Genomic DNA, 66,145 nt, shown 5'->3' on the forward strand with positions numbered 1-66,145 from the left:
AGCCTGCTATTCATTGCATCAAGCCTGTTTCCAATCTCATTTATTGTACTCTTCATCTCTGATTGATTCTTCTTTAAGTCTTTCATCTCTGTGGTAAGGGTCTCACTGATGTCTTCTAGTCTTTTCTCAAACCCAGTAAGTATCCTTTGATTCCTTTCTAATTTCTTAATCTTCTCAAGAACTTTGAAAGGAAATATTTTTGTCCCTATTTATGCATTAGGAAACATAAAGACTTAGAGTTTAGTTGACTTGTCAAAGTCATGCAGCTAGTGAGTGTGGGAGTAGGTTTCAAATCCAGATTTGTCTTGACTCCAAAATCTATATTTTTTCTATTGTGCCATAATATAAAATATGTAATACAATGTCTACAGTATATTTGGTGCTCAATATATTGTACTTTTTGTTCTTATTTTTTTCACTTGGAGTCAAGTGCTTATGTATTTTAATATATTTATATAAATACATTTTATATATTTAAATACATTTTAAATATATTTTGATGTGTATTATATAGGTATTGTGTGTGTGTGTTTGTGTGTGTATCCTTCCTCGTGGTTCTGCTTCCCTGATTGAACACCACTGAAGCAGGGACAAAAGTGAAAGCTGGTACACTTGTTAAGAGACCAATACCATTTAGTCCAGGACCAAAGATATAGGATGTAATCATGGAGATGGAGAGAAGTTTACCAATTAAGAAATGTTTTGAGGGCACCTGGATGGCTCACAGAACTCAGGGAAATGCTTACATACATTTACCGGTTTATTAGTGGATATGATAAATGAGAAAATGAACAATCAGATCAAGAGCTATCTAGGGCAAAGTCTGGGAGGTCCCTTAGTGAAGGAGCTTCTGTTCTCATGGAGCTGGAGTATGTAACCCTCCCGATATGGATGTGTACACCCACTTGGCAGCTCTCTAAACCCCATACTTCTAGGATTTTAGAGAGGCTTTATCATGTTGGCATGACTGATCAATCATTAATTCTACTTTCAGCCCTTTTGCCTCTCAGCCCTCAGTACTAGGGCTGAAAATCCCAAGCTTCTAATCATGACTTGGTCTTTCCAGTGACCAGTCCTCATCCAAGAGTCATCCAGAAACACACTCAGTCACCTCGTTAGAACAAAAGATGCTTGTAGTACTCCTATCTCTTAGGAATTTATATGAGTTTTGGGAGCTGTGTGCCGGGAACTGGAGACAGAGACCAATATATGTTTTTTATATTATCTCATGATAGATATATATTGGGTGACTTCAAGTGTAGTTGTATCAAGCCCCGCCCTTGGAAGGACTCCACAGTTGGTTTAATGCTCTGCTGTTGCTGTCTTGAAATTCTTGATAATTTTTCAATGTGGGTCCCTGCAAATTTATTTTTTATTGGGCCCCACATAATGTGTAGCAAATCCTGATCATCTATGAAAAGTGAAGGAAAAAGAAGCTCAAGGATTAAACAATACTATGGATGGTAGTGCATCTGGAGGTGGAATTTGGGAGAGAAATCAAGAATTTTGATTTGATCATGTTAACTTAGATCTGCCTTTTAGACATTGTGATAAGCTATTTATTGATTACTTCCCCAGCATTCATTTCCCTCTTTCTGATTCCTGGCTAGACCCTGTTTCCTGGCCTTGTGGTTAGGGCTTGATTGGCTCTAGTTCCAGCCATCCACATACTGTCCTAGCATGGCAGGCTCTGCCATGTAGGGGTAAAGTAATCAACTAAGCTGAGTTGACTAGAGGTCTTTGTAATTCCCTTTAACCACAGATTAAAGAACAAGGAGAAGTCTGACTATTGAGAAGGAGAGGCAAAGGCTGCAGAAATGGAGCTTAAAGTGTTTTTTTATTATTGCTATTATTTTTTATTTTTATCCAAGGCCATGGATACTTGTGGGAAAAACCGCTTGTTTTCCTAGTATCTATCCTTGCCATCTTCCCATGTAACAGACCTTCCACTGTTTAGCTTAGTACATGGTTTCCTGGTATAAAGATTACATTTCCCAACCTTCCATGGAGCTAATCACAGTCATATGATTATATTCTGTTTAATAGCCTATAAGGGGATGTAGTGTATGCAATTTGCTGGACATATCCTTAAAGAGAGGGGGCATGCAATGTCTCCTTCCTTCTACTTTCAGATTTCTAGAATTTGAATGCATCGACAGAAACACCAGTAGTAAGCAACAATAGGCATCCTGGTCCTTTGTCATCATGGAGCCATGCCGGTTCCGGACTATCTACCTCTTTTACAAGAGAGCTAAATACTATCTTAGTTGAGATAAGACCATTATTCCCCACTATTTTGGATTTCTGTCACATGCAGATAGCATTAATCCTCAATGATACAATATCCATATAATCAATTCCTTTTCTTTTGAGGTCACCTAAATAGTGAACTGTTGCAAAAAAAGTCTCTACTAACATTTTTTTCTCATTCAGGCCATGTGCAATTTAGTCTACACACACACTGAAAAACCTCTATTCAACCCATATTTTGCTTTGTCTTTTAAGTCCTCAAAAAATATATAGACACTTTACTAGAATCTATTATTAAAAACACCACTACTTTCTCTAGGGAAGCAGCAAAAATTAATCCACGTTTTTCTGGCACCAGCTCACATTTCATAAACCCTTGTTTAAAATTAACCCAAACCATTAAAGAATGCAGAAAAAACTCTTTTTGAATTACACAGTAAGAGCTGCCTTCTGAGAAACTGAAATAGGTGAGTTTGCACGTAGTCTCAGATAAGGTGACCAAATATCTAAAATTGGCTAAGACAGTCCCAACTCCCGGATGGCTGGCTGTTCTGGTTTCTGTCTCAGCACACGTCCTGTGGTTTTGACCTGATGTCATCCTACTTTCAGACAGGAATTTCTGCCCCTACTTGGGCAAACAAGTTACTGAAAATGGAGAGAAACAACATGAAAGTGGAAGTGGCCAAAAAACTAACTAAACTTTGGGTGCAGTTTTGGTTAACATTTTGATTCTTTGTTTGACGATGTTTGCAAGCATTTGTCAACAAATATTGTTCAGTTTGGGGTCTTTCAAACTATGTATAAAATGATACATTTCTAGGGTTTGATCAGTATTTTTAGAAAGTGGTATTGACTACAATAAGCTAGACAATGCCAGAATACATTTCACATATTAAAGATGAGTATTTTTCAAAAATTTTTGTTTATGTTTCGTCTGTGAGTGTTTGGTGCAAGAGGGTGATCAAAAGAGGTTTAAAACCCACCAAATTTTAGTCATGTAGGAGTACACTCACCCATTGTCTCTTGAATCATGCAGCAATATTAAGAAATTTTAAACATTTCATTCAACATATATTTGACATATGTAACATTAAGCATACTTGTGACTCCATCACTTCCCCAGATAGGGCTTCCCTTACGCCCCATTCTTACCCAAGTCTTCCAAGGCTGTTCCAGGGACTTTACGGGTGTCCAGGTCTGTGGGATGGGGACTGTCTACAGGGGATTGGTCAGTGGACACTTCAACCTTGAAGTTCACTGGACAGATGGTATTTAAAGACTAAATTGAAGTTAGCCAGTTGGACAGGGAGAAAAGGGAATTCCAGATAGAAGAAGCAGTATATGTTAAACAGAAAAAAGAAAAAAAAAAAAAAAAGAAACAGTAGAGTGTATGAGTCACAATCTCTTAGATGTAATTCTGAATTCCAAAAAGTTCTAAGAGCTGAAAGCATTGGGCAAGAAAACCAGATTCAGTCTGAACTCATTGGTGTGCTGCATTTGTCAAATGAGTTCAGATTGTTTTTTTCATACTACACTGACATCCTATCAGTCTAAAATATGGTTATAGTTCACTAAATGTGTATTTGAGTTCTAAAAGAAAAAATCATAAAAGACCAGTCCATTAACTATTTATTTATCAGTCTTTCAGAAACTATTATTTTTTTTCTTAAGTTTTGATAAAAATAAAACCTCAAAATTCATAGCATTAGCAAAATAGGAGTCTAGTAAAGATAACACAGTAATTTATGCATAATTATGGAAGGACTAGTGCCTAAAGTGGTTATATGACATATCTCAGGAGGCAGTTTGTTAAATTGATACACAGCTTATTTATAATTGACTATTTCTTAATCTTTCTCCAGTTGGTGAATGGTTTCCTTATGCTTGCTTGTGCTTTAACTCATGTGCATTTGGTGAATCTTACCTACCACAAGCAAGTAGAAGTCTGTAAAGTAAAAAAGATTATCTCCTTTTCACCACTATCCCCTCCCCCTTCTGCACATATTCCAGAGGTAACCATTTATTTTTATTAAAGTGTATTTATTTTGAGAGAGAGAAAGACAGAGAGAGGAGTGAGTGGGAGAGGGGCAGAGAGATGGGGAGAGAGAGAATGGCAAGCAGGCTCCGGGTCATCAGTGTGGAGCCCAATGCCAGGCTTGAACTCACGAAACCGTGAGATCATGACCTGAGCCAAAACTGAGTCTGACACTTAACTGACTGAGCCACCAGGCACCTCCAGAGGTAACCACTCTTGAGAGGTTCGTATGTATTCTTTCAGACCATTTCTATTTGTATGCAGACATGCCTTAGGTCACAGATATTCAAGAACAAATATTGTTTCTTGTGTCATTCTCTCACAAAAATGGCATGATACTGTGAAAGCATTCTGCAGTTTGCCCTCTTCACTTAATGGGTTACACATATCTTTTCATGGAAATATGTATAGATCAACCTGATTATTTTTAGTGATTGCCTCATGTTCTATTGCATATGGATGTTCTTTAATTTTTCTAAGTTTATTTATTATTATTATTATTATTTTTAAGAAAGGCAGACTGCCATGTGCAGTGCCTCATTTGGATATGTCTGGAGTCTTGGAAGCTTGACTACCCTATGTTCTCCTACAAATGGACCTTGAGAACTTCTTTGGAGGTTCTGGCAGGGGAGCGCAGCTACTTGTATACCCTTGACCGAAGAACGGTCTTCTTCTATTGGGGAAGGTCGTCCTCTTCCACCGAGCACGCAGCTTTGGGAGGGACACACATGGAGCAGTGATGAAGGAAGGGGACACCTGCCTAGCCAGCCAGATCAGCGGAATCAACCCTGGCGATCAATGGGGTGACAGATGTTGCAGCCAGATCACCTTCACATCCTAAGTTTATTTATTGAGAGAGAGAGAGAGAAAGAGGGAGAGAGAGAGAGAGAACGAGCAGGGGAGTGGCAGAGAGAGAAAGGGAGAAAGAAAATCCCAAACAGGCTCCCAGCCGAGCCTGACGTGGAGCTCCATCTCATGACCAGGAGATCATGACCAGGAGATCATGACCTGAGCCAAGATCAAGAGTCAGCCCCTTAACCGAATGAGTTAGCCACCCAGGCACCCCTGGATGTTCTTTAATTTAACCATTCTCCTATTGATGGGTAGATAGGTTCTTTTTATGTTTTTATTAAATAATCTTTCAGATTAACATCCCTGTACTACTTCTTAATCATACTTAAAGGGCCTTGCTCTCCAATGTCCTTGGCCAAAGTATATATTTTGTAGGAATTGATACCTTCTTTCCTCTTAAACCAAAGAGAAATCATTCGTGTTAACCTGTAAATACAGCAACAAAAAGCATTTTGTTGATTTTTTAATGAAAATCATAAAGGTGACTAAGAGGGCCATTAATATCTTGTTATTGACCCCTTCAGTTCACCAATTTCATCTTCTTAAGCAAGATCATTCTGGAGATTACTCTTAAAATTTTTTCCTTGGTGTTCGCTTCATCATATCTTTTATTGTAGGACCATCTAAGAAGCACAGATCTGAGAAAAACCATCCAGGTTAAAGAGGTGGAAGTTGCTAGAATTTAAAAGCAGTGTTTCCACACTAGAGAAGTGACCTGCTACACGGCCATGGCACCAGGACATTTTCTAATTCTTTGCCTCCACCTCTGCCTCGAATAATGACCTACTCTGGAAAGAGGAGGGTGTGTTAGCTGGTACCATGGGCTCTGAAGTCATACTCCCCAGGTTCTGCCTCTTATTAGCTCTGGGGCTTGAGCAAATGACTTACCTCTTCGTGCCTCAGTTTCTTCATCTGTTAAAATAGGGACAGAGATAGTGATGATGATATCACCTACTCTGTAGAGTTGCTATAAAAAAATCAAAGATTAGTATTTGTAAAGCACTTACAGGGCCTGGCACATAATAAGCTCTATATAGGTATTTGTTGAATAAAAATGGCACAGTGTTAAAGGCACTCTGGTTGTTTTTAGTTTCCTAAAGAAGCAGCTCATGAAACTTTCCCAAAGCTCAAATATAGCTGAAGTTGCCCAAAATATGGTATGAAAAATCTTCCTTCTCCTATTCATCAGCCCCTTCACAGTAGAGGTTTCTCTTTCTCTATATAGTGCTCACAAAAGTCCTGTATTTCAGTGGTCTGTTCTGGATGTCCAAACCTCTAATGAGAAATGATACCTTTTTTAGGTTAAAAAGAAGATGGGCTGATATTGGGTGTCTGCTTTCTAGACAGTTGTTAGAGTATTCTTTGTGTTCAAACAAAAAATTCTTATAAGAAGAGGAGCTTTGCAAAAACACATCATAGAAGAAACTGAGTTAGATTTCAGAAACATAAATACAGTGAAAATTGTCTGGATTCACAGGAAATCTGTGACTGTCTGAACGTAAGAAATTTATATGAAATTCACTGACAATAAATATTTATACCTCACATTTTCAGGTTTTAATATGACAACTATCAGAGATACATTCGATTTTTATTTCTATAAGAGGTAGATTAGCCAAATCTGACATTTTACAAGTTTTTTGTTGCTGTTTCCTTCCCATCCCAAACCTGCCATTGTCTGCATTTTGATTAATTACAAAGCATGTAAAGTCAGGTGTGAAATTGGTTTCCCTTAATATAATTAGTTATATATACAGGAGGAAAGGGCCACACCTTCTGGGGAGCTTCCGTATTCTCTGCAGTAGTTTGTAGCTTTGGGTTGAACACTGTGGCCAAGCAGTTTCATATTTTTGTCTGCCGTATCATGATTTGGTTTCCCAACAAAGTTGAATGTCTTACTTCCTCATATTATCACTAACAGGATTCGGGGACTTGGTGCCAGCTTTAAACCCCAGCTTCAGCACAGCATTATACTTGTAGGACTGTGGGTGGGATTTCTAAAACTGAAAGAGGGAGGGACAATTTGCATGTTGTGGGTAGTCCCTGAAGTACTGGTGGAGATTTGGCAATCAAGCTTTCAGACTTTGATGAAAACACTAGGGAGGAAGCTGTAGCAGATACAGCTGTAATCAGCTTATAATTGGGTATCTATGTGTTTGGTTTTTGTATACCTCACCTTGTTCCCAGAAGTCAAACAGTGCTCCTGTGATTCCTCTTCCAGGACAGCATTAGGAAAAGATGGAGTTCTCATTCTTTTCTTTCTCCATGGCCGGCTCAGGCCTGTGCTTAACTCTGTGATAATTTCTTTTCAGACTCAAGTTGCTCAGGCAACTACACTTTTTGCTCTCTAACTTGACCCCATTTCCTGATGAATGGGCTTTTCATTTTTTCCCTGAGTCCTACAGGTTTTCACATTCTGCAATTTTCTCTGCTAAATAGCTCTAGGCATAACTGCTTAGAAAATCATAGGCAATCATAAAACCTTAGAGTTTTAAGGAAATTTAGAGATCATTTAATCCAACCTCTTCATTTTACAGTTAAAGAAATTGAGTCCCCAAGAGGGTGAATAACTTGTTCGATGTCATCCAGTTAATTTTTAAACTGGGTAGAATTTTCCTGAAGCTAACTTTTTGAATTGGGTAGAACTACAACTAAAACCATTTTAAAGGGGGCATTTTAAAGGGCATTTTAAACCATTTTAAACCATTTTACTTTTCCATCTTGATCCTTCTCAGCTGTCATATGAATATAATTTATAGAACCAAATTTACAAAATCATGACTCCTAATCCTAACAAAACACTGTGATGTGAGAAATAGTGAAATGAAGTTTGGAATTACCATGTTTCTTAATAGATCATTTATTATAACTATGGTGTCAGATGTGGTAGTTACTTGAGGGTTGGCTAGGCTCAAGGAGATTGTTTTGCTTTACCTAAGATTTTTTTTTAACGTTTATTTATTTTTGAGACAGAGAGAGACAGAGCATGAACAGGGGAGGGGCAGAGAGAGAGAGGGAGACACAGAATCTGAAACAGGCTCCAGGCTCTGAGCTATCAGCACAGGGCCCAATGCGGGGCTTGAACTCACGGACCGTGAGATCATGACCTGAACCGAAGTCGGACACTCAACCGACTGAGCCACCCAGGCACCCCTCTTTTTTTTTTTTTAATTTTTTTTTTTTTAACGTTTAGCTTTACCTAAGATTTTATTTTGGGGGGTATAGGTGGCTCAGTCAGTTGAGTGTCCAACTTTGGCTCAGGTCATAATCTCTTGGTTTGTGGGTTCAAGCCCTGCATCAGGCTTGCTGCTCTTAGCACAGAGCCCACTTCGATCCTCTGTTCCCCTCTGTCTCTGCCCATCCCCCATTTGTGCTCACTCGCTCTCTGTCAAAAAATAAAAATAAACATTTATAAAAGATTTTATTTTGGTGGGGAGGGAGTTGAGGGTAAATGGACCAACACATGTAGAGAGGAAATAATGTCAACATGGGCATCAGTTTAGGCTCAATAATCTATTGTCATTACTGTCAATAAAATATCACACATTATGCCTGTAAGAGCATAACTCTAGTTTGGCAATATGAAGACCAGACAAGAGATTTTAAATTATCTTTGTGTCTAAAACTTGCATCTAACTAGAGCCAAAGAAGAAAAGTCTGAGGCTTCTCCATGCTCTTTCTATTGTCCACTCATTCCAGTTAGTGAGTTCTCCAGTATGGCCACAAGTAACTCATAGAGTCTTTGAAGAGCCACTCTTCTTTGCTCCACTATCCTACTCTGTGCAAGACAGCGTTTCTCACAAGCTGGCCCATCCTTAACATTTGTGAGTCTGAGGCAAATGTGCAAATGAATGGTTGTTTCCAACCTTCCCCTTATCTCAATGGGCCACATACCCTTCCATTCATACTGACCTCAGAGAAACTTGTGTATAAGTGTGTAGACTTCACCCTACGTATCCAAGCTCTGTCTGCAAGTCCGAAAACAAATTGCACAAATAGCCACCTCTTGGCCTTACTTTGGATAACACAGCCTGCCATTAAGAAGACAGACAGGCGGGGCGGGAGCCACCTCTGCCAGCAACATGTTCAAGGTAATTCAGAGGTCTGTGGGGCCAGCCAGCCTGAGTCTGCTCACCTTCAAAGTCTATGCATCACCTAAAAAGGATTCACCTCACAAAACTTCCGTGAAGGTTAATGAGCTTTCACTCTACTCCGTTCCTGAGAGTCCATCTAAATATGTGGATGAGCCAAGGACCCAACTTGAAGAAAGCATCTCACATATCCGACATTATTGCGAGCCATACACAAGTTGGTGTCAGGAAATGTACTCACAAACTAAACCCAAGATGCAGAGCTTGGTTCAGTGGGGGTTAGACAGCTATGAATATCTCCAAAATGCACCTCCTGGATTTTTTCCAAGACTTGGTGTTATTGGTTTTGCTGGCATTCTTGGACTTCTTTTGGCTAGAGGTTCAAAAATAAAGAAGTTGGTGTATCCCCCTGGGTTCATGGGATTAGCTGCCTGTCTTTATTATCCACAACAAGCCATCGTGTTTGTCCAGGTCAGCGGGGAGAAATTATATGACTGGGGTTTACGAGGATACATAGTCGTAGAAGATTTGTGGAAGGAGAACTTTCAAAAGCCAGGAAATGTGAAGAATTCACCTGGGAATAAGTAGACTGCTCCATGGCTCTGCCCATTTTAATCAGTTATAGGTAAACATTGGAAACTCCGTGCGGTAAACCAGTATTTCTACAGAAAAAATGGCAGAGAAGTCAGTACTGAATGTAGTAAATTGGCTTTCTTCTTCAGGAAAAACTAAACGAGACTTCTTTGTTATCTTGGGTGATACCATACTCCAAGTGGACTAATTGGAAATCTTTTCACCTAGAGATAATGTCCAGCCTTAGAGCTCGTCATTCTCATGTTGCTATTTATATACATAATTAAAATTCCAAGTTAAAAAAAAAAAAAAAAAAAGACAGACAGGCGGGGCACCTGAGTGACTCAGTCGGTTAAGTGTTGGACTTCAGCTCAGGTCATGATCTCATAGCTCATGGGTTCGAGCCCCATATTGGGCTCTGTGCTGATAGCTCAGAGCCTGGAGCCTGCTTTGGATTCTGTCTCTTCTCTCTGCCTCTCCCCACTCATGCTCTCTCTCTCTCTCAAATATAAACAAAAATTTTTTAGAAATTAAAAAAAAAAAAAAAAAGAGGACAGAGAAGAGCAGAATCCCAAGGAAGTACCAGAAGGAGGCTCAGGGGTTCATGAGCAGGGAATTTAAGGTTTCCTGGGTAGGGAGAGCTTGGTCTAGAAGGACAGCAGGTTCCAGGAGGGCAAATCCTGACAAACATGTCACCTTGTGGGGAGGAGGAAGGCAGAGGAGGGCTAGAATAGGACCTAAAGCATAGAACCCAGGAAAGAAGCCTTGGTTAATTAGATCAAGAGCAGTACTACCAATAAGAAAACTCTTGGGCAGAACCCTCATACAGGCATTGTCTCTTGTGTAGGACCTATACAAGAAATGGAAGCAAAGATGTTTAATAGCCAGAAGGAAGTCACTTCAAACAAGTTATTTTTTAAACAGGCAAGTTTCAAGAGATGTTCTAAAAGAACCACACTGTTCCAAAGTATGTCATGTCAAACTGGAAGAAATCTTCAAGATCATCTAATAAAGATGGAATAGACACCACAGAGACAAGTAACTTGCCCAAGGTTAGACCACAAGTTGTAATGGAGCTGAGCTGAACACTTGTAACTTGTGCTTCCAGGTTCTCAGGACTGGATTTTTTCCATGACCTGGTGCTGAACACCATTAAAGTATAACTCTAAGCAATGTGGAAGAAGAATGGACACAGGATAGCTCTTCTACTGTAAGTATGTCTTTAATGATGTGACAGAACAGCAAATAGCAGTGGTTTCTACAGAAACCAAAGACTAGTTAGACTTTGAAAGAGAGAGAGAGAGAGAGAGAGAGAGAGAGAGAGAGAGAGAAAGCGAGCAACTGAACTGGGAAATCAGGTGAAGAAAGGGGGGAAGTATGTAAGGGCTGATGTCTTGGTAGTGATGCTGAGTAGCAGAGAAACTTTATCTTTTCTTATGAATCAAAACCAGAAAGTGATGTTATCCCTACTGGGTGATCCATTTGGGGAAGTTGGTGTAATGAGGAAAGGTAGAAACAAAGAAGGGGGCTGTAGGGACTCTGAATTACCCCTTCACCCCCCTTAACCCCCACTTTGGGACTATATATATAATTCAATTCATACCCTCCTAAATTGTCAGTAATATTTACTTTAAATATGAAGACCAGTAAATAAAATGTATTGAAGTGCCAAGTATGATCTAAGTATTGATTAATAGTTTTAAGACAAATTAAAGTTTGGTCCATGAAAAAGAGAATTAGGCTGGAGTCCAGAATTTATATTCCAGTCCTAGCCTTGAAGCGAACCATTTAACCTCTGCAGTTCTGTTTTCCCCAAGGTATACAGAAAATAGGAAGTCTAGCTCTTAATATTTATGGCAACCAAAAATAGGGGGAGAAAACCCAAGTGTCCAGTAACAGGGAAATAGATTATGGAATATTTATATACTACAGTACTATCAACATTAGAAATTATAGTTTTGAAAATGATTAGCAATATACTAACAAGTTATAATATAAGGTTAAGGGAAAAAGTATGATTCAGAAACTATATCTACTGAATTATGCCAATTTTATAAAATATATGATTATAAACTACTTGAGACAAGTACATCAACATGTTAATTTTCTTATCTCTAGGTGGTTATTAGAGACGAGTTTTTAATTTTCTTTATGTGGTATTTTCACTATTTTCCAAATTGTGTCTAATGAACATATAGTATAGTAATTTTTTTTAAGTTTTTATTTTAATTCCAGTTAACAAGCAGTGTTATATTAGCTTCAGGTGATTTAGCACTCCCATACAGTGCCCAGTGCTCATCACAAGTGCATTTCTTAATCCCCATCACCTATTTAACCCATCACTCTACTCCTCTCCCTCTGGTAACCATCAGTTTGTTCCCTATAGTTAAAAGTCTGTTTCTTGGTTTGTACAGTATATTAATTTTGCCATTAGGAAAAGATGTTTTTCATAGAAACAATGTACTCTAGCCTAATTCATAAGGATGTTGTAAGGAAAATGGAAATAAGTTTAAAACTGAATCCTGACAAATGTGCTAAATAATCTAAGTATTTATGTTAAAGGAAAAAAATTGATATATGTCTCCATGTGCAACTTTTTTCTTAATAATAAACAGATATGCCTGTAAATAATTAAAAGCCATTTTCAGTCATTAAAAGAGCACAGTATATATGCCACTACCACTTCAGAACTCTTTGTATATGCTAACCCTGATGTGTAAGAAAAAGTCAAATCGACCTCGATCCAGTCATCAGGAGGGATGGCCAGTTTTTTGGGAAAGTCTTTGTGCCGGAGGTGGGGCCTCAAGTAGGGGTGAAGGGGTGTATAGACAGACTCCTTTTTCTAGAGCTTTAATTTCGGCGCCTTTCTCGTGGGCAATGACCACTCTCTTGTCATTCCCCATGCAAGTTGCTAGTAAGTTAGAGGAGGGTTAAGATAGGTTCTTGGGAAATAAAAAGGCAGTAAGTAGGGCTGCAGATGGGGCTTGTAGCGGAATGCGAGTGGCATTCCCAGTAAGGTAAAACCAGGTAAGATAGGTGACTACTTTCATCTACAGACTATTGTGTCCAGTACTTGCTAGTCATGCTCTCATTTAATCCTCTAATAATATGAGATAAGTAATGTTATTTCTTTCTTCTCCTCTTCCTCCTCCACCGCCTCCTCCTTCCTCTCTTTTTTTTTTTAAACCTGAGAAACTGAAGCTCAGAGAGAGAGGGGAAAAAAAAAAACACCTCTCAATCTAAGATCACACAACTAATAAATTCTGGAGCTACAGTTTGAATTTAGGTTTTACTGGCTCTGAAATTTGTGCTTTTTTACCATAAAGTCCAATGAGTCCCAGAATTTTTTAACATCAGACTCACTCAAGAAAAATGTTGAAAATACAAATTCCTAAATTCCGTCCCTGGAAATTCTGATTTAGTAGCTTAGGAATAGGACCAGGGCACCTGTATTTTTAAAAAGCCTTGTTGATTTGCTGTTGGGGTGGTTTGAGGGCCGCTGCTTCATCCCCTAGTGCCTCTCCTAAATCAACAGTGAGGCTGGATACGTTCTGGTGCAGGGGCCTGGAGACGCTGGAGGACCTACCTGTGACTTCACAGTCCGCACAAAATGCCCCCCTCTTGGCCCCTGTAGATTCTCCAGGCTCATCTGCCTCTCTCACGTGGTGGCAAAGCTGGCCAACTGGGAAGGGTGCTAAAGCAAAACATGTGAATGTACCAAGGTAGAGGGAACTGTTTTCAGCAAGAACTGGACTGGCTTTATAGTTGAAAAGAAGGAGACTTTGGGGTAGTGAATGGGAAGGAGGACACGAACCTCCCCCCACCCTGCTCCTCAGGAGTATAGATCAGTAATAAAGACAGTCATTAAACTGGTTCTAAGGAGCAGGTCCTGCTAAGTGCAGACCTTTTATTAGGCTGAGAGACTTTGAAGTTTAGGGGCCAAAGGACATCCCTGTTTAGGACTACAGAGGAGTAACTGAGGGGCCACTAGTGTCCTCTCTGCCGATTTTTCTCCAGGTGAATCAACTTCTCCTCTAAGTAAATATTTAGCAGATATATTAAGTATACTTGTTTGAAGAGGCACAAATCATTGACCTGCTTCATGCATCCCCATGTTTTGGGTCTGCCCTATCTCTCACACCATGCCCACATCACCTTTCTTCTCCTCCAAATCTTTGCACATGTAATCCCATTGCTTGGAATACTCTTCTGCTCTCTCTGATCCTCTTTCCCCTCACCTATCTTATTAGTCTTGCAGGTCTCAGCTTAAGCATTCCTTTCTTGGGAGGCTTCCCCAACATAGAGGTTACAGACTCTTAGTGCATGTCCTGACAGTTCTCTGTTGTAACACTCATCACATTTTACTGTTACTACATATCTATTTGCCTGTTTCCCCCTAAAGTGTGAGCTCAAGGAAGACAAGGACCTTTTCTGTCTTGTCCCTCACTGTTTCCTTACAGGAATCCAAGGTTTGTTAAGTATGTATGGGGATTAGGGCACCTGGGTGGCTCAGTCGGTTGTGTGTCCAACTCTTGATTTCTGCTCAGGTCATGATCTCATGGTTGTGAGATGGAGCCCCGTGTTGGGCTCTGCACCGACAGCGTGGATCCTCCTTGGGATTTTGTCTCTCTCCCTCCCTCTCTGACCCTACTCTGCTCACACGCTCCCCCCCCTCAAAATAAATAAACATTTAAAAATATATATGTATGAGATCGAAAGAGCTGAGGATGTGAGGTTGTGTGCATAGTGAGCCCCTCACTTAGAACAATCAAAGGTTGGGACTGGAACTGTGATCAGTTCACAGGAAATCCAGTGGATAGAATCCCTGACTTTACCAAAGCCCAACTTACTTTATGCAGATGATGATGCCAAGAATCCCGAGATGAGAATCAAGAGTACAAGGTGTGCGACTTTTGGCCAGTTGCTTGATGCCTATCTATCTCTCAGCGCTTTTCTGAGTAGCAAAGGAAAGTGTAGGAAAGTACTTTAAAAACAACGTGAGTGCACAGTTGTGGAGACATAGAATGTATGGGGTCATCTCTACAGGGCTGTGGTTGGGACTAAGAGGACATATTCTGTTTCCTATTTTTCCCACCTCAAGCCATATGTCTGGTCAAGTCAGCACAGTCAGTACAGTGGAGCCCTCATCAACCCCCACTCACCACCACCATTATCTGGTTGATTAATACTGTTGGTGTGTTATTGCAAGGGAAAGGGGAGGAGGAGAGAGAACAAAGTAGCAGCGTTTGCTGGGGTAAGAATGTGGTGGATCTGTCAAAAACACTTTCCAGATTCCTCATTCTCTAGGGGATAATTTTTTTTGCTGGTATTTTGAGATCTCAAAATTAAATACCTGTACTAGGACTGCCATCTCCAAGGTGACAGTGCTAGAAATCTCCATTGGCTTCTTAACAGGAGAAGTTTTAAATAATAGTTGCCTTAACGAAGCACCATATGGATAACATTTTAGCACAGGTAGTCAAATGGTGGAAGAAAAAAAAATCAACTTAAAAAAACAAGCGAAAGCATTTCACAATACATACATATACCAAATCATCACATTGTACACCTTAAACTTACTCAAAGTTATATGTCGATTACATCTCAATAAAACTGGGAAGAAAAGTATAGAATTAGGATTGCCAGATATAGCAAATAAAATTATTTGGGACATATATTAAGAAATTATTTATTATTTATATCTGAAACACAAATTTAACTTGGTGTCCTATATGTTATCAGGCAACTTTTAATAGAAAGCATCCCTTTTTCCCTAAGTTCTGTTCTAATTATTCCATAGTGAAAAATTAAATGTTCTTAAAAATATTCGTTCTGTAGTATCATTGATTATGTGAGTTGAATGCTATCATTTTGTGTCTTTAGAATTACATTTTCCTTCAAAATAGCCATTCTTTTTTACTCATAATTTCATACAGGAGATTAAGATTTAACATATCTATTCAATTATTCCATGTATTTTTTTGGGCTCTCTGTGTCTTAACCTTAAATCAATAAGGATTTTGATCAGTTTGGTCATTTTATTGTATTATATAGTTCAGTACCATTTATTAGTATGATCACGCCTAACCGACTGTGCCACCCAGGCTCCCCTACCTACATCCATTATTTAATTAGAAGTCTGCAAAATGGTGTTTGTTTTACTACATTATTCTTTTTCTATTTATTATTGAGAAATAATCATCAATTCTTTTGTTTCCTTGAGGTATATTTCATAAGGCTAAGTCAGTATCATAGGTCAGTCCCCTGGAAACAGACTTTGAGGTGGAGATTGCCTGTCAGAGGTGGGTGCTACATGATGAAATTTTTGGGGTGATAGTAGGGTCCTCAGGGTCCGGAGCCAATGGCCAAGAAAGAATTCTTGAGCCATCTTTGGTGCAAAAAGGTGATTTTATTAAAGCACGGGGACAGGCCTCATGGGCAGAAAGAGCTACCCCAGGACCATGGCTTCCTAGAGAAAGACTTTTCTTACCTTTTGATTATTTGGGCTGCAGATTTCCCTATACTGTTTTCTCTTTTAGTTTTTATCCTGCTTTTCTGTCTAATAGTTCTTGCAACTTTCTGGTCTGATACTAGCTCCTTTTCTTGTTGTCTGGCTATATTAATAATTATGAATTTTTAATTAATTACTAATTATTTAATTATGGTATTAAGAGGATGGTTTCAAAATGGCAGCTTGAGCACATGCATCTACCTCCATTTGTTCCCAATGTCATTAAAATTCATATTTATTAATATACACTGAAAAAATATTGTTTTTCAGTAAAAAAATAAAATCTAAAAAAAAACCCCCCAAAACTTGACAGTTTGTTTTTGGTTATATTTTACTCATACATCTACTTGTATTCAATTTTGCATTTACTTAGGAACTCCAAAGTGCCATTGATGGGGTTTTGGAGTGATGGGGGTTAGAAGCTGATGGCCAAGAAAAAATTCTTGAAGACATCTTTGGTGCAAAAAAGGTGATTTTATTAAAGCATGGGGACAGGACCCGCAGAAAGATCTGCACTGGGGTTTTGAGGAGTAAATGGTTATATACTATGGAATTGGGTGAGGTAAAGACAAAAGGGAGGTCTTCAGAAGGAGTTGATATGCTAAAAAGGATTCAGTAGATACCTGACGCCTTGCTATTGTCAAGCTAAAGTAGTTTTTCTTCTAGTAAGTCATTAATATTATGACAGTAGGGCATTCCTGGAGAAATATTATACTCTGTATTTGCCTTAAGTATTTGTCAACGGAGTGCAGGTTATAAGGAAATTTAATTTTACCTGCCATTTCTTTCTTGCCTTTGTTCCCCCACATCACTAGTGAGCAGAGAGTGATATTAGGACTCCCGGAAACTGAGTGTATAGGTTTCTGGAGATTAGGCTATTGATAAGATTGCCTTTTTCTTGTAATTTACTAAGACATATGTACACTGATGAAGACTCATGTCCTGCATTACCAAGATCTCTATCAGTTAACCATTTGTTTTCTTTCCTTTCCTTTGTTCTTGGGCACCCGGGAGTGCCTGAGGAATATCACACATGTCCCACCTGGGGAGGAGTGCTAGCTTGTGCTTTGCCCTCAGCTTGCCTTATGGTTGGGCAACACCATGAACTGTGCTCTTTTCATCTGTTGCTGGCCTTCTGCTTGAGTTCTGATTCTTGGCCAGATAGCTTAACTCACTCACTGTTGGAAGTAATAATAGAGATGTATCTGACCTCAGATACACTTTTTTTGATTAATGCTTATTTGACCAGTGGATATTTTAGAAGGTTAGAGAAGGGATAGTTGGATTGCAAAGCTCAAGTGATGATTCCTGCATTTTCAGAATCAGAGTGTATAGGATATTCTTAATTTAATCTCATATTAGAAGACAGTAACCTTATAGGATAGAAGACAATAATCCTTATAGGATAAGTGGATGTTATTGAGATGAAGCTGTGCTATCGATGTGGTTTGAAGTGTTAGGGTTCTGAGCTAATGGCCAAGGAAGAATTCTTGAGACATTTTTGATGTGAAAATGGTGTTTATTAAAGCACAGGGACAGGACCCTGCACTGGGATTGTGAAGAGCAACTGATTATACACTTGGAAGTTGGGGGAGGTAAAGATGGGGAAGTTTCTAAAAGGACTTTCATATGTTAAAGAAGACTTACAGGATCCTGGAGGCCTAGCTATGGTCAAGCTAAGGTTGTTTTTCCCTCTAGCAAAGCATTAACATTAAGACAGTTGGGAGTTCCTGGAGGAGTGTGCTTGTCTCCAGTATTTGTCAGTGGGCTGCAGGTTATAAGGAAATTTAATCTTATCTACATTTCTTTTGCCTTTCTTCTCCACATCACTATTGGTACTGGGAAATACAGTTTTGGGATGAAGGAGAGAATTCAAAGAAATGCTGCATGGGTCAGAAGCCTCACCAGCTGTTTTCATACCATCAAATGAGAGAACAAATGCACATGTACTTATGCTGACGCCAGAACACCTTGAAAATAATTTCTTGGAAGAGTGAGGATGTTAACGTAGAAGATCGTTTAATAGCTTTCTCTAGATTTCGGAAAAGTTCGCATCTATACGCGCCATAGATTCTTATCCAGGAGATGGGTTCAATAGCTAATAGCTTCTCCCAGTACTTTCTAGCCCCAGGAGTCAGTAATTTAGTGTACTTAAGTAGGGATCTCCTTGACACTTTTGCATTGAATCTCAGAATAAATAGGTAATAGCGTATCTATATAACTTGCTAACATGTCATTTAGGCCGCCTGAGGGCTGTAGTAAATTGCTCTGCCACCTTTTTAAGTGAATATACAAATGCTAAGCATCAGTGATGAGATCATCCTGTATTTTATTTTATTATTCCTCCCCTATGGTGCTGGGAAATGAATTGCTTATGAGAGAGAGGGAAGGATTGGCTTAATAACTTGTAATCAGATATGCCACACGGCACATGTGAACTTCCTTTTCCCCTATTTTAGCCACCTTTTATCTCAAGAAGAACAATTGATTCTCAAAGATGGGAAGGGTGGAAGTAATCCTTGGATGTAAACTGCCCACAGGAATTAGACACAAGTGAGAATAAAACCTGGGAATAAACTTGTGATGGGTGACTATCTGTCCATTCTTTCTGAAGGGTACCAAGGGACAACTAATAATGACATGAACACACATCTTACTGTTCTAAATATTTTACTACTAATAACTTATGCTTATAGCAACTCCATGAGGTAGACATTGGTATTATCTCCATTTTATGGATGAAGAGGCTGAAACACAGGGGTTAAGTGATTAGCCCTCGGTCACACAGAGAGTACAAGATAGTATGCTAAACTGCCTCTAATTTAATACTGATTTCCTGACTTATTTGAGTTTGTTCAATACTATGTTTCTAGGGAAGACTTAATCGGTTTTTGAGAAAACATGGCAATCGGTCCAATTTCAAATTAGGAAGACTCTTTGGCTCAATCTTTTAGTCTCTAAGAGTCCCTCAGAGCCTTTACTTGGATAATTAGTTGCGAACAATATCAATTATATCTAAGTGGACAAATTTAATTACTACAGAAGACCAATTGATTTTTTTAATTATCATTGATTGCTCAGTGGTTATCTCAATGTAAAGATTGGTACTTTCTGAATCTTTCATTTAATTGGTTTATTAAGTAGTTCAAAGTTTGACATTAAAGTAAGAGGTGAATTTTCCTCCTGCTCCCTTTTTATCTCTATGAAGGATAAACATCACAGAAGCCTAAGACATCCAACAACAAAATAATAACAAGAACAACAATTAATATTAAATTTCCTGGGGTTTTGGGGATATTTTCATTTTCTGTTTTAGATTTTTTTGGAGGCAGTGATACCCTAGTTTTTCTAATGTTGAAGATGGAACCTGCCATGTTAGCTGGGGTACCATGATGCTGATATTTTTATCCTTAAGTCAAATTCACAGTGAAGCCAGCTAAGGTCATAAGGATTATTCGAAATTGATGTGGATGTAGAGAGAACTGGATTCTACACTTTACTCTATCCTTACCCCTACTCCTCACCTCAGTAATAGCTGGCTGTGTGATTTCATTTTCCTGTCTAATTGTCTTATCTTTAAAATTGGGATAATCACATTTGTTCTCTTTATTACACAAGCAAGACTGTGACAGTGCACTAAAAATATCACAAATGTATGTAAATTCAAGAATCATTAATATTTAGAGATAACCATATTTGCATTATTTTGCTATAGAAATATTGTCTGACACTAATTGTATCAGTTATCTATTGCTGCATAAGAAATCACCTCAAACCCAGTGGCTTAAAACAGCCATTTATTATTTGCCATAAGCCTTACCGATCGATCAGCGGGGTGGATTGTGCTGGTCTGTGCCAGGCTCAGCTCTTCTTGGTCTTGCTTATGCATCTGTGCTAAACTGGTGGGTTAGGATGTCTCCAGTGGGGACGATTTGGCTCTTTTTCACAGGATCTCTCATTCTTCAGCAGGCTAGCTCAGAGTTATTCTCAGGGCAAAGGAACAGGAACAAGAGAGTAAGTGGGGGGTGCATAATGTCTCTTTAGGCCTCCGTTAACTGTGACACCCCCTCATATCAACCACACTCTAGAGGTCAAGTTGCAGGACAGTTCAGTTCAAGAGGTGGGACAAATAAATGCCACATCATGATGGGAAGAGATGTACAGACATGTAGTAAGAAGGGGGAAAATAGGAGTCATTTTTGTAATTGATCTATCCTACTAATTGAGTCACTTATATTCAATTTAAACCCTTAATTATTTTTATTTCTTTTACTAGGACAGCGATTTTTGACCTTTTTGATTTTTATGTCACCATGTTATATATCTCTTATATAAATGCGTATATTCATTTCCATGGCTTGTTGCCCATGCATAAATATAACATAAGGCATTTGAATATATTAGCAATTATTGTGACCAGCAGGTAAGAACCTGGATAATTTATTAGATATACTATTATTTACTAACTCTTATTTGTTATATTAGCATTTGCATAAGGAAATAAAACAGAAGATCTGATTAAAATAATTGTCAGAGTTCTGAAGCCCAGTGTTTTGCTCTACTGGATTCTCTATTACACTGAAATGATTAGAACGCTTCATTACTGGTCCTATAAATAGTCAGATTAAATGAAGAATTGAGACAATATGAATTGAAAATTCAGATTTCTAGCCCTGCCCTCAAGAAATTTTGTTTTGGCTTTGTTTTATTTTGTTTGAGCTAAAACGAGCCTCACTGGATGTCTCCATTGATTCAATTCCCTAAGTGTGTGTTTAACTCATGATTTCACTTGGATTTAGGTATTTGGTTATATGATGCCAAACATCTGGATGTTTTTTTCTCAGCAGTGCCAAATATTCATCTATGGGCAGGAATGATCTGACTTTAGCATTTAGTTGGCATCTTTATATATACTTTTCAATCAGATGCACTATCTCACCAGGGCAACTCCAGAAGTTTGGTTCAAAAGGATGTATTCCTGATTAAGTTTAATTCTATTAACTGTAAATATAAAGCTAGCTGAATTACACACAGGCACTTGGCAATATCCTGGAGATTCTAACATTCCCTTTCTTTATGTTGGCATCATGTTCAGGAACATTTAAAATATATTGCCATAACATTTTCTAAATGACTGTATTGTAATTTAATGTTATATTTGGCAAACACAACCGAAAATACAGCAGCTAATCGTGTAAGCTCATTTTATTTGCATACCATTGTTAACCACTTTCATGTAGTACTTACCAAATGTGTCAGATTATTCCGATCTATTTAATGACTTAATGGATGAGGTACATTGTTCTTAAATTCAATTATACCCTTTGCACCTCTAGAATTAAGGTCACGTCAGCATTTCTATTATATAAGTGACTGGGTTTAGCAGTTTTTAACTGAGCTATAAAAATTGGCTTCCAAATCAAATCTTAGTAATAAAGGTCACTGCCTGGGGGAATTCTCCCCCCCCATCCCCAATTTAGAATACATAAATTTTAAGGTGCATCTCCTGCTTTTTAAGACAATCTTTTAGGAAAAATTCCATTATGGTCTTCATATGGCAGAAGGAAAAGTGCTTAATTTCCTGTTTGCTTTATAAGACTAGGTTTTTCTTACTTGCTGAGTAACAATCATCTCTTAGACCATTTGGCTTTTAATATACTCTCTACTACTTCTTGCCTGTATGACCTTGAGCTCTCGCTTAGCTACTTTGTGCCTCAATTTGCTTACCTGGAAAATGGATTATTAATGTTACTTGCCTCATAGAGCTGTAGTGTGGATTAAATGACATAATATACACATATGTTTGGGACAGTACATATTAATTGCTCAACAAGGGTTAACTTTTATTACCATCAGATAAGAGGTTTAATATGAGTCCATTCAGCATTAGAGAAACTTCTGAAAAGAACAGGCCACTGAGGTGAGATTTGGCATTTACTGAGAAGTCCAGAAGAGGCTATTGCTATTAGGTAATGATCACTCCATGTCAATAGATTTTTTCTTTTAGAAATGGGTGAGATCCCACTAAGGGATGAGTGAGATCTCCTCGGGGGAAGAATGCAAAGAAGGAGGTTGAAGGAGCCAGGACCAAGCTCTGAGGAAGAAATGAGGCTGAAGGGTCTGTGGGAGGAAGAGTGAACAGGAAGTGAAGGTGTATCAGTACTGCAGAGCAAGAATTGTGGTTCTTACGCAAACGATTATCAAAATCAGTTGGAGGGCTTATAAAACTCAGAAGGGCCTGGAGTTTCTTACTCAGCAGGACTAGGATAGTGCCTGGGAATTTGCATTTCTTTTTCTTTAATCTTTTTTTTTTTTTTGAGAGACCGAGAATGCATGAGTGAGTGGGCCAGGGGCAGAGAGACAGAGGGAGAGAGAAAATCCCAAGCAGGATCCACACTGCCAGCACTGAGCCTGGCACAGGATTCAAACCCACGAACGATGAGATCATGACACTTTCAGTATGCTAGGTTATAAATGGTCATCATTCATCATTCCAGAGAACTAGAGCAGAGTAGGAATAAAGGAGGATTTCTAAAGACTGAAATGAAAATAAAAATCATTATTGTTATTCATCCCCAGATTTGCTTAGGAAGAGAATAAGAGTGTACTAGGTGAATTATTGCCCCTGCAGGGGACAACATGTTGCTAATGAAACACTCTAGGCAATTCCCTGCAACTCATATAAATTACAAGAAGATGGACATATTTTCCTGAATGCAGGAAAGCGGCCGCTCTTTTCAAGTCTTAAAAAAATAATTCATTGATATTTTTGGTTTTGCATTGACCAAGGCTCAGGTTGTTCCTGAATAATTTACAGAGAAGTTCTCCACTAAAAATGGGAAAAAGGCTGATCCACTGACGGAAAAATCTGCTTTCCTCTATCTGTGTTCAGGGCAAAATCACTGGTTTCTTAGTTGCCATGACCTCCTGTTTTGTCAGGGGGCAGGTCAATATGTGAGAAACCCCACACAGAAATATTATAGTGGGGAGATCACACATGACTCTGTGCAGACACCTCAGCACAGATGTGCCATATTGCAAAAGATTCCAAAAAATAAAATAAACCTGATGGGATTCAAAAGCCCTTGGGAATAGGGCGCCTGGGTGGCTCAGTCAGTTAAGCGTCTGATAGGCTCAGGTCATGATCTTACAATTCATGGGTTTGAGCCCCACTTTGGGCTCTGTGCTGACAGCTCAGAGCCGGGAGCCTGTTTCAGATTCTGTGTCTCCCTCCCTCTCTCTCCCCCTCCCCTGCTCATGCTCTGTCTCCTTCTGTCTCTTAAAAATAATAAATAAACGTTTAAAAAAAAAGCCCTTGGGAAGGTACTAATTAATATTTTTTAGAAAATTTAATTTCAGTATGTGTTATCTAACCACTGAAAAATAATATCTAACCAATTCAATTAATTGGCTAAGTTTTCACCTCTATTAAAATTTTTTGGACTGTTCTATTTGATCTGATTCAGGACGAAGTTGTTTTTCTCTTTGACATAACACAGATGACATTCATACAATTACAATCTGTTGTTTTCACTCTGCCATTATACACACGGAATCCTAGAGCTGGAAAGTCCTGCAGAACTCATTCTTATGAGCTAATATTTAATGTGCAAACCACTCTGTTTAAGTGAATTTCCTTTTCTTCAAAAAGTACACAGCCTCCGATGGGCTAAAATCTAAATCAAGGAGAATGCTATTGTTTAGAGTCCTTGCTAGGCAGACAGATCAAAGTTAAAGGAATCTAATGGGGTAGAGGAGATCCAATATAAAACTCTGGAAAAAACATGAAGTAAGATTGTAGAGGAGAACCATCTAACTATTGGTCTATTATCCATTTGTTTGAGATATGTAAAAATATCTAAGCATAGTTTAAGATAACTTGAAATATTTATTAACAAAGAACAAGCACAGTTGATGACATTCAGGGTTGTAGAGAATAGATGATTTATGCCCTGATTTACCATGAAAAAAGAAATTAGAAATATATCAAATTCCTTTTCAAAATTCAATTAATGGCTAAAGAAGAATATACAGCATAGTTGCTCAGGAATCTCAAAGCTGGTATGATTTCTGAAAAAACCTGGCATACATCAACTGACCAGAAACCATCAACATCAAGTATATAATGGGGATTTACATTGTGCGGTGATCCATATTATATAAGTAGCATAAGAAATTAAGAGAGGCGATGATACAGTATCTTAGAAAATCATAACTACTGTTCCAGAAATTCTATTTAACCAAATTAACTGGAGCAGTAGCTATCATAAATACTAGGAAGAATTTTTTTTTCTTAAAATTCTACTGCGTTAAGTATAGTTTAACTGGAAAGGAAAATGCAGTATTAAAATAGAATTGTGTACAAAGTAGAGGGAGATAAATACCACAAATCCATAAGTATGCAGAAGACTGCCTAGGGACCCCAAGGGAAGTGTTCATATAAATGGTGTCCCCTGCAGCTGGGCATCCTCACACTACCAGTGCAGTGGTAAATTAATCAAGGAGCTTCACAATTAAGCTTAATGCTTATTGGTCAACAATGAATTCTACTCAATGGCAGGTGCAGTGAACGATGATAGTTTGGTGAATTTACAGAGAATGCTATGAAATCTAAAGGTGTTTTTAATGTTTATTGATTTTTGAGAGAGAGAGAGCAAGGGAGGGGCAGAGAGAGACAGGGAGAGAGGATCCAAAGAGGGCTCTGCTCTGACAGCAGAGACTTCCAGGGGATTTGAACTCACAAACTGCAAGATCATGACCTGAGTGAAAGTTGGACTCAACTGACTGAGCCATCCAGGTGCCCCTAAAGATGTTTGTAATGTTACAGTCAGAGTATATGATATTGTGTGATTTCATACTATAATCGAAGAAAAATATCTAATCATAAAACAAGGGACAAAATAATATATGTGCATAAACCTTCCCATCCCTTTCTTTAAGAAAAATTGTTCATCCTTTTAGTCCCAACTCTGATGATTCTTCCTTTGTGAAGCTTTCTCTTACTCATAGGAGCAAATATAATATAATACTTCTGTGACCCCAGAGTATGTGAATATACTTATAGTACTGCACTTACTCTATTTCATTTTAATTAATAGTATGTGTTAGTTTTTCTATTTATTAATATAATGAGAGTTCCATGGAACCGTGTCTTATTTAGTTTTGTAGAACTAGGTACAGAGCAGGTCCATAAAAAGTGTATTAAAGGCATGAGTTTAGTCAATATATGAGAACAAGAAATGTTCATGATATCTATTGATACTTTTAATTACAAAGACAAATGGGCTCACAGGCAAAATAAATCTCACAGATCAGATTTCTGTTTACCAAAACTACCTGCTTTTTAGATTAAAGTATTCAGGAATCATCAAGGACAGAACTCTAAGAAATCTTGAAAAGTTGGAGGAATCATCTATCAAAATTGAAGATGATATTGGATAGATGTAAGAGCCAATAACAGCTTGTTAATCTTTGATCAGATACTGCACCCAAAAAATAGGCGAAGAAAATTTAGGGAGCAAAAAAAAATCTATGTTTATGCTAATATTTAATTTGGAAAAATGTAACATTTCTTTTTGTATTTAATTGGATGGGAGATAGTGAAGAGAGAAACTGTTGACTCTAAATTATTGTGGGCTCAGTTCCTCTCCCTATGACCTTGCCTGGCCACACTGATACCTGGTGATGTTGCATGTGTTCCCCTTTAGGATGATAAATATATTAGAGAGGGAGAATTTAAAAACTTAACTCAATATCCAAAAGTGCCAAAAACATGAAATAAGGGTTCAACAGTGGGGAGTATTATTTGTTGTGAATATTAGTAAAATTACTGTTTTATTGATTACTTATCCAAAGCTGTTACAGAAAGAAGTGTTTCTAAGCTAAGTCTTTTAAGTGCTATTTAAAGGTTTGCTCTTTTCAGTTACAAATGACACATTTGACTTGTCAAATGAAAACACTTGATAGTTTTGCCAGCACAATAGCTTTGCTGCCATCTTGGTAGTGTATTTCAAGGGAGACAGTTTAAACAAGGGGGTGTGGCCCTGGAATGATGTCTTGCTTCTGCTCTTTGCCAGCTATATCACCTTGGGCAGTTATTTGAGCTGTCTCAGAGTTCTCATATACAAAATGATGATAATCAACTACTTCATGAGGCTGTTATGTCAATGAAATTATGTGTACAAAAGCACCCATAAACTGTAAAGTACCATATAAATGTTAATTATGATTATAGCCTCATCTACCATAATATCAGAACCATGTCATGGAATATGGAGGGCCTATTTCCTTTTTCCACATGAGCTCCTCTGCAACACAAGTAGTAGTGATCTTTTTCATTTGCTTAGTCATTTTCTCCCCCCAATTTCTTTTTTTGTGGTAAAAGACATATAATGTAAAATTTACTAACTTAACCATTTTTAAATGTATAGTTTAATGGTATTACGTACATTAATATTGTTGTGCAACCATTACCACCATCCATTACCAGAATTCTTTTATTTTACAAAATTGAAACTCTATAACCAATTAAACAATAATTCTGCATTCCCCACTTCCCACTTCCTTGTTGTGTTAGTTTTTTTTTTTTTTTGAGATAATTTAAAGTTCTAATGCTGCTTCCACCTTATCCCTAACACAAAATTCATTACCAATTAGAAATACAATGGTGATAATCTCAATTTTATCTACTACCTTCATTGTTTTGGTCCTGGTAAGAAAAATAGTCAGAAGATGTAGTCTACTGTAATATAGACCTTGCATGATAGGAGAAATTTGCCACATGTAAAAAGGCTGGACATAGTAACTCTTCTGAAAATGTATCCTAAGGAAATAACAGGGGAGATATACAGAGTTATCTGGTAATGGGAGAAAATACAAATAGACCTTCTAAATTCTCACCAATTGCAATTTAAAAATTGATGGCATAGGGGGTTGGGTGGCTCAGTTGGTTAAGCATCTAACTCTTGATTTCCACTCAGGTCATGATCTCATCGTTCCTTGGATCGAGCCCCACATGGAGCTCTGTGCTGGCAGCAGGTGTCTCCCTCTGTCCCTGCCCCTCCCCTTCTCATGCTCCTCTCTCTCTCTCTCTCTCTCTTTCAAAATAAACTTAAAAAGAATTGATGGCATATACATACAATGAATAGCATATAACCACTAAATATCTCCTTATGGAATGATACTTAAAATAGGGGGGTATGGTCACACTACAGTATTAAGTTAAAACAATTTTAGTAAACAATATTATGATATTACATCAATTAAGTAATAAAAATTATATATATAATTATGTTATATATATGTGTATATAAATAAATAAATATATATATATATATTTATATATATATGTATAAATCCTAGTAGGTATACAGAAAATGTTAATGACAATCTCTGGGTGGCAGAATTATTAGTGATTTTAATTTCTTCTTTGCAATTTTTTATGTTTTGTAGTTTTTTCAATGACCATATATTACTTTTATAACCAGGAACAAAATGTAATTAAATCAAAACCCAAACTGAGGCCACCTCCAAAGCAAACCCAGCAGTGAACTCTGAAGTATTTCAGCTATGAACATTTTAAGTAATTGGAAATTGGGAGGACCATAAAAAGCGGTCACTGGGGGCTAGTATTTGAATGAAAAACCCAAAGAGCTTGTTTCGAATCATGTCGACTTTCACGTTACTAATATAATTAAAGCAAGTAAATCAGTTGGGCAACAAGCCACTCACCCTTCAGACACACGTCACAGCTGTCTGCATGCTCACTATCTTCACCTTGCTCAATTTTCACAGTTTTTAATATGAATATCAATTCCCTTTTTCATAAACCTAACCTATAAATGCCACAACCCCTCTGAGGGATTTCCCCAGGCTTCATTTTAGGCTCCACAAGAAAGGATGTAAAAGAGACCTTTCTTTTGTAAAGTGATTCTATAATTCTGTCCAATATCCATCATTTTCAAGGCCAAGTAATCATATTTAATAGATCCTAAATTACATTCTGTCAGGCAAGGATTCCCTTGATGATATTAACCAGAGCAGAGGACTGACAGGCAGAGGCCTGAAAGTAAGATATTGTTCTACAAAGGGCTTACGAGCTTTCCTTTGCGAGGCTTGACCTCACTAAGTTTGGGGTGGTGCAGGATCTGTGCCTTCACCCCAATCCTCAGCCTTCCCAGGGTTACTCACAAACCAACTCCTGATTTCCTGTCTTAAAGTCACTTTTAAAATTAAATTACTTGGCTCGTTTTTGACCCTTTGAGGAAATTGCCATCGTGAATTTATTTCTACAATACTTCACTAGCAAGACAGCTAGATGTACAAGCATTTACCTACTCTATCTCCATTTTATCTCCTTATCGGAAGCCTGAAAGAAAAAGGCTGAAGGAGAAAGTTGGAGAGATGCCTTCATGCCTTGTGCTGTTTAAATGAATGTTACAAAGTAGAAGGTTGGAGATCTTTCTTGACAGGAAAGATTTAAGGTCATGATGCTAGAAAAGAGTGCAAGGTCAGATTTTCCTTTGAAAAAGGGGGATATCTTGGATCAGGTTTTCATTAGGAGGGACGTTCTCAGTACTCTTTTGAACATCTCTATTGGAATAGCTTTGGTTTTGTGGATTTTACATCTCAAAGGTTTTAAAGAATAAGAAGGTTAAAAAAAAGAATAAGCATTTCCCCAAATTAAACAAAATTTAAGTTTTTAAAAAAAGTTGATTTATAATCAAAAGTCTATTTATTTATAATCTCTACACCCACCAGAAGGCTCAAACTCACGACCCTGAGATCAAGAGTCACTGGCTGAACCAGCCAGGCGCCCCACAGAATTTAAGTTTTTAATGCTTCAGTTATTAAAACAATTCAAGCACAAATCTTCATTCAAAATACAACTGCTGACCTCTTGCTATGTGCCTTGTCCCTGGTGGCTTTAGGAACATTAACTCATTGCATTTTTACGACTCTGTAACCTGCAGAGATATTTATCCCAATTTTAGGGGTGATGCCTATGGGTCAGCCATTTCTAAAATCTCAGAGTGTCTGGGACTCCAACAGTTTAGACCACTCTTAATTTTTGATCATCTGTTTTCCCACATGGAATTGCTTGTTCTTGTTCTGGAAAAAATAATCCCACCCATTTGCTCCAAACTTGAAGATATCTGGTCTTGAAATTCTTGCCTAAAGAAAACTGTGAAAACACTAAAGGTTAGAGGAGGAAGGAGGGAATGATGGTGCTTGGTGTTTAGCATTTTAGAACAGGAGGTAGAATGATGGACATAATGTAGTAGAAGGAAAACCATAGTATTAAACCATTATCAAGGTATTTGTCCTGTGATTTGGGGCAAAGGTACTTTACACAAAAGGACCAATTCTGCCTGTTTTCTGCCCCATATTCTTTTCTCCTTCCTTCCTTTTTTTTTTTTTTTTTTAAGTTCTCAGGTGTCTGTGTCTTTGCTCTTCATTAATTCTTTCATTTTTACTCACAACTCTCTCTTCTTATTTCTATCTTACCATCATTCTTTCCCTAGTTTTTCCCCCATGCCTAAAGAAGAGAAAAAATAAGACAAAACAAACCTTGGTGTTCTCCCTTTAAGTGCAATAAAACACAGGTGCAAAAACTGAAGGAAGGAACCGGCTGGTTTCACGACCATGTCTTCCATCTTTCATCATCATTAACTCCTCTCGCTGCTGTCTTCTTCTTTACTTCCTCCTTTCCAATAAGTCACTTCCTTCTTTTCAATAAGTCACGAAGGCCAAGATTTAAAGGTACGTTACCACATTCTGATACACTACAGCGGTTTAATTTCCTTATCAGTCTAACCCAAATTGATTTCTCATTGACAGAGCTCAGCTGCCACCAACTTACCCGCTGTGTTCAACAAATGGAAACTCTCAGTAAAACCTGTATTATCATTTATTTCCACTGTGGAAATACTAAACAAGCTGGAATGTGGTGGTTTCTTTAATTTTTTAAGTCACAACACAATTATTACGATGATGGAAATTTCACAATTTTCCAGGGAATGAGGATGGGTTTCAAAGAAATAAACATGTAGAATCTGACCACTAGGTCTCCAGTAGACTTTGGTCCTTTTCAGTGTATTTTGCCTGGACGTGTTAATATACTATCTACCTTCTTCTCAATGTTCTAATCAGTAAAGAAAAATAGTGGCATTCTTTTATCTTTTAAAGGGGTTATTTTAAATGTTTTTCTATTTTTAACTCCACGGAATAAACAATTATGGCTGTCTGTATATGTATCACATTTTATATTTTTCAGAGAACTTTCATAGAATTATCTATTTAATCCTCATTAAAACACCAAACACTTGCTGGACACTGTGATAAGTATTGTGGTCCAGATGAAAAGGTTCCACAGATCCTCTTTGAGAAGCTGGGGGCACATGTAATAATTCCAGACAGACTAATGTATTATGGATTTTAATAATTGTATATACAAGGTACTAAATGAACACTGGGCAACTATTAATTATATTGTTCTCTGATGGCATTTGTCATATTGTATTTTAATTCGATACATAGTAACAGCTTCTCCCACTAAGTTGTGATAAAGAAGACATCTTATGCACCTCTGTCTTCTCATCATCAGACACAGGGCCTTGAACATGATAACCGGTTACTCTTCAGTGAATGGAGGAATAAAATGGGTGGTATCTATACATAGATATACAGCTGTATGGACATTCATTTTATATATTATAATGTATATATAACTGTATAGATACTATACATTGATTCATGTTATATATTTGTATATAAACACATACATGTATATATTATTATATATCACATGTATATATAATTATTATGCATCATTATATATGATATATATCTAATGTATATGTGTTTAAATTAATAATTCCAGGAAAGAGGATCTTTTATGCAACATGGGAAAAGAATTGTTTTTTGGCCAGGAAAAGTACTATCTTTGTGTTACTACAGACTCTATATATAATAGGTTCCATATTAATATGTTTTCAAATTCTGATGATGTAACTGTGATGGTCAAGGTCAGCCTTCTAAGAAAGATCGAATTCCCAAATTTCCTTTCACTTTAAGGAGTGAGAGCCTTCTAGCCTTTCTCTCCCTCTTGCTCTTCCTTTCCAACATGACTACAATTCATGCCTCATTAAGGACTGTATGTTGTCCTCCATCTTCAATTAGTGAATACTTCTGACTTACTGTGTGCTTCATTCCCATTTTATGTGTATTTTCTTCAACTGCTCACTGCTTCAACTTTAGGTGCTTGCTGACCACCATCCTAACTAGACTCGATTGTGAATTTGGGAGGGACAATGGAAGAGCTATTTGACATAAGGAAGAAAAGATGAACTCAAAAGCTTGCTTTCTCACCTGTAAGTTGCACAGAAAACACTCAGTCAAGTTTCTAACAGGGACTCACTCCTTTCTTTTGATCTTTGATCTTTGATATTTGGAGGAATGTTGGGCTTTATGTAGCTTTACTTAAACAAATGCTGATAGCAAGATGAGGATACTATTCCTTTTTGTGAAGGAGCTGCCTGAAGAGCTCTCATTGTATGGCTTTTTATCTTAGTAGAAGAATGCATTTCAACACCAGCTTTATTTATAATAAATCAGTTTAGTTGCAATGTTTGCTTTATTTCTGTTCCTCTGTTTCTGGCCCGTGGGCTCCTAACCTGCACTGATGGGCTTTCCTTATTCAGAGAGGCGGATCTAATGTGGGCCTTAATTGTGGGGTCAATAAGATAAGGAGCCCCATGCCCTCTCTGAGTGGGTCTTCTTTGTTGGCTCTACTAGGATGAGCTTAGTCATTTTTCACTTGTTTTCCACGGACTGGAAAATGACATCAGCTGCTGACCCTTCTATAATGTTGACCATGTGCCTACATCCATCCCACCAGTTGCCTCTAGTAAGGATCTCTGCTGCTTGCTCCGGGCCTGCCTGCCATAACTCCTTGCTCCCCAGGTCTCAGGAGTCCATTGTGTGTTCCTTGTCCTTCCTCCTTTGGGCTGGTGTTTTGTTTTAGTCCCACATCCTAGATTGAACATCTCCTTTCATACAACAGTCATCTTCTGGCCATGATGACCTCCTATGTGGAACTCTGACTCTCCACAGATCCTGAACATCTCATTTTTTTCCCCCAAATGGTTCAGCCTTCTCAGTTTGTCTGGATGTCCCCACTTGGTTTTGTTTAGGACAGTAAGAGAAACTCAGATGTATTCCTCTGTTGGAAAAGAGACAGTTACCTAGCTTTCTTAGTGTCAGCAAAATGATGACTTATGCAAGAACCACTTGTACTCTGATGAGACGAAGAAAGCTCTCTGGATCATTTCATACAGCGATCATTAAGGCCAGGAACTTATGACCTGGGACAAAATCTCAGAAGGATTTTGTTATAGCCCTTGTTGATTACCATTCTCCCTTAAATGTATGCATTCCTTGGCTGACAGGTGAAAGTGGGAAAAAGGAGGAGTTTACCTCTGCATTGTCTCTAACTTACTCCCCATTGGCCTTTGTACTTTGCTGCATCACCCCAAGGAGACCCTTGATATGCTGAAGGGATCAGTCAAGGTCCCGACAAGAAACAGAAGGCATACTTGATTGGGCCTTATTCAGGGAGTTTAACCAAGAGGCTACTTACAAGGGTGTAGATAGGTTCAAGGGAAACCAACAAAGGATGGTAAAATCTCCCCAGGGCTAGTAACAGTGGGGATCCTTACCAGCCATTGGGTTAAAGGGATAGAGAAGGGAAAAGCTACCAGAGCCCTGAGAGAGAGAGAGAGAGAGCTGTAGCTATAGTATAATGGGGCTGTGTGGCCCTTTCCAGAGGGAAGGAGCTACTGCCAAGCCTTGGTCATACAGGGAGGGACCTCTGACCTCACTCTGCTTCATTCTGCTCCCATCCTCACGTCTCCTACCTACCTCTTGCCGCTACCTCCCATTAGCGGAATCCAACCAGAAGGCAGGGGATGGGACCTGAGATGATGCAAAGTACAGGTCGGCCTGTCTTGGGAAGGAGCAGATCAGGAGGCTAGAAAGAACATCTGGAGGGCTGATGCTGAAGATATCCGGCACGTCTAGTAATTGATCTTCAGCTTGAGGTTGCCTCCTTAAATGATAAGGATATTTTGATGCAGTGAGTGGCACGTCTTTGAAGCCTCTTAGAAGCTTATATAGCCATGTTTTTCTATGAAAGATTTTTTTTTCTAAACTAGTTCAATAATATGGTAAGTAGAGGATTCCCTACAGCCTTACTCCCTGGCTCTCTGGCTTACAGATTTGTCTCAGAGCCCTTCAGCCTCCAACATCTTGATCTTGTGGAAGCTGCTGCCATGATAGCTGCATTGATGGCAAAACTGCAGTTTTGTTTGACGCCCCATTTCAGCTATATTCCTTTCGGTGATGGGTATCAAACCACAAACCAAACTCCTCTCCTCTCTTTCACTAGAGACTCACCTTCTTTATGAGACATGTCTGATAAGTGTCGGAAGCCATAGAGGATTTTCTCCCTCTTCTCCCACCTTAATACAAACACACACACACACACACACACACACACACACAAACTCGTGGAGAATTTGAAAAAGCAGAGTCTTGATCTTTGGAGAGAGGAACAGATTCTCTGGATGGGAACTGAGACGTTGCTGAGTTGGATGGCAAGATACCCACCTAAATATAGTCTCTTCTGAGCTTGCACAGCCTTATGACTCAGCATTTCTTCTGGAGATAATTCAGTGAACTCCTATACACCAGATCCAAAATCGGCAGAGCAATGTGCTGTGAGCTCCAGAATCAGGCTCTGAAACTAATGCAAGGGTGAGGAACAAAACTGAAAGCAAAAGATGTCATGATTTTTTAGGGCCTAAAGTTTTTTTGTTTTTTGTTTTTTTAAATTTTAGAGGAGGGTGGGAGAGGGGCAGAGGGAAAGAGAGAGAGAGAGACTTCTAAGTAGGCTGCATGTTCATTGTGGAGCCTGAGGCGGGGCCTGATCCCATGACCCTGGGATCATGACCTGAGCTGAAATCCAGTCAGATGCTCAACCTACTGAGTCACCAGGCACCCCTGAAGTTCTTTAATTCTGTGTCAGGTGGGAGTTTTTAGACTTTTTTAAAGGAGAGGCTTGGAGATGGTGCCCTCTACTTTACATTGTGACAGTTTCTTGCCACAGCTGTAAAGTTGCTTTAGCGAAGCTGCTTGGCCCTCCTACAGACATCTGCTTCTGGGAAGGGAAACCTGAGGTGGGTGGTCACCCAGTGCAGGCGGGGACACACCTACAAGTTTTGGAGAGTATGACTGAACCATAGAGGGAGAAGGGCACCAACACTGAACCCCTGACAGGGCTTTGGTGAGAAATGCTTCGTAACCCGTTCCTGTCTTCACTTGGGAAGCTGAGAGCTTTGAGAAGCTGTGTTCCCAGATCAAACAACATGTAAGGTTCTCACACCATGAAACCTTGGTGCCCTACAGCGTGTGCTAAGCAGCACGTTTCCTACGGCTCTGATGGCTGCCTTTCTTGCACTCTTGGCCTGTGGGGGTTGGTGTTCACTTCTCTTAGACTTAGGGTGACTGACCATCTTGGTTTGCTAGAGACTTTCCCAGTTTTAGCGCTGGAAGTCTGCTGTTCCCGAAATCCCTCCACTTGTTTGCCCAGATTGGAGTTTTGTGACTGTGAGACGTGGGGTGAGGCCTGGACTGGGGGTGTTACCTGAGAGTCAGGACCCTCAGACATCAGACCTCCTCTCGGAGTGTGGCTACAATATAACATCCTTCTTTACCAGGTTCCCAGTGACCCACAAACTGCATGTACTTACTTTTGTCCCACAGAGCACTTTGGGTGGTTGCTGGTGAGCTGAGGTCCAAGTGTAATAATGCATATTAAAGCATTTTGTAGTGTATAAAGCACTATTCAGACATGATTCTTTTGGTTATATCATGCTTTCCTCACTGACAGTCCCTGACCCTGCGTACATGTGAATCTCGACCTTGGGAGAGAGAAGGAGCTAATAAATATGATTAATTTAGTATATTAAATAATAATCTAATACACTTATTAACAATTTAATATACTAAAAATAATAAATATTAAGTACCTCCTGTTTCCACCGAACATTGTGCTAAGTACATTATATACATCATTGCTTTTAATCCTTCTAAAAATTCTGTGAAATAGTTATTATTATTCTCCATTGCCCCTAAAGTCAATTTCCTTAATACAAGAGTTCATTCTCTTTTGGTGTAGACTCAGGGCTGATGAAAGCAGATAAGCCAGTATAATTTACCTGGGCTGGTCTGCTATTTTGCTTATTAACATAAATCCTGTGTGAAAACTACTAGCCGGTCAACCCTTGGATAGGGTGAAGCCCAACCCGCCATTGGTGGCTCTGCTCAAAACTTGAGGTCTAATTTAGAGCCTAATTTAGAGCCACCTTGAGCCATTTGGCACAATCTAGCATCCCAAAAGGTATAGGAGTATGGGTTTCACTCTATGGTATTATGTACATTTAAAGGCTCATTTATCTTTCCTTGGTAACTAAAACAGTTTCCAGATAATGTCAACAAAGTTGTTGTACAGACACGATAAAAAATAATTTTCTAAAATATATATTAATACACAATACATAAAATACACAACCTATCCTTTTGTTATATTTCATTCAATTTTTATTTATTTACGATCAAGTTTAAATTTTTATCCCAGCATTCATTTTTATTTCCCATTGGATTAAATGTATTTTTTAAATGCAGAAATGAAGTTCATTTCTTACCAGTTCAGCCTTTAACTGTTAGGTTTATTAAAGGCCATAGATTATCCATGATGTATTTGGTATAATAATTAAATCATGATGTTAATCCTGTTTCCACCTATGAAGAGATGTTGTTTCCTCAGGGCACTTGGATCCCATGTTCAAGGCACCAGTTTGCTCATAGAAAGAATCTGAAGGAAAATCTTTTACTGCATGACAACAGCTAAGTTTGAATTATGTTATCCAAAGAAGAAATTTCTCTCCATTAGTCAAAGTGCCCACAGCTTTCAAAGAAACCAATATTCCATATATTTAAGGACTCTTGTATATACACTTAATACCTTTCAATGAAATTTCTTACCCACACAACATAGTAAAAAAAATTACAGTATTTCTTCCTAAATGTTGTTAAAACACCTTCTTAGACAAATGGATTATAAGTTTGGGCCAAAGCTTTGTTTCAAGCTGGCCACAAGGGATGAAACCTTTAAGTGTGCCGATTCAATATTCTCTTTAGGGATTCTATAAAAAAAGTGAACGGTTGGGGCGCCTGGGTGGCGCAGTCGGTTAAGCCTCCGACTTCAGCCAGGTCACGATCTCGCGGTCCGTGAGTTCGAGCCCCGCGTCAGGCTCTGGGCCGATGGCTCGGAGCCTGGAGCCTGTTTCCGATTCTGTGTCTCCCTCTCTCTCTGCCCCTCCCCCGTTCATGCTCTGTCTCTCTCTGTCCCAAAAATAAATAAATAAATAAAAAAAAAACGTTGAAAAAAAAAAAAGTGAACGGTTAATCATTGTTAAACTGGATACAAGAAAAAATCATGTCTGGTTAAAGATTATTAGGCTGGCCAGTCAGCTGGGTGGGTAACCCTGGCTTCCCAGAAGTCCTTAATCTTATTTAGGTCTATCAGAAAATTGCTCAAGCATTTTAACAGCAACACCAATTACATCCCAGAGGAGGTTGTGAATTATATCATGCAAAAAAGTTCTGCCCTAGACCAGGTTTGGGACAATTTTTATTCTCACTGTGAATATAACTTTTGTGCCAAAACATTATCATTGTTTTTTTTGTTCTAAAATAATACTTTTTTTTTCCTTAAAATTTGATTTAAGGTGGTAAGTCCTTTTGGAATAAAGCTATTTCTTACCTTAAAAGAATGTTGTACCATTTGAAACACATGAAAATTGGACAAGTGCAACTTATTTGGAGAAATAGTAACATTTCATAACAGAAATAGTGCTAAAGTAAGCTACAAATGTAATTTAAAAACAAGCCAGCAGTGTCTAGCTCTACCTACCAATTTCCAAGAAGTCCACGAAAAACTATACCACAAAGGCATGTTAATGTCCAGACCTTGAAAAATTCTATAAGACTCCAAATGGTTTCTTCGGTAAACACCTTGCAGGGACTAGGGGCAGAGAGAGAGAGAGAAGAAAGGGAACCTATAAAAAACACTTAAAAGACTTACCAATCAATCACAGCATGTAGACCTTATTTGCATCCTGATTCCAACACACTGCAAAATAAAATTATGACATTCAAGAAGCAGTTGAAAATTTGAACTCTTACTGGAAATATAATGATATTAAGGGATTATTGCTAATCTTTAAATTGTGACAATGGTAATGAGTTTATATAGAATCAACTTTATGGTGTAGAAATACACAGTGAAAAGTTTGCAGACCAAAGGATATGTCTGGGATTTGCTTCAAAATAATACAAGAGGAAGAGAAGTGGGTGAGGAGAGATGAAATATGAAAAGCCTGAGTTGGCAATTATTGAAGCTAGGTGATGGGTATACAGAAGTTTATCGTCCTCTGCCTACTTTTGGCATATGTTACAAATGCTCTTGAAATTTTTTTGATGTTGATTTATTTTTGAGAGAGAAAGAGAGAGAGAGAGTGCCTGAGTGGGGGAGGGCAGAGAGAGGGAAAGACAGAATCTGAAGCAGGTTCCAGGCTCTGAGCTGTCAGTACAGAGGCCAATGAGGGGCTTGAACCCATGAACTGAGCCGAAGTCGGATGCTTAAGTTGACTGAGCAACCCAGGTACCCCAGGCACTCTCTTTAATAGAAGATTTAAATAAAACGACACCAACAGGACTGATTCTCTAAGCTGTTGGTGTTCTCATTGCTTGCCTGGTCAAACTGCTATTCTAGAGCCCACAGCCAGTAGAGCCCTTTGCACAAAAAAGCAGATTGGAGGGGCAGCCATGGCATTACAGTAAGCAGATAGAAGTCAGACCCTAATATGTCAGTGAAAACCTTTCCATTGGGGCACAACGTACTAGAAGAATGAAATGATGGCTAGACACACAGAAAGGCTTGTCACTGAGTGCATTGTAGCGAAGGGGTAGTGCCCATGTCTCTTTGGTATTGCCTAAATACCTATTTCCTGTTTTTTTTTTTTTTAATTCAAAAACTTGATGGGGTTTATTAGTTGTGAGTAAAGAGAAGAAAAACAAGTGAGAGAGAACACGGCCTGGGGACAGAAATGTTCTTACTTACTTTAAGAGGTCTTAGGCCTGTTATGGGAAGTAATTAGCATTCCTAATCAAATGCTGGACACTGCACATGTTACTGAGTTGAGGGCCTCTTCTGGGAAGTGGGTTGGCCACCCACCTGTTGACAGTGTGGAGCAGGCCATCTTCAACCAGGCTTTCGTTTATTCGCCTTCCTCTGTGTCTTCTTTCTTGTAACTTCTTCTTCCTCCTTTGAGTCCTCTTTTTCTTTCTTTTCCATACATATTTCTCCCAAGAGAGAATCCTTTGGCTTGGCTTGCAGTGAGCTTGAACAAAAACTCCAATGTTTCTTACGATTTGTCTGAGAATTTACTTTCTTCAGTTTTTTCATCACATAAAAAGAACTCAGTTGTTCATTGGCACATATAAAATACCAGGAATTTTGGAGTTTCAGGGTTCAGCAGCTCAAGGTATGTAGTTGGAACCTTGAAAGGAGTGGGTAGAGAAAAAAAATATGGAGTGGGGGGCACCTGGGTGGTTCAGTCGGTTAAGTGTCTGACTTCAGCTCAGGTCATGATCTCATGATGCCTGAGTTCAAGCCTCACGTTGGGCTCTGCACTGGTGGTGCGAGCCTGCTTGGGATTTTCTCTCTCCCTCTCTCGGTCTTCCCCTTCTCCACTTGTGTGCACACACTCTCTCAAAATAAATAAATAAACTAAAGAAAAAAAAAAAAGAATATGGAGGGAGAGGAGCCCAACAGCAAGGCCAGAAGCGGAGACTCTGGAGGGACACAGCCGGGGTGAAATTCTTATGCCTAACATTCAACTTGACGTTCTTTCCTGAGCTGTGTTATTTCTACTGTCCTCCCGTCTCGGCAAATGACAGGCCCATCTTTCCTCTGGCGCAGAACAAACACCTGGGTCTCATCCTTGGTTCCTCTCATTCTTTTGCATCTGCATTTGATCCATCTGCAAACCCTGTTGGCAGACCTTCAGTATATATCTATAACCTATGTCCACTCCTTACCACCACACTGCTGGACAGTGGTTCCCGTCACCAGCTCTAACGTGTGCAGTTGAAATGGCCTCCAAATTCATCATCCAGCTTCTACCTTTGCCACTCTCAGTCTCCTCCCACCCCAGAAGCCAGATAGATGATCCTTTTGAAGTACAGTCAGGTTCTGGCACTCCTCTACTCCAAAGCCTGCAACTGCTTCCCAACTCACTGTGAGTGAAAGTCAGCCATCACACCGACCTACTGGCCTTCACAACACATTTGCAACCCCTCTGACCACATTTTGGCTCTTTCCTCATTTATTCCCACTGCAGCCAAACTGGCCTCAGGCTGTTCCTCCTTCGGGGGTTGTGCGCTTGCTGCTCCCTCTGCCTGGGACATCCTTCCCCCACATACATGGGCATGGCTTTCTCCAACACCTCCTCTACTCAATGCAAACTTTCCTTGCTGTAGCCTGCTTGGGTCATGCATTTGAAAAATCAACTCCCCACCCCGCCCCGTCCCCCAACCCCAGCACTCTGCTTCCCTTTTCTCTACTTTAATTTTCTCTGTGTGTTTATTAGTACCACACACACTCTATAGTGTGCTATTTATTGTGTCTATTCTCTGAGCGTTTCCTCTGGAATATAAGCTTCACACAGGCAGAGATTTCTATCTCTTTTGTTTGCTACTGAATCCCCAGAACCTAAACAGGGTGTAGTCTATAGGAGAGGCTCAATAAATATTTGTGAATGAATGAATTCCCCAAACTAAGAAAATCTGGCATGTACAACATTCTTATGTGAGTAGAGCTTTGGGGGATGAGGCAAAGTGGCTAAGAGCAGAGGGGACAGGGCAGTGGCTTCAAGCACTGAGATGCTGAGCTGGTATCACCAAGAGCTTAGTGGGAACAAGACATTTCAAGTGAGAGGTGACCATGGAACTTGAAGCCCTGGGAGGGACCTTTCTGACCATTCCACAATAGCCTGAACTCTTTTATTTGGATACTTAAGTAAAGGCAGTCATGAAAATTTGGATACATTTGGAAGCATCTGGTTACTTTAATAAAATGTGAAGTGACATTTTGAGAAAAGAGACATTTTCTCATACTGGACATTTACATATCTGGTATTTTTGCAGTTTGTTTCTCAGAAAAAGGTTTATCTATTTGAAATCAGACATCGGGCAGCTTAAACCGGACAGTCAAAGACAATCAAAGCTCTCTATCGCAGACCTGCCAGGCACAAAACACAACCTCCAGTGTTGAAGTTGCGGGGTGGGGGTGGGGTGAGCCGGGGAGGGGCACAGCAGGTGCCTTGGCCTCTTCTCAGGGAAAAGGCTGTGGCGAGAGGGGCGGCCAGCCCTACAATAAGGCTTATTTTATGTCGGCCCAGTTGGCTCGCAGTAAGCACACTATCATAGGACTCATAGAAAGACATGGTTATTTTAGTTGTCACTAAGACAAAGATATGAATTCAAGGATAAAAGCAAAGCCATTCTAGTACATAAACAGAAACAGCATATGCCCCTGCCCTCCCTCCAGCCACTTGTTAATCTCTCAAGGCAAAATCCCGAGTCTACCCTCCCAGTAATCTTTGAACCCAGACATTGCCATTTTCAAGGTCACTCTCCACTCCCACATAAGGGGAAATTGAGGAACGGCCTGAATTCAGTCCTTCAGAGGTCTCACCCAGATTCCATGATACCCTGAAGGTATCTGGGGGTGCCCATGTATCCAGGAAGAATACTAAGGCTGACAGCTTGCAGAGGGCTCAGTGAGGTCCCTGGCATGTCTGCGTCTATGTGTGTTAGTGTATAAATCTGGGAGGTGGGATGGGGAGAGGAGAGAAACTGCTTTTTATTTATTTATTCTTTTGATGTTTACTTATTTTTGAGAGAGACAGAGAGAAAGAGAGAGAGAGAGAGAGAGAGAGAGAGAGAGAGAAAGCAGGGGAGGGGCAGAGAGGGAGACACAGAATCCAAAGTAAGTTCCAGGCTCTGAGCTGACAGCACAGAGTCCTATGTGGGCCTCGAACTCACAAACTGTGAGATCATGACCTAAGCCGAAGTCAGATGCTTACCCCACGGAGCCACCCAGGCACCCTGAAAAATTACCTTTTAGTTCAGGGCAGCACTGGTCTGGAGCCCAGATGAGATTTGTAGGAAGAGCTCCCCAGGTTCTCCAGCAAGACCCCCAGGAAGAGTGAAGATGAGACCGCTAGGTAGCCAGGAGGCACCGCTGGGCTCTGGCCAACCTTGAAGACAAGCCAGAGGACAAGTTACAAGCAGCAGAAACAGCAGACCTTAGGAAACAGCAACTAGGGGCACAGTGACAAGGTCCTGCAGACCGGGGAGCTAGGGGATGTCGTGCTTGGGACTTCTTACCATGACCTGTCTTACCATGAGGATGAAAAGATTTGGAATGACAGCCCAGCCCCATGTATATTCATGTATTCAGGTGCCATCTTGGGGAGGAGCCAGGAAGTGAGGTGGAAGACGAAGGAATCACCAAGTACCTTTATCTAGAAAGGTGGAGCATTAAACCAGGGGACTCTAAATGGTTGCACTGGGCCACGGTTTAGACCAGATTGGACTTTTAGTTATTTTTCTCCTTGCTACACAGCAGTTGAAAGTTGACCAAAGATGTTTGTTTACAAATACCAATTTTCTTTTTACTCATCTGATAATAAAAGTGAGTAAATTACAACCTCAAAATATGATTGTCAATAACCCTCTATATAGTTAGTTATATTTGAAAACTTCTGGCCATTTTGGGACGGTGGGAAGATGGTGGGCTGTAGCCTCACATAGATCTAGGTTTGATCCTGGCCCTTGCATTCTGCTCCCTCCCTGTGGGAACTTGAGCAAGTCACTTAACATCTCTGAGTCACGGTTGTCTGTAAAATGGATTTAATACTGCTGACTAGAGTCTTGGTCTGAAATTAAGTGGTGTCTGAATGTAGAGTTGCCCAACGCAGGCTTGTCATGCGGTAAATGCTCGACAAATGTCAATTTTCTTTTCTTCCCACACTGAAAAATTTGCACATTGACAAACTGTTTCCTAGTGAATTGACTCCAATTAACTACCAATAAATTGACCTTAGTGTTTGATGGAATCATACACGTTAAAATATTGACAAGTAAGATGTTATTTTTTATTTTAATCCAGTTCCAACTATGACCTGTAGATGTCTCTGTGAGTCTTCCTCTGTACCCAGCTATGACTAAAGGTACAGAAGACAGCTCAGCCATTTGTGTTAATGATTATTCATAAAGCACAGAGGTTGGTGCCTGAGGAAGGAGAGCACCCGTCACTCTGTCTGTCCACTTAACTTCCTCTGTCCCCCACTCCAGGGTGCAATGAGACTTTCCTCAAATCCCTTTGTCCTGCATCCACTCTCAGCCTTAGAGTGGGAGTGTAACTCAGAGCACAGGACTTGGGGCAGAGCAGCCAAGTTCTTGGGGCCCTTCTGATGTTCCCCCACCTCCTGTTTAAAGCTGTCATGTGTGGCATTGACCACAGGAAGCTGACCACAGGAAGCAACGGACAGGATTTGACTTGCGTGTTGATTCAGGTAACACCAGCTGAGTAAGGAAGGGCTTCTGCCACGTCTCCCTATTTGGGACAAAACATTTAGCATTTGTTTCAACTCAGCCACGGAACTCACAGCACAAGAAATAACCATTGAAAGGTGAGGGAGAGAGGATTTAGGAAATCATTTGCACAATTATTTTTAAATGACATTTTGTACACCATGAAAATAGGATTCCTTAGGACCCCATGAAGTGGACATAAATACATGTTCCTGGTTTAATGGACCTGGCCTCTCCTGGGCTGTGTTTTATGTAGCATAAGAGGCTTCTAGTGACTAATGCAATATGGGGCAGTGGTGGGTGAGCAAAGAGAGGAAGGGATGGATCTCCCATCTGCATTTCATTTCATTTTGAAGAAGACGAAATGAAGATTTGCTTTATTCTAGGGTCAGGGCCCTGTGCTTTCTTCTTGACAAATGATTGAGACAATTTGAGTGGAACTGAGTTTGGCATTTTACTTTCTGGATTTCCTCGGCCTCTTTCTGTCTTCTCTTCAGTCCCCTGGAGCGTTGGACTGCCTGGTCTTCTCAAGCAACCCTGAGGGGTTTGTGAGCTGGGCTCCCTTCCTCATGGAGTCCCAGGCATCTGCTCTGTCCTCCCTGCTGTCGGTCTCTGTGCACAGTGGTGAGTACGGAGGGATTCACAGAGGAGAGTGAGAGAATCTGTGGGTCCACTTGCCTTCGGTGGAGGATGATCTCATCTGCTTGGAGACATGAGTGGAAGCTGTTAACCCCACAGGGTATGTTGGGGCTAAGGTACCTGAAGTCAGTCAGGGGATGAGAGGGAAAGAGACGTAATGCTTGCAAATGTGATGAATAAGAGGATGTTAGGTCCGGTTGTAGCTCTGGAGCCAAGGGAGGGGCAGAACCTGGACTCAAGGTCACAGCCTTTGGTGGGCTTGGCTGGGGCTTGCTCTCCATAGGTGTCCCATGCGTAGGCTACTGTCTGCTCAGGATGCTCCTGGGTTATGCCTGTTGCTCGGGGGCAGTTATCCATAGCACCCCCTTTTACTCTCAAAAGAGTCCCTATTTGGATGCTAAATTACATTGTCAGCCTGCCTGTTCACCTCCCTAGATATTGTGTCAGCATTTCTAAGAGGGTACTATGCTTGTCAGTGCAGTAAAACATAAACATAGAGCTTCGAAAGGACCAAGAAGCTGGTCTAGACAGGTCAAGAGCTTTCCATGAGAGGAAGCGGGCTTCCTAGGTCCTACTATGCGTTCAGTTTTAATTGTATCCAAATTTCTTTTGATCCTTTTTTCTTTCCTTCTGGCTAAAAAAGGTAGTTTTGGAAATCAGTATGATACTGTAAACTGCTTTCTTACTAGACAGCATATTTAATTATTTCTCTATTAATGGAGAGTCATGATGTTTCTAGTCTATGACCACTACAAACAACGCATATGCATACACATTTTAGTTTACCGTATTTGTTGCCCCATCTGTAAATGAAGAAATCGTAGGATTGGTGGGGGGGATTCAATGAGATAATGCTTATAAGAGCACTTAATATAGTACCTGGTACAGAGCAAATGTTCAGTAAAATTGTCTGTCATAATTATTTAAATATGGATTTCATAAATTATTTTTCCTTCTCTCAGAGAGGTTCATCCCTGGGCCTTCTGACTAGTGGAAATGGTGAACCTATGCCCTTTCAAGGTCACAGGCAGGACCATGGCATGTCTACGTAAATTGCCCTCCAAAAGCTTCACTCAGAACCTCACTGAGGGTTCCTGGTGAGGCCTCCAAAGTTCATGTGGTCTAGCTCCGCCTCAGTTCCCAATTTCAAAGTGGCTCTGATGATTTATTCATTTCTGCAGGGGACAAAATACATTTGAATGTTGTCACTGAGATGTTAGACTTCTCTCTCATCTCGAAAGTATAAACTTCAAAACATCCACAGAAGTGGCTGGGAGACGTGGGAGGATGGATGTGCTCCTGGCAAAGGCTCCTGAGCAGGGTGAGGCTGAAGGAGCGGGCCTGCCTCTCCTGTGACGGGAGGTTTGTTTGGAGGGACTCCTGTGGAGACGCGGGTGGCAAGTGGCAGGGTAAAGAGCTGCCTCAACTTTCATGTTTGGAACATGTTTTTCAGATGTCCTTCCCAGCCAGAAGTTATCAATATGACAAAGGGACACCTGTCTGACCTCAAAGGAAGATGACCTCCTGTCCCCTTGATATCTCTCTTACAGTCCAGGGCTTCCAAAAGAGCCATCTCTGGATGCAAACAGATTTTCTCTGTGATGCCTTTTTTTTTTTTTTTTCCTTTAAGCTTTGAACAATGTGGCAAAAGATAGAAAAGGAAGCTTTTGCTCCAAATGGACAAGGTTTACTAGAAGAAAAAAAGATCTAAAAAGCTTCTCCGCCACCTGTCCTGGTAAGGTGCAGAGAGGGCTTAACATCATATGAGAAAGCTTGTCAGATAAAAACTCGGCTTGTCAGAATTTTCTCCCTAGTTCCCATCCCACAGAGGCACATCCTGTAGGGTCTCTCCACTGACCGAAACCAAAACGCAACAAGGCCAACTAACTCCAAACAGGGTGGGTAGGCCTGAGAGTTTACGGAGCTATTAAAAACTAAGAGAATATGCTGATTCTACCCAACAAAGAAACTGGAAAGATTTCAGGAGTCGGTGGGGGGGGGGCGGGGGGGCGGGGAAAGAGGAACAATGATTTAAGACTTATTACCCATGTTCAATTCTGCCTATGTTCGGAAGACTTATGAAATTAAAAAAATGAAAATATAGAACGCATTTTAATGAAAACAAATTAGTATGTGGTTACTGTGTGCCGACTTAGTGCAAAGCCTCTATTTTTCAGGGCCACGGGAGTGACAGATGGTACTGTTACAGACTGAATGTTATATCCCCCCCCCCCCCCCCCGGCAAAGATCATATGCTAACATCCTAATCCCCTATGTGATTGTATTAGGAGGTGTGGCTTCAGGGAGGTAATTAAGTCCTGAAGGTGGAACCATCATGGATGGCATTAGTGCCCTTATTTAAAATAATTTTTTCAAATGTTTATTTATTTTTGAGAGAGAGAGACAGACTGTGAACAGGGGAGGGGCAGAGAAAGAGGGAGACACAGAATCCAAAGCAGGCTCTGGGCTCTGAGCTGTCAGCACAGACCCCGACGCGGGGCTGGAACCTACAAACTGCGAGACCATGACCTGAGCTGAAGTTGGACACTTAACCAACTGAGCCACCCAGGTGCCGCTCATTAGTGACCTTATTAAGATGAGACATGAGAGCTTGCTCCCTCTCCTCCCCACCATATGAGGGCACAACAGCAAGAAGACAAATCACCTGCAACCCAGGACGAAGGTTCTCACCAGATACTGGAGTTGCTGGCACCTGATCTTTGACTTCTAGCCTCCAGAACTGAGAAGTGTTTGCTGTTCCAGCCACCCAGTCTGTAGTAATTTGTTAGAGTAGCCCAAACTAAGACGGCGCAGATGAATGAAATCCACCGACACCCACAACAAACATTGAATTTTGGCTTTTAGTTTTAATTTTCTTCTCAGCCAGAGACTCTGACACAAGTAAGCCAAACCACTCTGAATTTCAGAAACTTTCTTTTCTATCTCTGTCATAGGGAGTTATGAAAATGGCTATTGAAAAATGTGAGCAAAGGGAGAGGCAACAAGACTCATCTGACCACACTGTAGATACCTGTGGAAAGCGGGGGTGACACCAGCTCAGGGTGAGAGACAAATTGCAAATTGGGCTCTTAGCCTTACCTTTGCCTGAAGGGGGATGGGGACCGACTTGGTAGGGGCCAGACACTGGGACAGTTGCAATATATACATTTGCACTTAATCCTCACAACAGCCCAGTGAAGTAGAAATTCGTATCTCTGTCTTACAGAAGAAATTACAGTTCTAAGTATCATGGTCAAAGTCACACATCTAGAAGTGGTGGGACCGATATTTGAACAAAGAAGAACTGAGGTTCTTCTATTTGCTCTGTAATTTGAACTGACAGATGGTTCTGAAAGGTTCTGCAGGGTGGGAGCCAGAACTGGTGCTCGGGCAAACCAAAGCCACAGGACCTCTGGCATCATGGTGTAGGAATCAGCGAATTAGCTTTGTTAGGCAGGGACAAATCATATGCAGAGAGGAGGAGAGACCAGAGGCTGCTGAGGGAAAGGTTTACATGCAGGATTTACAACTCCAGATGCACGAATCTCCTGCCCAGACCCACTAATGAAAATTGCCAGCAATTTTTGTAGAGCTCCCCTTGTGATTCTGCTGTGCGACAGTTGAGCGTCCTGAAGTAGCATAAAGTAGGATTCTGTTCCTTGCCATTTTACAATCCCACGCTGGCCCTTTGTGCTTTCTACTACAGTTTATTATATTTCCTAAGCATAGAAATATAGCAGTTAATTCAGGAGCAAGATAACAAAGAGAAAGGGAATGCAAAGAAGGAATCTGAGGCAATGGCTTATCTCCTCCCAGACCAAGTAAACTGACATTTTTGCAGATATTTTTGTTCAACACTAGCAGAGTTTGCTGAAGGAATGTAAAATCTCTTCTCCTGGATGGTTGCAAAGAGGATATATTGCCACCTGCCAGCAGGACTCTGTCTTCTTGGAACATTCTTCAGAAAATCTAAACTAATCCTTAATGCTTGGGAAATGTGAATTTGTCTTTAAAACTTTTTTTAAAAATGCAGTCAAATATCAAGTCTGACCTCAAGGTGGGTGCAGAGGGGCAGAGGTGTACTCACTGTCTTGGTGGCATTCAGGCAAAACATACTTAACAGCTGTAAAGAAACCAAGAAGAGAGGGTTAGGAAGACCATAAGTGAACATAAGCTATCAGTGGTTTTGTCCTTTTCATGGCTTCTGTCAATTTAAAAAATCTTTTCAGGCACAAAACCTTCTATTCTTGGTAGGATAAAAATACAGTACTCACATACCAAACAAGGCGTTCTAAAAAAATTAAAAAATAATAATAAACATAGTGAAGCACAAACCATTAGAAAACCGTCTTTGTCCCTTGACCCATACTCTGCTTTGAATTGGGTATTTTGTGATTCAGGGGACAATTAGGTGGTTTATGAATTTCCCAGATCTTTGTTGTGATGGGCTGTGGAACAGAAAATGATCTATCCGAGTTAAGGCCAGTACAGGTCTTACAGGTCTTATAGGTGAAGGATCCTTGAGCTTTAAAAGATGAGAAGTTGAGTATAGAAGAGTCTAGTCAGTTCATTCTGCCATCCATTGGGAACGGTGGCAGAATACGCATTAGTAAGAGAAGTTGAAAAATTTGAATTTTCAAATTTGAAGTATGATTTCAGGTTTTGGTGTTTTGTCAGGTACTTAGTGAATATACCAATGAGGATAAGGGAACATCCACTTATTCAAAATATTATTCATAGAACAACTCGTCCATGCCAGGCACTGTGCTCAGCACTGAAGAGGAGAGAGCCCTCGCCTTCGTGGTCTGTTTTATTCTCTCCAGGATTCATTCTTTAGGACAATAGTCAGTTGTATTTTTCAGAACAAGCCTTTTACCCTTGAGTTATGTGCTGTCACTTATGGCCTAATAGCTCTGAGGGTACCCTGCCTCAACCATCTATCCAGGAATACATCTGCTTCACCAAGTATCCAAAAATATGACTGAGGCTCCTGTTCAGAGTACTAAGTCTAGGGTTCATGATGGAATTTTCCATCCTGAAGAAGAGCTTAAATCTTAATCAGGTCTCCTCTGTGGTTAAAACAAAACAAAATTAAAATCAACCTATAAAGTTATCAAAGTACTTTGATAATAGTACTATACAATATAAAATCTATATTAGTCAAATTACCGTTCTCACTCATAGCCTATGAAGTTTATATATAAATTAAAAAAAAAAAGTTTCCTGCCACTTAAAGTAGAGGCATAGTAAGAAATCAAACCAAAGCATATCTGGAAAAGCCTACCTGGTGACTCTTAGGATCCACAACTGACATGGAGTCAAAGAGGTCAGTGTGATACCTCAGCCTGCTAAAAAGAAAGTCACATTAATATCTGGGAGGGGTGCCTGTGTATGGGTGGAAGCAGGGTGGGACTGCGGGTTAGGGAGAGCAGCAATTATAGTCCTTCATCAAGTCAGGGGAAACCCAACGGAATTCGGGGCCATGTTTCCAACTTAAGAGATTTGCCTCGTCAGTTTTTCAAGAACATTGTCTAAGTTGGTGGCTTCTTTATTTATATCTTGGATTTATGGATCAACTTTCCTCCAGAAGGGCTCTCTGCTAAATTTGAGCATAGTTTAGATTTCTTCTTCCTGTCAAGTCTCCTACCTCAAAAGAGAGCCTTGTTGTCCTGCTGTGTGTAATGATGGCATTTGTAACCCCATTTGGCACGTACATTTATTGTTGCATATTCATGCATGTTTTTTGGACGAAAATTGAGAAGAGATTGACAACAATTTTCTGGTGGACACAATGTGTTCTTTCTTGCTCTGTAATGTATTTTTCCATTTGCTCCCTGCTCCGCCTCTTGGGGAAGATTATTTTCCTTTCTCATCACCTGTGTTTCCTTCTCGGCCTTTCTGGCTGCTCATCTGGGCTGTTTTCCACCTTGCAAACGTTTAAACAACTCACAAATTCAAACTTCTCTGGTCACAATTTTGAAATCACAAATTAAATGGGTCTGTTAGCTCAATAAACTCTCTTCACTTTAAAAAAAAAAGTAAAAATAAAAAAGGATTAACAGGCACCTGGAAGAGAGCTTTATATCTTGGCAAGAAAAGATTAGGCTTTTCTCAAAGGCATCATGGAATTTAGTGAAGAAAAGATGCTATAGAACTGGCCAAATATTAATAATAAGATGGCCAAAGCCATCCTAATTATTTGTATGTGTCCATGCATGTTTGTGGGCCCAGAGAGAGTTAGTAGTTAGGGGACCTTGCACTATAGTTCACAGGACTCTGCTCTGCTGTGTGGACGCAGCTGCCAGTAAGACTCTTCCTCTGTAATGATTTCCCACTCCTCTTTACAGAAGGTAAACTTCTAGGCTTTTAGACTTCTAGAATATTGGAGACTTCTAGAACATTCTGTGGTTGGGTTACCATTCTATAAATTAAATACCATGTGTGCTCATGCTTGGGAGAGAATTGGTCGCCACACTGCCAAATGCTTAACTTTCATTTTCTTTACTAGATTTACATGAGTTTCTGAGAACAATGGGAACCTCCAGGAGGGAGCCACTTGCCTTGTGAAAATGTCACTCCTTACTTCTACATGGGAAGCCTGGGCCATCCAGGCTCTTGCAAGCCTTTTGACACCAAGCCTTCTGTGTCCTCCTGGTAGCAGGTACATTCAGGCTGAATCTGCAAGTGGGCCAAATCAGTAGAAGAACAAAGTCCACAGAAGCTGATTCCTCAAGAAAAGGGTCACTGAGTGGGATATGTTTTGTCTTTATATCCCTAGCGCCTAGCATAGTGCCTGGCATGGAATAGATACTTAAGAACAGTTTGCCAAATGGCTGAATGAATTTGAATGACGGCTTTCAATGGCATTGCCAATGAAGACAGTTGGCTTGACTGCCTTGTGGCAAAAAGAGGGCCTTTTGAGAGAATCCTAGGTTTCATTAATCTATCTGTACAGTTAACAAATACAGGTGAGTACTTCTTATATGTCACTGAGCACTTTTTTGAAATCACCTGGTTTATTTGTACTCTCCACCTACCCAACTAGGCCTAGAATGTAAGTTCCAAGAGAGAAGGGACATTGCTTGTCCTGTCCATGGCTCTACCTTTAGCTCTTAGAATGGTGCTTAGGGACAGAGAGGAGCCCTCAAAATGTGACAGAATTTTCTGCTGACTAGTATTGCCCAAGTTGCAAATGGCTCCAAATCATTCCATGTACTGAAACCGAGTGGTGGCTTGGGGAGGTGGCTCTTGTGTTGGGCTTGGGATCTTCTGTCACGGGCCACATTTTCATCTGCTGATGAACCTGGCTTCCACCCCAGTCCAGGTTCTGAGCTGACCTGCATCCCATACCAGCTCACTGGATTGGAGCAGGTATACAAATTCTGCGGGTTCTCCATATTTTCTCAAAGTTCAGTTTTTAAGATATAGAGTCCAGCATTCCTTTGTTTTAGTCACTTCTGTTCTTATCATATTTCAAAAAATCCATAAAATGCCAGAGTTCAAAGGTGCAACTTCTCTCAAGTAGAAAAATGCTTGACTAATGTCTTTGACAAAACCGTTTTCTCTGTGCCGCTGGGTTAGGATGGGTCTCATAAACCTCCCAGACTTCAGGCTCAAAAAGAATAACTTCCAGACTGCAGGCTGCCTGCAAGATTTCCCCAGGCCCCTGGAATGTCCTTTATTTTATAGTTGCTTCCTCAGTCTCAATTATGAACCTACTTTCCGTGACAGAAAGGGAGAAGCTAAGAGGGTGAAAGATATTTGCATAAAATGCCACGGTTTACAGAACTAATTCATATGTTATCTTTTAAAAATCTTTGCCATTAAACCGTGAAATATGTGTCATCCCAATTTTAGAGATGAGGAAATAGGGGCTGACCGAGGTTAAATAAGGCATTGACCATTATGTTAGATGTTATTTGAGCCCAAGTCTCTTAAATATGACCCTCCATGTCTTTCCACTCCTAAGTATGTCATAAATGAGTCTCCAAAGTTTCCTAGGTTTTTTGTTTGTTTCCTGGTTACTCCCCTGTGTATATTGTGGTTCACCAAGTTTGTTAAGCTGGTTCACATCTTTAGGCCTCTATACATTGCCATGCCCTCTGCCTAGAAGAACTTGACCTCTCCTTTATTAAATTGTTTAGATAACTCCTGTTTATCCACCCCCCCCAAAAAAAAAAAATGTGAGCTCAAGACATGAGAGCACAAGGCTGAGTCAGCCGTGGAATCACACTGTCTGGGTGCAAATTTTGGTGGTGCCATTTACTCGCTGTTAAACCTGGTGTGGTAGCTTAACCTCTCAGTCCTTAGTTTTTCGATCTATATGATGGGGAAATTTTTAATGTTTATCTTCAAGGGCTGGCGAATAAGGAATGTAAATACCACACTGCTTAGAGAGTATTCAGTTTGCTGCTGCTCCCCCACCCTCCAATTTTATTTATTTATTTATTTATTTATTAAAGTTTATTTATTTATTTTGAGCATAAAGGCTGGGGAGGGGTAGAAAGAGAGAGAGAGAGACAGACAGACAGACAGAATCCCAAGCAGGCACCATGCTGTCAGCACAGAGCCTGACTCAGTGCTCGAACTCATGAACCATGAGATCATGACCTCAGCCGAGATCAAGAGTCGGACGCTTAATCAACTGAGGCACTCAGGTGCCCCAAATTTAGAATCATATTACCAATCTCCCCTGCTTCTCTAAAATTGCTTCTTTGTTTAAAAAAATTTTTTTTCTTAATGTTTTTATTTATTTTTGAGACTGAGAGAGACAGAGCATGAGCAGGGGAGGGGCAGAGAGAGGGGGAGACACAGAATCTGAAGCAGGCTCTGGGTTCTGGGCTGTCAGCACAGAGCCTGACGTGGGGCTCGAACTCACAGAGTGTGAGATCATTACCTGAGCTGAAGTCTGATGCTTAACCCGCTAAGCCACCCAGGCACCCCTCTCTAAAACTGCTTCTTGATCATCCTGGAGTTTCCAAAAGATCACCCATCCACGGAGAGAGGGAAATGGAGAGAACTGAGGGCAGGGGGGGAGGGAAGAGAGAAGAGTATAGAGTAAATAGAGAAAAACATCAGATATGGAGAAAACTTTGCCAGCTGAAGGGAAAGAAAGAATATTAAAATAAATGTATCAGTATAGTTCTGGGAAGGGTTGGGGAAAGTAGAAGAGAAAAATAGCTAAAAATGACACCGCCTGTCCTGGCAGACATGTCCTGGCTCAGAAGCATCTGCTCTGCATCCAGGAACCGGCATAGGGGTCTGGAACCCAACACAGCAGCTCTGAGGAAAAAGGAAAATATGAGAAGAGCTGGCTTGAGAAGGAAGGACGATGACAGGAATCATCTTTGTATAAATCCAAGTGGCAGTTGAGATGTATTTATGTTTTCAGGAATTAGTGACTTTTGTTTTTTTGAAAAAAAAAAAAAGGACAACACGTTTTTTTATACACTTCTTTTGCTTAGCAACAAGACCCACAAAAGGCATGTGTTCAGCCAGGATGTCAGTTGCTCAGCTCATTAAAATATTAAGTGAAACATTGATGACAATTACATAGCACAAGCCTTTTTGTCTGCCAAAGTGTGCCTTTCAGTGCATAACAAAGTAGGTCAAAAGTTTGTTTTGTTATTTTATTGTTTCTTTTTATCTTAGACTTTTGATGGAGTTTCCTTTTAGTAGGTAAAATGGTTGTCAAGTTTGGTGGAGATAATTTGAGGACAGGGACACTTCAGTGACTGAGATATCTACTTCTGGATGACAAAGAAAGGCTCCCTGAACTTCTCTCTGAGATGTCATCTATTTAAGAAAGATTTCTTTGGGCCTCTGTATCCTAGGTCTTGTGTTGGAAATACAGTACTGAACAAGATAGATACCAACCTCATCCTCATAATGATACCTTTAGCTCCTACTCAAGTCTGTTTATCTGGGCAATGCCTTATGTTCAAAGCTCTCTCCCACACACATAAAACATACACTTCTTAAGTCTTCCTCCGCCAAATTCTGCTATGAGAATTGAGTGTTGGTAGTCATTGAGATATTGATGGGAAAGGACAGTTATGTAAGTTACCTTCCCGTTGGCATTTGTATTCGGAATATATAAAAGTATACTCCTAGAATTACACAAAGCTTTAACACACAGGACTGATTTCTTCAAGTGGGGCTTCAGGCATACATGCTTTCATTTATGTGGTACTCCCATGGGCGTACCCTTATTGTGATGGGTATAATATAGAGTTAGCATTTATGGAGTGCTTACTAAGTACCAAGGAGTGTGTTAAACATTTTCAATGAACAAACTCATTTCATCTTTAAATTCTATAAGATGTGAAGAACTGCAAGGGATCTGAGATTTTGCTTTATTGGCAAACTTCTGAGGCCTGGCAGAAGACATAAACCTCCTGAGAACGAGACAAAGGACTTTATCACTCATGACTCAGGCTAAAGCATGAGTTTCAGCATATTTGTATAGTTCTTCTGGCCTCGCAGTTCCATGGAGATGCCAGCATACACAGTGGTCTGTGTTGTAGGAGCCCTAAGAGGAGCCCTAAGCTTAGTAAACTTAAATCTTTTATCATAGACAGTAGGTATGCCTGCCCTTTGCTTTGAGGGAGACACTAATTCTGTGTCCCGAGGCTGTTTGCTATACAAAATCCTCAAGAAGGTAGCCTAGAACAGAGGGCAGTCAGTGTCTCCATAAGATATGTAGCAATACGAGAGACTTATGGAGAACTTATGTACCAAAAATAGACACTGTGAACATCCTCATATTACACTAATGAGTCTGAGACTTAGGGAGGGTAAGTGATTTGCTTAAGGTCATTAAATTAGTACACATGTGACTAGCATTTGAACTAAGCAGTCTGATTCCAGAACACATGCTCTGCATGAGTAGTGTTTTAGTTTACGTCTCCTGGAAGCTGAATTTGTGGGTGTGCCTAGGAGGTATTTGGGTACACACCAAAAGCTAAACTTGTCTGGATAGCACCTCTTACCCGCTTATTAATTTTCATGTTTTAAACCATCATGCCACTGAATTAAATCTGATGTGTACACAGATAGGAGTTTTGTGTTACAAAAAAGGTTGACCACCTCTACCTTGGTTGAGTTTGGGTAAATTGCTTAACCTCTTTGATTCTCTATAAAATAGAAATGACAATACTTTCCTTTCCATCAGTATTTCTACATAAAATCAAACAAAAACCTCATTTGACCTTACATTTCTATTCTGTTATCACCCTGTGTCCTACTTTTCTTTCATAGCGAAACTTCCTAAGAATTGTCTCACTGTTGTCTCTACTTTTCCATCTTCCCTTGACCCTGTAACAGTGTGACTTCTATTCTTATGACTTCCATGCATATTATTTTCACTAAGGTTACCAATGAGTGCCTTCTGGATAAAACCAAGGAACATTTCTCAGTTATCTCTCAGCAAAACCCAACATTGTCAATCACTTTCTCCTTGCAACACTCTTTTCCTTTAACATTTATTCATTTTTGAGAGAGAGATGGAGTGTGAGGGGGGAGGGGCAGAGAGAGAGGGAGACACAGAATCTGAAGCAGGCTCCAGGCTCTGTGCTTCGGCACAGGGCTCAAACCCACAAATCGTCAGATCATGACCTGAGATGAAGTTGGATGCTTAACCGACTGAGCCACTCAGGTGCCCCAAACACTTTTTTCCTTTAGTTTCCAAAAATTTGCCTTCTACCTTCTTGTTGCTTCATTCTCTGTGTCCTGTGGAGCCCTTCTTCTCCTTGCCCTTTGCATGTGTTGTCCCACAAGGTTCTATTCTAGAGCCTCTCTTTCTTTCTCTACAAATCTTTTGTATATCTTATGTATTTTCATGTTTTCAAGTACCACCAACCACATATGCTGATGAATCCTCTATGTTTATCTTTAGGCCATACTTTTTCTGAGATTCAAATCCACATACACAACTGTATCCCAATTATTTCCACTTGCTTGTCTGACAAGCATATCCCACAACATGTCCAATAAAACTCATTATCCTTCTGCCCATATTAGTTCTTCTGTATTAATGATGGAATCTCCATCCACTCAGTAGCTCAAGCCAGAAACCTGGACATGATCCTTTCCCTTTCCTTTACCCTCATCTCTCATAGTCAACCAACCACATCTTGTTGAGTATTTCTTAAATACCTTTCTTCTCCATGTCAATGGCCATTTTTAAATTAGACTACCATCATCTCTCATCTCAATTACTACAACATTCTCCTTGTCAACCTCATTGATTAGGCTTGCTGGCATTCTTCAACTGCAACTGAACTGATCACATCATTTGCTTGATTATAATCTTTCAATAGGTTTACACTGTCCTCCAGCTCAAGTTCAAGCTATTTACAATGACCCTTTGTGATGTGGACTCTGCTCACCTCTCCAGCCTCACCCTTCCCTCTCCCTGTTGTGTCTCCCATACACTTGATGCTCCACTGAAACAGAGCTTCTTCTGGTTCCTCAGGTGGGCCATGCCCTTTCTCACCCTGGGCCCGTGTGTACTTGTGATCCTCTTAGCTGGAAAAGCACTTCCCACACCTTTCACTCATTTACATTTATATCTGATCTATAAAGCTCCTGCTAAGTGTACTCCCTGTATGCTCTGCTCTGTATTTACCCGATCATCACATTTGCTACATTCGCTGCATTATAACTGTCCATTTATCAGTATCTCCCACTACAATAAACTCTGTGAAAGCAGGGGCCTTGTTTGTTTCACAGGTATTCCCTGTTCTTAGCAGAGCCCGGCACATAGTAAGAACGCAATCCACATTATTTATTGAATAAGCAAATGTATGGAATCACACATTAGCTTGTTTAATAAGTGCTTCTCTTTAGCCAGAATTAATAATAGAACATTAGAATTTTTAAAGTGTTGGGATTACCATGGGTATGATCTACACCATTGTTTTCTGTCTGTATTTAGGAGCCCTGTAGCTCCACTGGGGGAACTTAGTGGCTTTCAAAATGGAAGGAGGGGAGAGAGGGAGGACAGAATGGTGAGAGAGACTCATTGGGCAGAACTCTGGGTCCCTACATGGCTTTAACCAGGGAAGCTCAGAATTTTTTTTGTTTTATGCACTGGAGTGGCATATTATATTTTATATGGGGGGAGGGGAGGAAGGAAAAAATGAAACAAAAACCTTGCTATAAGTAGACTATCAAAACATGTCTTATTTTAAAGATGGTTCTATAGCTACATAAGGAAACCATTAAACATTTGCTTTAAAAGATATAATAAAGGCAGAGTGCCTGGGTGGCTCAGTCAGTTGAACATCCAACTTCGGCTCGGGTCATGATCTTATGGTTCATGAATTCGAGTCTCACATTGGGCTCGCTGCTGTCAGCACAGCGCCCACTTTGGATCGTTTATCCCAGTCTCTCCTTGCCTCTCCCCTGCTCACACTCTCTTTCTGTCTCAAAAATAAATAAACATTAAAAAAATAAAAGGTATAATGAAGGCAGATATTGTGGTCACTACAGCACAGGATATACTGGTATTACCAAGAAAGGGTATATTGTCCTCTTAAAAACTCTCCTGATATGATCGGGTTGTATATCCATAGCTTTATGTCTCTTAAATCAATTAAATTAAATCATACTACCAACAGACATCTGATTATTAACAAGACTGAGAATTTTCTTTACCATTACGTTCCCTTCTGGGTATTTCTATTGTTTTAGAAAACTGTACCTGCATACAGTAGGACTTTTTGCTGAGCAGACAAGGAGAAACCTAGACAATCAGACTTTTAAAAATTAAATTAAACCTAGTACTAGTAATTTGCAAGACTAATCTGCTACTTCTGCTGATGCTTGGACAGGGGTTTTGTACATTATATTTCCCTAGTGAAATTCTGCCTATATCTTCATGTCCCACTTTCCTAACATTGGAGATGGCAGCATGTTAGACAAAACTATTACTGCTGTGAGAGAAGTTTTAGGAGACAAATATTTTTCTATCATTCATTCAAAAATATTTTTTGAGAGTCTGCTATGTGCCAAGCACCTGCAACATTTTCTAGTGTTTGGAGATATATGAATGGAACAAAAAAATAAGGCTCCTGCTGTTATAAAGCTTATATTGTGATGGAGGAGAGAGAGAGACAGTAAATAAGGAAACAAATAAACAACATAATTTTGAAAAGCAATGAGCTGTATGAAGCCAGAAAAATGATAATGTGCTGGGGATTGGCATTCTGGGAGGGTGGGGGTGCAGTGGGACTGCCGGAGCCAAGTGGCCTCTGAGCTTAGCTGAGTGATGGGAAAGAACCATCCATGTGAGGAAATAAGGACAGAGCCTTCCAACTGAAGGGAGCAGTGACAGAAAATGTCCACCCGGTGCGTCTCCCAGAGGTCCTCTAGTGGCCAGAGCCTGAGGTGGAAGAGAGGTGCCAGGCCTCCCTAGGCCTCTTCAAACACCTGGGCCACATGGTTTGCTGGGAAGGCCCACAATTGCCCACATATGTAGGAACATCATGGAAAAATGAGTGAAGAAACAAAGAGGAGGAGAGTTACCTGAGTTCTTTTAGAAGGAATTATGTGTTTTGGTAAAATGTCTATCTTTTCATTTTAAGACATAAAACCAAAATAATCTTAAAAATGAGGGGCACCTGGGTGGCTCAGTCGGTGAAGTGACCGGACCCACCAACTCTTGGTTTCGGCCCAGGTCGAGATCTCCCTGGCTGGTGAGTCCCCACATCAGGCTCTGTGCTGACAGCCAGGAGCCTGCTTGGGATTCTCTCTCTCTCTCTCTCTCTCTCTCTCTCTCTGTGCCCCTCCTGCATGTGTGCTCTCTCTCACTCAAAGTAAATAAAGAAACTTAAAACAAAAACAAAAACAATGAAATCCCCAACAACAAAAAATGTCCCTAAATATTATGGGAATTTAATTGGAACATGTGCTCATCTCACTTGGCCACTAGAGAGCAGCATTGCCCATCAAATGTATGGGAAGGAAGTCGCTTCAGACTGCCGTTTAGAGGGAGAAAATCAATCCAAGTACATCTCTTCTCCCATCTTGGTTTCCCGTTTTTAACTCGATCTTCCCCATAATCCACCCTTTAACTTCCTGCCATCCCCCTCTCCAAGAACACCATCTCATTGTTCTGGCTAAGCTTTATGTTGAGAGAAAAACCTCTGACTCACAGGGAAAGATAAAAGCAGCACATTTAACATGGTTGAAGTTGTTTTGATCCTAGTTTCAGGGTAGACTCTTTCTGGGCAACAATGGGAGTCTCCAGGGCCTCTGGGCAGTGGTTGGCTCATTCTGCCCAGTTCTGAAGCATCAGACCCATTGTTTGCTGGGACAGTTTAGCATTTTTAGCCTAGGGAACAAGGAGCTTTGTTCCTTCTGTGTATTGTTAGATTGGTGGTCAGCTGGTAGGTTTAGTGGCCTCCTTGGGCTTAGGGACCTTGCTCCTTTCTTTCTGAGCAGCCCCAGCTCTGGCCACCAGCTGGCAGGCTTCTTGTTCTACATTTTAGCTTTCTTTTCAAATTGGGGACTTTTATGAAAACTATGCAGGAGAATTAGATCAACAAGGGAAAAAAAAGAAGAGAAAGAAGTGATAACATTTTACCTGTAGCTGCACAGGCAGAGTGAACATAAGATTTTTACACATGATGTAAGAATTGTATGCAAATGAAATGTGAGAATTTATATTATGGACCCTTTCCTTCTGAAGAAGGATTTGAGGCACACATCACGATGCATGTAGAGTAATTTATTCCTTCAGTATATATTGAGTGCACTCCATTTATATGGAAACCAGGGGTATATAGGTGAACAAGGCAGACATGGGTCATACTGGTATGCAGCTTCTTTTTTAATTAAATAAGGGTATGAATGAGATCAGAAATCATACAAGAAAGTGTGTGTGTGTGTGTGTGTGTGTGTGTGTGTTGGGAGGTGATGCAGAGCTGGAAGAATCTTAAAGATCACCATCTCCAATATACCATCATTTTACAGAGGAGGAAATGGTGGTTCAGAAATATTGTGACTGATTCAGAGATGAAACAATTAGCTTATTTGAGCACTAAATTTCCTCTGAGCAAACTGGGAAACACTCTGGGTTACTCAGCTGTGAGCACTTGGTGAAAGGAACATGAAATGTCTGGAAAGGGGGGCCGTTAATTTATGGAGGAATAATCATATGGATTCTTATAGCATGGACATGGAGGCACAATGAAACATTCTTCAAATGACTACTTAAAATTTGACATAATGTAATCTAACGACGTAGGATAGAACCAAAAGAATCTGGAGAAATGTTTGACTGTTTTAAAGTCCAGCATTGAACAACCACTCAATGAATATGATTACTCAAACTCTTCCAATGAACCCACTCCCCCCATCAGGCTGCCTGATCCAATTGGCTTATGTATGTATGTATTTATTTATTTAATTTCTATTTTTTTAACGTTTATTTATTTTTGAGAGAGAAAGAGAGCGAGCGAGCACGTGAACAGGGGAGGAGCAGAGAGAGAGAGAGGGAGACACAGACTCTGAAGCAGGCTCCAGGCTCTAAGCTGTCAGCACAGAGCCCGACGCGGGGCTCAAACTCACAATACGTGAGATCATGACCTGAGCTGGAGTGGGATGCTTAACTGACTGAGCCTCCCAGGCACCTCAGCTTTTTTTTTTTTTTTTTTTAATAGCATGTTTCTGGGCCCTAAATTATGTGTCTGGGTACCTCAGTATCCACTTATTGCTTATGGAGACTTGTCTTAAAGGAAAGAAATAGAAGGGAATACTACTGGTAAGAGAAAGAAACTGGGAGGTTGGAATGTGTTGTCTTACTTTCATCAGAACATAAACTCCTAAAGCTAGAAGCGTGTTTTGGATTTTTGGTTCTGCTGGTAGCACACAGTGTCCAATAAAAATTAACCCATCAATCAACAGGACAGAAAATCCTATCCTGCCGGAAGCAATGCCTCCTGTTTGCCCCCACAGAAAGCCAATTAGAGTGTTAGGATGTTGTAATGGATACTGAAGCCAAGGAAAGTGGGGGAAAAGATGCCCTGAAACATCAAATAAGAAATAAAACCAAATGGGGGAAAAAATGGATGACAGGGAAGTATTCAGGGAAAGCTACTACCCACTTCAGTCTCTCCCCTGGATGGTCTCGGTCAGTGTATCTTCAGTGTAATGGAGGTTTGACACAGTGGCATCTTGGATGCACCATTTCCCTCCCAGGAGATGCTCCTCAGGGCAGGTCTAGGAGGCACCCTCCATCTTCCTAACAGCCCACCCCCAGGGCGCTCACTGCAGTCTGGCCATTTACCACCATCACCACCCTGGCTCAGCCTCACCGGGTCAGAAAACAAAAGAACAGTTCATCTGAGAAGGGATTAACAGGAAGCTGGTGAGAGAGAGAGAGAGAGGGAGAGAGAGAGAGAGAGAGGCAGAGACAGAGAGCTGTTGACTTCAGAGAAGCAAGGGAAGGGAGGAGAGTGAGACAGGTGAACTGGGAATTCTTTCTGTCATCAGCCCTCCTGAGAATTGATTAGAGCCATGAAGCCTTTCTTCAGAACACAAACATGCATATGCACACTGTTTTGCATATAATTTCAGACTCTTCCTTACACACAAATACACCTTTTGTTTGAAAAACTTCAACTCTAGAAGCTATAAATTTCCAAATAATAACCAAGAAATTCTGAAAATTCTTCAATCGTGGCAACTTTTTTCATATTAAAGAATTTTCTTTTTCTAATTGTAGCTCTGTATGTTTCAAATGCATTGTTTTAGAAGCAGTTCCTTGAATAGAAAGAGTGATCAAAATGGACAATTAATAGGATAAAAACACTTCCTTTTCCTCATGTAGCAAAGCACACCTTATTTGAGGTGTCTACTTATTCGTTTACCTGAAAGTAATTTCGTTTAGAAGAAAAAAGGCTTTATTACCAAATTCTACGGGAGCTCAGATCGAGTGATATTTGACTATTCAGTACTCTTTCGGAGAAATAGAAACACAAAAGAAAACAAGTCTCATCAACGTATAAGGCTCCTGCATTCTCTGTCCTAAACGGAGGGGAACATCTTCAAATCCAATGAAAGCCATGCTAAGTACAAATTGTGTGTCTTCCGCTGCATTATCAGGTGAACACAAGGCTCACTCTGATCTCTTAAAGGCAGGTCTGTCCAGGTTTTGAAACCACGCAGAGGACAGGTTTGCACCTGAGGAGGGAGCACTGAGGCAGCCGTGCCTGGATGGTGTGCAGCCAAAGACACAGCAGAAAGGCTCTTCACCTGCCCCATGACCACTCCTTCGCATGAGTCAGTGAGTGGGGCAGCAGAAGGGGCAGAGGTAACAGCTGGCAAAGAGAAAATGTGGGAGGAAGTGAGGGGAAATCAATAACACAGAGATGAAAAAATAATGTGCTCTCCATGCCATAAAGGAAAATCATGACGAAGGCCCAAGTTAACTCCCATAATGCTTCCAAGGATCAGAGAAATGACATTGTCAAAATACAACATTAGTTTTCTGAAGCCTACAGGCTGAATTTTATTTATTTAAAGTTAACTCCCATTTTAATACAAAAAAAGAGCACATATTCTACATCAAAGGGAGAAAAACTTTTCCTAATGTATCCATTTCTCTTCTGAAGTACACAAGCTGTCGCCATATAATGCTTTGTGGTGTTTTCTCAACTGTGCTTGCTTTTGCTTTGCATCAGGAAATGCATGGTAAACAGACTCAAGCCCGGCTCTGCTATTTCTCAATGCCAAAATGGCAACTGTTTGATTTTGTGTGTGTTTTTAAATGCATTGTTAGTTTTAACTAAGATCTATATATGCCCTGTGAATACTGTTTCAAAGCAGGAGAGAGAAAGAGAGAGAGAGAGAGAGGGAATTTGAATCACATATAGATATGAAATCAGTGCTTGGTAAATTGTGTAAAAGTGTGAACTACAAGTTGCCGAGTGGATTGGGCTGGGGTAGCTTCTGGGGCATAATTCAATTTTCTGTAGTGATCATTTCATTCCCCTTGGACGTTCAGTTGATGGTTGCTTGGGTCTGGTCAGAACTTGACCTCTTGGTGAGGATAGCACTGCCTACAAGCGTTCTGGATATTGTTACCATAGCTGTGAGAAAAGACCAAAATTACCATCTTTCTGGATTGCTGGTCTTCTCACCTTTCTTCAGATGCACTTGCTCATTTCTGAGTCTGAGCATTAGCTAGATTTCTGTGTGTAAGGAAGTCAATTTTAGTAAAATATAGTGGGTAAGACCATGAACTCTGCAATCTGATAGCCTGGGTTCAACTCCCTGGTGTGACATTTACTAGCCATGAGATAAATTTCTGTACATCTCCATGCCTTAGTTTCCTCACCTAAAAATGGGGATAAGATTACTTTCTTCACAGGATGTTAGGAGGAATAAATAAATAATATATGAAAGTTGTTTAGACTAGTACCCAGGGAGTAAGTTTTTAGTACTTGCTGTAAATTCTTTATCATAAGTGATGGTGATTATTATTATTTTTCTGGTGACAGCATTACAGTTTTTTTTTTCTCTGGGGAGCCACCTCTCTTCCCTAATCTTGTTTTGATATGGCTCAGATGGTGCTATCCCCACTTGCTTCTGTTCCAAAGCTGGAGACATAATCCAGACCTGGCCAATCAGTTAAGTCCAGTCTCCTTGCTACCATGATTGACTCAAGGATGGGAAACTGATATAAGTGGGTCCAATCAGAGTAAATCATAGGAGTTTGTTTGGAACTATTAGAGAAGAGAAGTGGGTAAGACCATTACCCCTCTGTACGTGTAGGACGAAAAAATGAGCTCATGGAGGAAGCCACTGTGATGAGACCCAACCATTGTCTTTTGTGTTGAGTGGTTAATGGACTAAACTATAAACCTGGCAGCAACTAGGTGGAGTCAGTCAGTCTGAGACAAAAGCCAGTGCGGAGGAAAGCAGAGCCAAGAGGGGGAGACAAACTAATTCAAATCATAGAACCCCATGACTCCAGCCATGTGGAAGCCCCATGACCACTCCTTCTGCATGAGTCAGTTGTACTGGCCTTCTGTCCTTGGGAACTGAAAGAGCCACACCACTAATCAGGCTTCCACAAGACACCTCTGGTCTCCTCTACCTATTCCAGTTAGATCCATCCCTCAGGACAGAGTGCAAAGCTCACCTCTTCTGGAAGTTATGCCTTGTTTTCTAAGTTCCCACAGCACTTACTATCTGTGCCATCTATTTAATACTTATTACCCACATTAGGAAGTTTACCTTTGCAAATGCATTTACTGCATCTCTCCAATTCCATGGATTGGTTTCACGTTGGACTGTTTGGTGATCTCCATAACCACTATCGCATCTGGCATTTTGCAGCAAGTTTACCAGATATATGTTGTTTGAATTCCTTTTATCCTCTTATACCCCTCAGAAATGGATTCTATACCTAGTACACAAAGGAATGTAAGTGGAGGACAACATGAAGTGAACTGGAGACGGGGTACTGTAGGGTCGTTACATGTAGAACATTTCAAGGGAAGAGTCCAACCCCTTGTCCTGTGTGAAGAGCACAGTAGAATGTGAACTTGTTTATATGCTTCCCGCCAGTCTGTAAGCCTCTTGGAGGAAGGACTGGGTCTATATTTTAAATGCTGTTCCCAGTACTTTACACAGTACCTGACATTTATTGTAGGTGCTCAATAAATGTTTATTGAACGGATACTGCAGTGCAGTAATAGTGCATGGGGCTCAGCTCAATTACCTAACCTTTAGGAACATGTAAAGGAAACGAAGTAAGAAAGGAATTGCTGCTTCTGTGAAGCCAACACCTTCCTCCCATTATTCTGAGCCCTTTCTACCATCACCTCATTTCTCCAAATCACAAGAATAAATAAAGCCATTCCTTAGGATGACTGATGAGGTGTAATGACAATAGCATGTTTGGAATTTCTTGGTCTGTGAGAAAGCTGGTATGAATTCCAGACCCAACAGGGAAAGGCTTACCATCATCAGAATGAGCGAGTGGAGGGGTACGAAAGCTGAATCACAGATTTAGAAAAAGGCACTGCATTGGAATGTTCAATCTATACACAGAGAATTCTGGGTTTGGATCAGTTTTCTTTTCTTAGGTAACATTAGGTAGCATTAGTTCTATAGCTGTTTTATGCATTATAAATTGACAAAAATGCTAACCACTTTTCCTTTAAACTAGTTGATTCTCTCCCACAGAAAGTATTAATATGGTTGTCATCCTCTCTTCCAATGTGACATTTTCTATTAATTAATTAATTATTCATTCGTTCATTCATTATTCACAGGTCACAATGATTTTTCTAAAAATTATTTTCATTATCTCATACTGGTGTCAAAAATTTCACTTGCTCCTATGGCATAAAATCCAGGCATAAACCAGGTAGCCAAGGCCTTCAATAATTTGACTCCAACCTATCTTTCCATATGTGAACTTTCCCCCTGTCCCCTCATCCAAACCTCTCTTCTATTCACCCTTGTCTACATATTGTTTCCTCACATTTAATTCTCACTCTTGTACTTTTGAATCTTTCTCTGTCTATTCAAGTATGTGTTTTCTTTGAAGCAATATTCTTTATATCCTTTAACTACTCTTACTGAAGATGAGCTTTCCCGTCTTACTTAAGGGTAGAGATCACATCTTGGACTTCTCTGCATTTTGCTTTACATGTAATATGGATTATTTCAAAGATGAGTATGGTAATAATGCAGGTGATACATAGCTAGGGCCTCTCACTGCTCATACCTGGGGAGGTCTTGCGCTTTTTCAGGTAGGAATGCTGATCACCATAAAGTTTTCAAATTTATAAGTATCCTTCATGAATGAAATTAACTAGAATTTCTTCCCCACTTTTCTGTTTTTACAAAGACATTAATCTACCAAGAGCATCACAAAGCAAAAAGACAAACACCAAATACACACTAGGAAATTGGGAATGGGGTATCATGAACTAAAGAGACTACTAAAATATGAAGAGATGCACATATTTACTCAAAGAAGTGCAAATTACAGTGGAATTCTCTCTTTGACTTTTGATACTGCTAATGACTAAAAAGTTAAGATTGTCAGTGAATAGTGTGAGCAAAGGTGTGAGGAAATAGGAACGTACATGTATTTGGGAGTACAAATTTGGTATGACTTTTTTGAGGGGCGAGTTAGCAATATACATGAATATTTTATTTATTTATTTTTATTTAATTTTATTTAATTATTATTTCTTAACACACATGAACATTTTAAATTTACCTAACCTTAGAGTAAAGAAGTTCACTTTTAGGAATTCTCCCTACAGACATAAACATATAAATGCACAAACACATCTATTTGTTAAAAGATGTTCATTGTAGTATTATGTACAATAACAATAGGCCTCCTAATACTCTTCAGTAGGGGTTAACTCAGAGTCA

General features: G+C 40.0%; 1 protein-coding gene and 2 long non-coding RNA genes across 4 annotated transcripts; 1 reads left to right on the forward strand and 2 right to left on the reverse strand.

Moving 5' to 3' along the window:
• The first annotated feature begins 9,189 nt into the window (after positions 1-9,189).
• On the forward strand, positions 9,190-10,005 carry LOC125909817 (MICOS complex subunit MIC26-like). Its single transcript, XM_049613291.1, has one exon. The coding sequence runs from the start codon at positions 9,220-9,222 to the stop codon at positions 9,814-9,816; it is 597 nt and encodes a 198-aa protein (XP_049469248.1). The 5' UTR covers positions 9,190-9,219; the 3' UTR covers positions 9,817-10,005.
• Positions 10,006-29,702: 19,697 nt separating this feature from the next.
• LOC125909819 (uncharacterized) lies at positions 29,703-36,695 on the reverse strand. Its single transcript, XR_007453776.1, has 2 exons — positions 33,980-36,695; positions 29,703-30,039 (listed from the first exon to the last, which is right to left on the reverse strand). It is a non-coding gene; the product is annotated as an uncharacterized LOC125909819 (long non-coding RNA).
• A 131-nt stretch (positions 36,696-36,826) lies between these two features.
• LOC125909818 (uncharacterized) lies at positions 36,827-49,099 on the reverse strand. Of its 2 annotated transcripts, XR_007453775.1 has the most exons (5): positions 49,020-49,099; positions 47,823-47,858; positions 41,618-41,757; positions 38,670-38,994; positions 36,827-37,565 (listed from the first exon to the last, which is right to left on the reverse strand). It is a non-coding gene; the product is annotated as an uncharacterized LOC125909818 (long non-coding RNA). The 2 variants fall into 2 exon arrangements; XR_007453774.1 differs by lacking the exon at positions 36,827-37,565 and having other exon boundaries at positions 38,535-38,994.
• Positions 49,100-66,145: the final 17,046 nt, after the last annotated feature.

This window comes from Panthera uncia (genome assembly GCF_023721935.1).
Source record: "Panthera uncia isolate 11264 chromosome B3 unlocalized genomic scaffold, Puncia_PCG_1.0 HiC_scaffold_1, whole genome shotgun sequence".
Lineage (NCBI taxonomy): Eukaryota > Metazoa > Chordata > Mammalia > Carnivora > Felidae > Panthera > Panthera uncia.

Coding starts and splice junctions, on each gene's coding strand:
- LOC125909817 (XM_049613291.1), top strand. CDS start 9,220: ATGTTCAAGGTAATTCAGAGGTCTGTGGGGCCAGCCAGCCTGAGTCTG.